Source organism: Hyperolius riggenbachi, chromosome 4, assembly GCF_040937935.1.
Source record: "Hyperolius riggenbachi isolate aHypRig1 chromosome 4, aHypRig1.pri, whole genome shotgun sequence".
NCBI classification, from domain to species: Eukaryota; Metazoa; Chordata; class Amphibia; order Anura; family Hyperoliidae; genus Hyperolius; species Hyperolius riggenbachi.
In genome coordinates, this window is record NC_090649.1 from 433222687 (window position 1) to 433283634 (window position 60948).

Genomic DNA, 60948 nt, shown 5'->3' on the forward strand with positions numbered 1-60948 from the left:
CTGGCAGAAGGAAGGAGGTTGTCGTTCAGGATTTCACGATACATGGCTCCGTCCATTTTCCCGTTAATGCGATTAAGTTGTCCTGTGCCCTTAGCAGAAAAACACCCCCAAAGCAAAATGTTTCCACCCCCATGCTTGACGGTGGGGACGGTGTTTTGGGGGTCATAGGCAGCATTTTTCTTCCTCCAAACACAGCGAGTTGAGTTAATGCCAAAGAGCTCTATTTTGGTCTCATCAGACCATAGCACCTTCTCCCAGTCACTCACAGAATCATTCAGGTGTTCATTGGCAAACTTCAGACGGGCCTGCACATGTGCCTTCTTGAGCAGGGGGACCTTGCGAGCCCTGCAGGATTTTAATCCATTGCGGTGTAATGTGTTTCCAATGGTTTTCTTGGTGACTGTGGTCCCTGCTAATTTGAGGTCATTCACTAACTCCTCCCGTGTAGTTCTAGGATGCTTTTTCACCTTTCTCAGAGCCATTGACACCCCACGAGGTGAGATCTTGCGTGGAGCCCCAGAGCGAGGTCGATTGATGGTCATTTTGTGCTCCTTCCATTTTCGAACAATCGCACCAACAGTTGTCACCTTCTCTCCCAGCTTCTTGCCAGGGCTGTGGAGTCGGAGTCGTGGAGTCGGAGTCGTGGAGTCGGGCAATTTTGGGTGCCTGGAGTCGGAGTCGGGAAAAAATGCACCGACTCCGACTCCGACTCCTAATGAATTTGTAACTGTAATTAAAATAGAAGATATGATAAAATGTTCTATTTCTCAGATAATGGTCATTAAAAGTAATGTATATATACAGTATAAATACAGTAATAGCTGTGCTTAGTCCACAAAAATGAAATAAACCAATCAAAATTAGTTACTTGTGCTGCTTCAATAAAGCAGTCCCCGTATTTTTAAGGTCAGATATACATATCTGATTGTGACTGTATATATGATGTGTACACAGGAATCTCTTATATATACTAAATAACATCTATGCTGTAAGTATAAAGCCTGATGTGTAGCCGTGTCACTAATAGAGATGGTCAATGAGGTGGAAATAATTCTGCATTGATGCTGATTTATGCAAATGTATGCACTCCCTTTGCTGATGAAATCAAATAATTTGATATGTTATTAAAATTTGGTTTGGTGACTACAAATTAAAGGGTAACTGAGACAGATGAAAAGTAAAGTTTTTTACATACCTGGGTCTTCCTCCAGCCCCCTTCAGGCTAATCAGTCCCTCGCTGTCCTCCACCACCCGGATCTTCTGCTATGAGTCCTGGTAATTCAGCCAGTCAGCGCTGTCCAGCCGCATGCCGCTCCCACAGCCAGGAACATTCTGCACCTGCGCAATAGTGCTGCACAGGTGTAGTATGCTCCTGGCGGCGGAGTGTGTGCATGCGCACTACGCCTGACTGGCTCAAGTACCTGGACTCATAGCAGAAGATCCAGGTGGTGGAGGAGGACAACGAGGGACTGATTATCCTGAAGGCGGCTGGAGGAAGCCCCAGGTATGTATAAAACTTTAATCTGTCTCAGGTTTACTTTGTTACACAGTAGTACTATACTCTACATATGCACTCCCCACAGAGCTGCAGGGAATCCACTGAGAATGTTGTGCACATTGAACACAGAGGTGTTGTCTGTTTACAATCTCCTTCTTCCCCTGCAGAGTACCTGCACATCATTCTTACATGTACCCACACTTACATTGCCTAGGGCCTGATAGATGTTCTTTGTTCCGGTTTGTACCTTTTACAAGTACTCTTACCAAGGACTAGTTTTAGTCTAAAAGGAATAAATATAGTAGTCTACATATCCTTCTCACTTCAGTTGTCTTGTAAAATTCCTAAGCGTTGGCAGTTAAGAGACGAATTTCATGTTACATACTTTAAATCAACAAAATTGTAATATGCAAATTAGAGGAGTCGGAGCCGTGGAGTCGGAGTCGGTGGAATCCTAAACGTCGGAGTCGGTGGATTTTTGGACCGACTCCACAGCCCTGCTTCTTGCTAATGGTTTTGTAGCCCATTCCAGCCTTGTGCAGGTCTACAATTTTGTCTCTGACATCCTTGGACAGCTCTTTGGTCTTTCCCATGTTGGAGAGTTTGGAGTCTGCTTGATTGATTGATTCTGTGGACAGGTGTCTTTTATACAGGTGACTAGTTAAGACAGGTGTCCTTAATGAGGGTGACTAATTGAGTAGAAGTGTCTAACCACTCTGTGGGAGCCAGAACTCTTAATGGTTGGTAGGGGTTCAAGAACTTATTTCACTCAATGAAATGCAAATCAGTTGCTATCTTTTATTTAAGGTTATTTTTTCGATTTTCTCTTTTGATGTGCTATCTGCCACTGTTAAAATATACCTACCATTGAAATGCTACTGTTCTGAGACTTTTCATTTCTTTGTCATTGGACAAACTTACAAAATCAGTGAGGGGTCAAATAATTATTTCCTCCACTGTAAATATGGCAGCCTCCATATCCCTCTCACTTCAGTTGTTTCTGTTGGGTATTGGACCTTGCATTGCTACTGTAGGGCTGCCTCTGTGGCTAGTAGAGCACTGTCTATTGGCTGGATAGTGTAATGGTTAAGGCCTCTACCTCTGACACAGGAGACCTGGGCTCAAATCTCGGGTCTTCCTTTCAGTAAGCAAGCAAGGAGACCTTGGGCAAGACTCCCTAACACTGCTACTGCCTATAGTGCGCGCCCTTGTGGCTGTAGCTCAATCACTTTGAGTTCACCAGGAGAAAAGTGCAATATACACGTTATTTGTCCTGTCTAGAGCGGGACATACAATATTTACTGTATTTTGCACAAGATTTATTCTGATTACCACAGTTAAAAAAAAAACACATTTTCTTTCTTTCTTTTTTTAGAGAACAGTTGGAAGATACTTCAATCCTTGCTATGCAACTGCTCGGTTAGAGCCAACGTTTATCAGTAAGGTGAGGATATACATTACCCACCCACCCTGCTGCAGATTTGACACATTCTGTGCGTGGCTTAAAGGAGTCAGCAAGGAACTCCTGCTACCCATAGTACTACTTACCTGGGGCTTCCTCCAGCCCCTGGCAGCCGGTATGTCCCTCGCCGCGGCTTCACTGGCTCCCGTTCCCCGACGGTGTGCAGGATGACCTCCAGGTCGTCCTCTACTGTAGCTCTGCACCTGCGCAGTACACTCCGGACCATGTGGAGGTGATTGACCGGTTCAGGCGCGGTAGAAGACGGTCATCCTGCGCACCGTCGGGGAATGGGGGCCAGCGGAACTGCAGCAAGGGACATAGCGGATGCCAGGCACTGGAGGAAGCCCTGGGTAAGTAGTACTATAGGTAGCAAAAGTAGCTTGACTACTCCTTTAAGGAAGAGTTGATGTAATGGTGTAGAAGTGACAGCAGCCTAGACTCTAGAGCATTTGTCATTTGTTTCTTTAAAACCAAACAAAAAATCTTACGAGACAAATTCATAAACCAGTCAGTTGATTAGTGCGAATTATTGAAACAGAAAAATCCTTTTCTGCAGCTTTTCTTGCAGCAGCTGTGCACCTCTCCATACAGGGCAAACGCCTCAGCATATCTAAAGGTCGCCATACACTAGATTTGCAGCAGCTTCGACCATCAGATAGATTTCTGTCAGATGCCTGTCAGGTAGAATCTGACAGTGAAATTGACCAGTGTATGGGCCCCTTTATTTCCTGTTTCTTATTTCCTGAGGCTTGAGATCTTACAATTGTGAACTGTGAAGTACAATCTCCTCATGTAAACACATGGGACCTATTGTTTTTCCTACTTCCGTGTTGCATGATCACACCTGACTAGCCCGCCCAGTAGCTGAGTCTAGGGCAGTGATCTGCAAACTTGGCTCTCCAGCTGTTAAGGAACTACAAGTCCCACAATGCATTTGCCTTTATAAATGACTGTGGCTGTCAGACTTCTGCAAGGCATTGTGGGACTTGTAATTCCTTAACAGCTGGAGGGCCAAGTTTACAGATCACTAGTCTAGGGAGTCTAGTCAATGAGATGCAAATTTGCATACAAAATTTGCATAATCCTGCATCAACTCGAAATTATTTCCTTCTCATTGACCATCCCTAGCTGAGTCCAGCAATGAAAGCAAACAAGCAGCACCACGGTTCCTGGCACATTGGGCTAATGAAACGTGCCTTCTCTTCAACACTTTGCTTCTACATAACTAGCAAGTTTATGCCTGGGTATGTTGGGCATTGCACAGGCTGTAGGATAGGTTAAAGTGGGAGTGAGTAATATAGACTTGTGTATAGGCAAATTAAAGAATAGTAACAGTGGGAATGAGTATAGATATTGTATCTATCTAGTAGAAATTATTTATGGAAGAGAGGTGGGACAGTTTCACCTTTTTGTCCCCTTTAAAATTTTGGTAAGACTATAAGAAACTGTTCAAATGGCTCACACCTGACTGTTCCTTTTCCTCTGTATGGACTGATAGGCCCTGAATATATTTATTTGCAGAGCTAGTGTTTGATTTCATGCCTCCCTTTCCCCAAAATGGAAATACCACCGGGTCCGAGTAGCAGTCACGCACGCGTGCGCATCCGCCGCGTAAAGGGAACCAGAGACAAAGCACCCTTGTGTATTTTACCATATATATCAGTAAGAACATTAGAGAAAACACTTACGATGCCCTCTGTTTCATCCTCACTGCTAAAAGTGTCTGTTATCAGCTGTGATAAGAATCCCCGACTGAGCATTCAGTCTGGCTTTGCAGGGAATAATTATAGCGGAGTCATTATAGCAGAGCCACAAGGGGGCAGGCTTGGGCTTGAAAAGACACCAGAGAAGACATAATATTTCCGTAGTAAAGCTAGACTGAGTGCTCAGTCGGGGATTCTTATCAGAGGTGATAACAGTCAGATTAAACAGAGAACAATGAAACAAAAAGCAGATTAGGTGTTTACTGTCATGTTCCCACTGATTTATAAGGTAAAATACAAGAGGGTGCTTCATCTCTGGTTCTCTTTAAACACTGGACAAGAATACTTGTCCAGTTAGACTTGAGTGGCACCTATCTGGACGAGAATACTTGTCGAGATGGGCTTAAGTGGTTAAATTAGCATAACCTGTACGTATGATTTCCATCTTAAATAAGAAGTCTGCTTCTGAAACCCGTGTAGTTTAGTGGAGGATTCCACATGGCCCCTAGCAAACAGCTGAATGCTGTCACTGCTGCATTGCTTATTGAACCATAATGCCCTCACAGGACGTCATGTCTACAGAGCTGCAGTACCGCATGTCATCAGCAGGTGGAACTGCTGGCGAATCTGAGAGACCCTGTTGTACTGAAAGCCCAATTAATTCAATCTATTTAATTGAAAATGTCAAATTCTAAACCCAGGAAAGTCCTAATGAGATGCCAATGTGTGTGGATTTGCTGCACACAAATTTGTATAGCAATGCATTTCAGTGGGCCTGTTTCCATTAGATGCGACAGCAGGGTCACAATTTTCTGGGCACCACATGCAACTTTCATGTTTTTTTTTGTGTGTTTTCATGTTACGTCAATAGAAACGGATAAAAAAAAACGGAAAAATCAGTGATTGCGCATGTAAATTCGCCATACAGGTGTTCAGTGCAAGTACAGTCTGCGCATGCACAATAACTTGAAGCAGCTTGTGCATGCCATTCTCTCAGGTGCGCAAGCGGCTTTGTGCTACTGCACATGCATGAACCATACTCGGGCAGGCACAGTATGGCTGCATTCATACATAGTGGGAACATGGCCAAGAACAAGATAAGGGTCCCAGGCAGTAGCGGTGGTGTCGAGGACGACCTGGGGAGCCTCCAGAGACTTCCCAGTACTTAGATAATTATCTTTTATTTATCACAGGTTCTCTTTAAGCCTTTATGGATATGTGCACAACTTCAGGCAAACACAAGAGGTGATACTATTATAATTTTCCTTGTATTCAGACTTTGGGTTTAGCTGGACTTTAGACCTATAGGTTATTTAGTAGGTGTTGTGTAGCCGGGGTATGTACTGTAATATGTTAATCTGCCTGATGCACACAATGCAACTTCCCATCAGATTGACGGTTGGAAGCGGTAATATCCGACATGTCTGATCTGCTCCCGATCGATAACTGGATCCATTTTCAGATCATTACTTCACAAAATATATTCTATTATTGATCGAGGCCAGGTTAGACATGACGGAAATTATTGCTTTGACCCGTCAATCTGACAGTGAAGTGCCTTATGTGCACCAGTCAGAATTTACAGGTTTGGAACTAGTCCATCTCCTCGTGGGGGATTATCTGAGTTTTCTTTGTTTTCAAAAGCATTTCCTGAATGGCAGTTGCTAAGTATAACTGCAGTTAGACTTAGCAACTGATAATCCCCCATGAGGAGAGGACTAGTCCTGAAACCTGTTGGTTCTGTCAGATTTTAACTGCTTACTTTTTTCGATGTAGTGGTCCTTTAAGTTTTTTTGGTGCACTGTTTAGTTACACTGAGCATGATTCTTTCGCAGCAGTATAAATAATGGCATGCGTATCTCAGGAATTAATGAATGCATCTTTGTTTCCTTTCAGCTGAACACTGCGGTTCAGTTAATACTTGTGGCGGCCTCATTAGCGGCTCCTGTGTTTAATTATGTGGATAGTGTCTATCTTCAGGTATTATGGTAAGTAGATGACCTGGCGTACTTTATCCAGGCCACACTCTTATGCCTTTTTGTACTCCCTTTACGTGGCCATACATTATTCCATCTGCCACCAGATCGACCATTAGATAGATGAGTCTCTGGTCAAATATGATCAGAGAGGGATCTGTTAGGGCTCAGATACACTATAAGGGCCCATTCACACTTGCAAAACGCTACCGCTTTTGCTAGCGTTTTGCTCTGGGGATTTTTGGCGATTAACACGGAAAAAAATCGGCATTCACACTTGGCGATTTTTTTTTTCTGGATTGCGTTTAGCGCTTCTATAGCACTAAACGCGATCGGCAAGAAATCGGCTGAAAAGGGTGCAGGATACAAATTTACGTTTGCCGATTTGCGTTAAAGGAATACTTAAGTGAAAAAAAATATGATTTTTACTCACCCGGGGCATCCCTCAGCCCCCTGAAGCTGTATGGTGCCCTCGCAGCCCCGATCGTCCTGTCCCCGCCGGTGGCTACTTCTGGGTTCAGCGACAGCCGCCGACAGGCTGGGAACGCGAGTGATTCTCTGCGTTCCCAGCCGCTATATCACCCCTCTATGCTGCTATAGCGGCGGGGACAAGGCGATCGGGGCTGCGAGGCGCCATACAGCTTCAGGGAGCTGAGGGATGCCCCGGGTGAGTAAAAATCATTTTTTTTTCACTTAAGTATTCCTTTAAAGAGAATCTGTATTGTTAAAATCGCACAAAAGTAAACATACCAGTGCGTTAGGGGACATCTCCTATTACCCTCTGACACAATTTCGCCGCTTCTCGCCGCATTAAAAGTGGTTAAAAACAGTTTTAAAAAGTTTGTTTACAAACAAACAAAATGGCCACCAAAACAGGAAGTAGGTTGATGTACAGTATGTCCACACATAGAAAATACATCCATACACAAGCAGGCTGTATACAGCATTCCTTTTTAATCTCAAGAGATCATTTGTGTGTTTCTTTCCCCTGTTCTCATGCACTGAAGTTTCAGGCTGCTTGTTTCTTCCTGCAAACAGCTTTGCCCTTGTCTGTAATTCTTCAGTATGTGAAAGCCCAGCCAGCTCAGAGGCGATTTATCCAGCTTGTAAAAGATAAGATAAGAGAGAAGCTGCTCTAATCCTAAATAACACACAGGCAGTGTGCATAGAGGGGCCTGGAAGGGGGAGTTCATAGCAGAACCACAACACTGAAGAACTTGGCAGCCTTCCAGACACAGGCCGACAAGTCTGACAGGGGAAAGATACATTGATTTATTACAGAGACAGTGATAGTAGAAAGTGCTGCAGTAAGCCAGAACACATTAGAATAGCTTTTTGAACTTGTAGGATGATAAAAAACAGGATGCAATTTTTGTTACGGAGTCTCTTTAATAGTCGGCAATTAACGCAAATCGCCCAAGTGAGAACGGGCCCATAGGGTATTATGGCACTAGCGCATTAAAAAGCGCTAGCGCTTAAGTGTTTTCCCGAAATCACTGGCAAAACGCTCAGATGTAAACGGGGCCTAAGTGCTTTTCTGAGTGCTTTTAGGCCATCAGAGCTATCTGAGAGATTTGAAAAAAAAAAAAACGCTCCCATTGACTTGCTGTAAAATTGCAAACACGGTTAAATAACGTGATTTTACTGCGATTTTAGGGCACGTGTGATTTTACCGCAATTAGCGTGATCAAATCACTATACTCCCGCGATTTCCGTCGATCACGATATGCGCTTTAAGCTCTGTACCGCGATCACTCCAGAATCGCGTCAATATGCTGCATGAAACATATTTGCGATTGATGCTAATCAGTGAATGGGCCCTCAATGTAAGTACATTCGAGCGTTTTTTTAAAAAGCTCTCAGAAAGCTCTGATGGCCAGAAAAGCGCTTACAGTGTGTCTGAGCCCTTATGTGCATCTATTTTATAGATCCTTTCCAGGCAGTGCTTTTATAAAAAAAAGAAATGAAATGTTGAGAATCCCCCATGAAGAGATGAACTAGTCCAAAACCTGTCAGTTCTGTCAAATTTCTACTAACTACTGTAAGTGACAGCAACATACGGTAGGAGAAACAGAGGAGAAAAGTAGTTTAAAGCTCATTTTACTCTGGAAGAAACATTCTTCTTATTTGTATGTGTTTACATTAACAAATATTTTAAATTGTACAATGTTTTGCGATAATGCTCCTTTAATGACATTTTGAGAACCAGGTTTTCATTCTGGTTCATCTCCCCCCAGGTGTATCACTTCTGTCACAACCGTTGCCTCGGGATACAGCTATTATCATTATGGCCAGAAAACGGTGAAAGTTTTGAAAAATAAAGACTGATTCCAGATTCTCCCATCACTCGCAAGATGTACTTTGTCTCTGGTGCCCCCTGGTGGATGATTAATGTAGAGCACCAGGCGTGAACTGGATGAAACCAAATCAATGTCTGATTAGTTTATTTATACACGTATATTCAATATTTGAATTTTGATATAATAAACATGGTGAATTTTCAGCAGTGTGGTGGAGTCATTGCTGCACATCATCTTGTGCTGGGCAGCAAGAGCTAACCAGTCAAGCTGGTCGTATAGAGCTTTATACAATCATATATACTGTCTTTTTCAGAATAAAATAGGGAGCAAAGGTCACTTTGTCTTTTATTCCAAATAAAGGAAGTCCCTGACTTACAAGCACACGGCAACACGAACCGCCGCCCCGCTGCGATGTCGGGTTTTCTTTGTATTAGCCCACTGCCGTCTTCCACTCCTCTGTAACCTCCTTTGCTACCCTGTGTATAGATAAAAGCAGCAGTATGTCTCTTGCCTCATCTATCAGCTCCCGCGGCGATCAGAGACCTCTCCCTCCCCTAGTGCTGGTCGCGTGTAATGACACATTCAGCAGATGTTGGCACTAGAGGAGCAGTGAGACGGGAAGAGGTCTCTGATCGGATCACCGCTGGAACGGTGGTCACTTTTCCTAATTAACATTTAGGGTCACTTTTCCTAACTGTGTTTTGGGAAGAAACTTGGGCCAGCAAGGAAATAAATATGGAAGCCTCCATATACCTCAGGTTCCATTAACCACTTAAGCTCTCAGTCGTTTTCACTTTATGCATCCGAGCAATGTTCACCTCCCATTCATTAGCCTATAACTTTATCACTACTTATCACAATGAACTGGTCTATATCTTGTTTTTTCCGCCACCAATTAGGCGTTCTTTGGGGGGTACATTTTACTAAGAGCTACCTTACTGTAAATGCTTTTTAACAGTAAGAATAAGGAAAAAAATGATAGTTTTGATGATAGCCATTATAGTTTTAAAATAAAACATGCCTCCATAATTAAAACCCACGTATTGTATTTGCCCATTTGTCACGGTTATTTCACCGTTTAAATTATGTCCCTATCACAATGTATCGCGACAATATTTTAAAATGATACCTTTGAATTGCACTGTTACATTACATTTAGCTCCGCCCACATCCCATGATCACACCCATTTTTCACGTATCGCACACTCGCTTGCTTTCCCTAAAAGGGGATTAATCGTCTGTAAATAATCAGCAGTGGGTGCCAAATACTCTAGGTACGCCATTGGGCCCTGTAGCAAATGCGTGGCCTGGAGAGGTGACCACTATCGCTGCAATGGGTAGAACAGGAACAGCAGGGAGCATGTAGTGCATATCTGGGCGCCATAGCAGTTGCTTTGGCTGTAACAGCAGTATTACACTAATCTCAGAAAACTGGAGGGTATGCTACAATATACATTTTCTGATGAGAAGTAAGAGGATTAGATTTAAAGGGAACCTGAAGCGAGAAATATATGGAGGCTGCCATATTTATTTCCTTTTAAGTGATACCAGTTACCTGGCAGCCCTGCTGGACTATTTGGCTGCAGTAGTGTCTGAACCACACCAGAAACAAGCATGCAGCTAATCTTGTCAGATCTGACAATGTCAGAAACACCTGATCTGCTGCATGCTTGTTCAGGGTCTACAGCCAAAAGTATTAGAGGCAGAGGAACAGCAGGACAGCCAGGAAACTGGTATTGCTTAAAGGAAATAAATATGAAAGCCTCCATATACCTCAGGTTCCATTAACCACTTAAGCTCTCAGTCGTTTTCACTTTATGCATCCGAGCAATGTTCACCTCCCATTCATTAGCCTATAACTTTATCACTACTTATCACAATGAACTGATCTATATCTTGTTTTTTCCGCCACCAATTAGGCTTTCTTTGGGGGGTACATTTTGCTAAGAGCTACCTTACTGTAAATGCATTTTAACAGTAAGAATAAGAAAAAAATGAAAAAAATCATTATTTGTCAGTTTTCGGCCATTATAGTTTTAAAATAATACATGCCTCCATAATTAAAACCCACGTATTGTATTTGCCCATTTGTCACGGTTATTTCACCGTTTAAATTATGTCCCTATCACAATGTATCGCAACAGTATTTTATTTGGAAATAAAAGAGCATTTTTTCCGTTTTGCATCCATCACTATTTACAAGCTTATAAAAAAAAAAAGAGAGAAATATTTCATCTTTACATAGATATTTAAAAAGTTTAGACCCTTAGGTAAATATTTGTGTTTTTTTTTTCTTAATAGTAATGTTTTTTTTTTTTTTTTTATTAAACATTTTATGTGGGCATTTTTGGGAGGGTGGGATATAAATAGTGTTTTATTTGGGGAAATATTTGTGTATTGTAATGTTTTTTACTTTTACTTGTAGTTTTACTTTTTGTCCACAAGATAGCAATCTCGATTTTGTTTACATGACGTCACTCTAAGCGTACAATGTACGCTTAGAGGGACATAGCTTCAGAAAAAGCGTAGCTTCCGAGAGAAGCTGTCCCTTTTTCAGCGAGGGAGAGGAATCCGTGATCGGGCACCATAGCCCGATACATTGATTCCTGGGCTACCGAATCCGCGGCCGGGAGTGCGCGTGCACGCGCGCGATCGGCCGCTGGAGCGCGCCTGTCCTCCTTGACGTTTTTAGATGTCAAGGAGGACAAAGTGGTTAAATACCTGTACCCACCTCAAAATGTTCTGTGTGATTCTTGCAACATCCGTTGATGATTTTTTTTTTTTTTTTGAGCGACAAGCAATCATTCACGTGATCTCCCGGAGTAGGTACAGGCACGGGATTAGACGACTGATGCTTTTGGATGCCCAGCAATAATGACCATCACCGTGGATCTGATCTTTAAGATCACCTGAAGACTCCCATGCAAAGTGCCACGATTTTTTTAACTCTTATTCGCACCTGTCATGTTCCCGCTGTGAAGAAGTTGGATTGGTGAGCCTCGTTTGTTGGGAGGCGGCATTTTGAGGTTCCATCATCTTCCATCATCAGGTGAGCAAAGCAGGTTTTTGCGGCGCTGGGCGCTGTCATAGCAGCAATGCAATGATGTGTGCTCCAGGTAGCTGTAAAATTCGGGCCTCTGGCGGCTGCCAGACCCTGAATTACATCTCCCTCCGAGTTGCAACAACCTGAGGGAATAGTATTTACCGCCACCCCAGAGTTTAGCGGCAGCAGGGAGAGCCGTCATTCAGCTCGCCCTGCGCCGAACTGCCTGACATCGATATGGTATGAACTCCAGGTGAGTATTCAGCATGAGACATGTTTCTGCCATAACCACTCTCCTGTCATGCATCCCTCAACCCTCATTGTATCTTTCAACCATCACTACTTTTCCACAATATTACCATTTGAAAATAAGCAATAAATCTATTTAAATTTATTAAACACATTTTTAATAAAGAAATACACTTATTTATACAGATCTGTACATCAGTCCTGAAAGAAGGACACGAGTAAGAAAGAGGGATTAAGGGATTTGGTTACAAAAAAAAAAGTCCCTCCAAAAAAGGGACAATTTGGAACTGTTATCTGCCAGTCTTTGTTGACTCTTCCTCAGGGTCAGTATGGATAATTTTATTTTGAAGATATGTAAATATTAAACCATATGCATTTAAAATTACACTGCCAAAATGCTAAGTCTTTATTTGTTTAAACAAATGCTTAATTCTCAACAATATAACACAACTGCAACAGTTTGGTGAATTGAACGCTAAGTTCCTCATTGACAACAACTCGCTGGACAGCCTCCTTTCACTCCCTCCACCTTCCATTCCCCACCACCCTACTCTTCCTCCTCCTTTGACATGTATGTACAGCATACATGTCAAACTTTGGCCTGTGGGCCAAATCTGGCACTCAAAGCCTTTACATTTGGCCCCCAAGTGGTTTCCCCTCTTTGCATTATGTTTGGCCCACTCTAGACCACCAGGGAAGCTATAATTGGATGTGAAGCCCTAGAACACCAGGGAAGCCATTTGGGGGAGGTATGGGGAGAGCACTAAACACTAGGGAACTGTATAGAGGGAGGTGGGGGCCACTAGACCACAGGGGTGCTGTATAGGGGAGGGTGGGGGGCCACGAGACACCAAGGAACTGTATACAGGAGGAAGGAGGACCACTAGACACCAGGGAACTGTGTAGGGGTTGGAGGGGGAGCCATTAGACACCAGGAAACTTTATAAGGGAGGAAGGTGTCCAGTAGACATTGAGGTTGGCCCGTGACTTGGTCCCAGTGTTAAATTGCGGCCCACTTTTGTATTCGAGTTTGACACCTCTGCTCTACAGGTAGCAGTTATGTATTAGCCTCATCAAGTGTGGTGAAGCCAGCTATGGTCCTGCAGCAGAAACCCCTCCCCAGTGACTGACATCCCTTCCATTGCTAAAAAGGCACCCTTGATGAATAATAACTATATGCTGAGGTATTATTATTTAGTATTCATATAGCACCAACAGCTTCTGCAGCACTGTACAGAGTATATTGTCTTGTCACTCAACTCTCCTTCAGATGGGCTCACAATGTAATCCCTACCATAGTCCTATGTCTATGTATGTATCGTCTAGAGTATATATCATAGTCTAGGGGCAATTTTAGGTTGAAGCCAATTAACTATAAATGAGAAGTGTATCTTTCCTTCTCAGAAGAATAAACCAAGTAAAATGGGAAAAATATTTATTCATGCATGTTAAGACAACACATTTCACAGGTCCTTGCCTACTACCTCAGGTCAATACAAGTTGCATTCTAGGCACTTGTATTGACCTGAGGAAGCAGACAAGGACCTGTGAAACGTGTTGTTTTAATGTGAATGAATAAATATATATTACTTGGTGTATTCTTCTGAGAAGATAAGACATACACTTCTCACTTATACTTCAACATATAGTTATTATTCATCAAGGTCGCCTCCACCAGTGTTCTTAGTAAGATTATACCCTTCGGGGTTCAAATAGTTACCAAGACCTTTTTAAGCCTCTAAACCAGGGTCAGATTTACCATAAGGCACTCTAGGCTCATGCCTACAGGCGCCTGATGATGGAAATGCGGATCACTCCCCTACTCTAGTGCCTTCCCTCCTTCCCAAGTGAAACATAAATGAGAGGCTACTCACCCAGCTCTCAGCATTCCACTGACGAAATCTTCCTTCAGTTGGGGTCACCTCTAGCTACCTAGTACCTGGGGGATCTCCTGACACCTGACAGGGAAGGGAGTGACAGCGGGGCCATCCAGCACATTTGCGGTGCGGTTCAGCGAAGGTTCATGGAGGGCGAAGTGTAGGGGGCCAGGACATCTGTGCCTATGGGCTCCAGTGATGTAAATCTGGGCCTACTCTAAACTATCCAAGGAGAGTGACCAACCAGCATCTGTGGTAACAGACCTGGGATACAGAGCGGGGATGGTTTAATTTCCTGCAGGCTCTGGCGGTGGTTGCAGCAATTGGTTAGCAATCACTAGGAAGGCGTGACTGAGGTGGGAAATCCAGTCTATTCCCCCATGATGTGGATCATAATGCTGCTGTATCACTCCATCCTGCCACTTGCCACAGAGGGGATGAAAGGGAGTGTTTTTTTATGTCCGGCTGTGAGTAATCTGCTGCAACTGTTAATTAAAGGGGAACTGAAGAGAGAGGTATATGGAGGCTGTCCTGTGTATTTCCTTTTAATCAATACCAGTTGCCTGGCAGCCCTGCTGGTCTATTTCTCTGCAGTAGTACCTGATTAAAACCAGAAACAAGCATGCAGCTAGTCTTGTCAGATCAGACTTATAAGTCTGAATCACTGAAACACCTGATCTGTTGCATGCTTGTTCAGGGGCTATGGCTAATAGTATTAGAGGCAGAGGATCAGCAGGGCTGCCAGGCAACTGGTATTGTCTAAAAGGAAATAAACATGACAGCCTCCATATACCTCTCTCTTCAGTTCCCCTTTAAGCATTTTTGGAAATGTACTTTTGAATGCACAATTTATTAAAATTGCATTTCTATAAAATTATTATTCTTATTGAAATGCCGTTTTAAAATCTGAACATAAGCTAGAGCTTTAAATACATAATCATTTGATAGAACATAGCTTTAAATTAACATCTAAAAATTAGAAAATAATAATAATGCAGTTTTTGCAAAATATGAAAGAAAAATACCTTCTGCAGTAGCTGTAGTGTTGATGCCTGCAGAGTTTGGTGCTGGGTGATGCCGATAGTGAAAATATTGGTAATCTTTTCTTCCGGTACTGATTCTTACACTAAAACCCCTCCCCATGCCTATTGCTTAACCATCCCTCCTAGTGCCTAACACTTAAAGAGACTCTGTAACTTCAAAAAGATCCCCTGGGGGGGTACTCACCTCGGGTGGGGGAAGCCTCCGGATCCTAATGAGGCTTCCCACGCCGTCCTCTGTCCCACGGGGGTCTCGCTGCAGCCCTCTGAACAGCCGGCGACAGGCCCGACTGTAATTTCAATATTTACCTTTGCTGGCTCCAGCGGGGGCGCTGTGGCTGCTTTCGGCTCGGAAATGGACGGAAATACCCGATCTTCGTCGGGTCCGCTCTACTGCGCAGGCGCCGGAGACTTGCGCCTGCGCAGTACAGCGGACCCGACGGCGATCGGGTATTTCCGCCTACTTCGGAGCCGATAACCGTCAGAGCGCCTGCGCGGGAACCAGGAAGGTAAATATTACGTCACGGCTGTACGGAGGGCTGCAGCGAGACCCCTGACGGATGGAGGTCGGCGTGGGAAGGATTAGGATCCTGAGGCTTCCCCCACCCGAGGTGAGTACCCCCAGGGGACGTTTTGTCGTTACAGTTCCTCTTTAAGAGCCCTTTTACACTTAATCAGTTGCTCTCAGTTATAAAGAAAAGAAAACTGATTTTCAAAGTAGTGTCCATGTTTTCTTATGGCTCAGTTCCCACTATACGCGTTTTAACTGAAAGCTTTTTCACAATGCCCTGCTATGGAAAAACGCGTACTAATGCGTATCAACGCATTAAGTGTAAAAGGGCTCTCACCCTCCCTCCTGGAATCTAACACTAATACCCCCACCCTCCAGCATCCTACTAATAGCCAATCAGCTATGAGCGCTTTGTAAAGTACAGCAGCCGATCGGCGCTGCATAGCCGCAATTTACGCTGTGGTGTATTATGCCAGGTACACACCATGCAACTTCTCGTCAGATCTATGGGTCAAATCAATCATTTCCGACAGGTCAGATTTGATTTGCGATCATTTTTCTGATCGATTTTCTGATCGCTTCTGTACAGAATTGATTGGAAACCTGATCGGACCTGTTGGAAATGATCTGACTGGAAATTGCATGGTGTGTACCAAGCATAACATGGCTTCCAAGGCCAGTGCCTACAGGAACAGCTTTGAGATTTCTGCACCTGCTGAAAATGTAGACATGTGCAGTAGTTTACTCTGGAGGTAACCACAGATTAGGTAGGTTATTATCAGTAGAGGCACAGGCCCATATGCAATTCATTTTCTCTTCTGAGTTTTCTCCCAGGTGATATTTTCACAACATGTCATTAAAATTCCTTTTAACCTCCCTGGCGGTGAGATTATTTCCGGATTTTAGGGTCTAAAAGCCGTGCAATTTTGTCAGCACGCTTTCAGACCCTAAAGCCAGGAAAAAAATCATGTTGCTAGAGAGATCTGCAGCAGCCCAGCATTTACTGGGACCCAGTGTTGCAATTCTCCCTCCATCCTACAGGTGGCACTGTAACCCTGTAGTGATCATGGGCGCATGGCGCACCTCTTGTGATCGTGCTCCCATCAACGGGAGCAGTTCAGAGAGAATTGAACTGCGCAAGCACAGAGTGCTCCCAGCGACTGGAGAACAATGGCGAGTCACGAGAGGCGTGCCTGTGCACGCGCAGAAGATACCGACCTGGCCGCAGGTCTCGATCTTCTGGAGGGGAGAGCAGAAGCCTGGCTGAGACTTATAGGGGCTGGAAGAAGACCCACGTGACTTAGGGCTCGTTTCCACTCGAGCGAATCTGCATGCGTTTCCCGCATGCAGATTCGCTCAACCAATACAAGTGGAGGGCGCTGTTTCCACTTGTCAGGAATTCTGTGCGGCTCGCTATGCAGAAAAAATCTGCACAGCAGAGCCGTCAGAATTCACACGCCGCACACCCGCACGCGAATCGTCGGTAATGTAACTAAATAGGAAAACCTCAAGCTCTTTAGTCTTGCGGTTTTCCCGGCGTTTCCGCGTGCGATTTCGTGTAAAAACCCATGTCAATGCTTGCCGGCATTGTCATGGTTAAAATCGCGTCGTTAAAACCGCGGGCGATTCCGCGTGAAAATCTGCATGGAAACGTCAACGAATCTGCAACCGCATGCGGATTTGTTGACGCGGTTTCCGCGAGCAAATCGCGCCGCTCAAGTGGAAACGTACCCTTAAACGTTTCTTTTTTTTCCTGGATGTAACCTTTAAGGGCTCGTTCCCACTATCGCGAATCCGCATGTGTCCAATGCATGCGGATTCGCACATGTAATGCAAGTGGATGGGCCTGTTTCCACTGTAGCGTTGTTGAGGTGCGTTTTTTTCAGCGGTAAAAAAACGCACAAAAGAGCCAACGAATTTGCCTGCGAGTGGAATGCATGCGAATCGCCGCTAATGTATTTAATAGTAAAAACGCATGCGTTTGTTACATGCGTTTTTACCCGCGATTTCGCACCTTTTTCTATTTCATTTTGCCCTGGCAGTGTCATGGTTAATTTCTCGCACGCGAAATCGCGGGTAAAAACGCATGTGGAAACGCATCCGCATGCGTTTTTACAAGCGTCGGAATGCCGGCGAAATCGCGTCGCAACAGTGGAAACAAGCCCTAAAAAGAAGGAGAAAGCTCAGGAGAAAAAGGGAATTGCACATGCGCCACAGAATGAATGCAACAGCTGAGTATCATTTTTTTTAAAAGGAACTCAACATGGCAACTTCCATATCCCATATATTAAAGGATGGCAATACTTAATTCCTATACCCACGATGCAATTTTTTTGGAACAATTTTCTCTGTGAACTTTTTTTCACAATATCGCACATCATTTAACAAAATTTTTTTCAACTTTCATTTTTGAATGATTGCTATGTTGGATTCAATCATAGAGGATCTTTCCGATCCTCATTGTCTTCCGCGGGTTTTGCCGTGATCATGTAAATGATTGTTTACACAATCATTTGTTTATTATTATTATGTATTGGATTTATATAGCCCCAATATATTACGCAGTGCTGTACAATACATAAGATTACAGACAATGATTACAGGTGACTGACAACACAATACAGGTAATAAGCAATAAGATACAACACAATAAAAATAATAATACATTATCAGATCATACACTGGAGTGGTAGTTTCAATAATAAAAGTTCACATTATTCTAGGCAGAGGGCACAAACAAGTATGATACACAAGGGAAGAGGGCCCTGCCAAAGGCTTACAATCTAGAGGGAGGGGGAGGTGACACGAAAGGAGGGAGGCTGGATCGAGAGGTTCTCAGCCAAGAGGGTTAGAGCAGCGGTGAGGTGGGGTAGACCTCCTTGAAGAGGTGAGTTTTGAAGGCTTGTTTGAAGGTGTGGAAGGAGGGGCCAAGCCTGATGAGCAGTGGGAGAGAGTTCCACAGGATGTCACAAATGACCCTTGCTGATACGGCCATATGGATCGGAGATCCCCAATCCATCTGGTCGTGGGAGCTCAGCTTGAGGAGAACTCATGAAGAAGCATGTGATCAGTTTGATCAGCTGATAGATTTGTAAGGCTCTGTGTTAAACCGGGAAGTCATCACAGCAAATCAGAACCTTACAAATCTATCAACTGATAAAATTGATCAGATGCTTCTCCATGAGTTCTCATAAACATTGCTATCCCTACTAAAGGATAATGGTGCTTACAAGCTTAAAGGGACTCTAAGCAGTGCATAAAAACAAAATCTGAAATTACCTGGGGCTTTCTGAAGCCCACCATAGGTCGGGAGGTCCCACGGCGTTCTTCTGGCCCATCTCCCAGTGCCTGCTCCGAAATGGCTCCCGGCGACACCGGGACCGAATGTCGGACTCTCTCTTCCTGTAAGATAACGTTAGTCGTCATTACACCGGCCGCCTCGCGTCATCACGGCGGCCGGCGTGACAGTACTGTGCATGCGCGCAGTACCGACACTCGTAATTGAAATTATGAGTACAACTTCCTGGCTGCGACAGAAGGAGGGGCTAACTTACCCATATGGCCGCCTATAGCCACTTGCGTTCCCCCCTTCTGCAACGGTCAACAGGTTGTACTCGTAATTTCAATTATGAGTGCCAGAGCTACATGTAACTTACCTCTAGTGCCTTGATGAACAGCGACATATATCCTTATGTAGCAATGGTAATAGGAAAAAAGGGCGCTGGCGGAGGGTGGATACATTTATCGTTAATACGGCGCCCAAAGCAGAAAAAAGGACACCTGATAAATATCGTTAACAACATTACAACATTAAAGTTTTTTAAATATGTTATAGAAGCTTGCAACATTATAGTTTTTGTGATATTATTTTGTTTGTATGTTCAGATATTATCATTTCTATGTGTAAAAGGGTGTTTCTGCAGGGGGAGAGGTTAGGGTTAGGCACCAGGGAGGGTGGCTAGGGCTGGGCAACATAGGGGGTGGTTAGAGTTAGGCACCACTGAGGGGTTAGGGTAAGGCACCACCGGGGGAGTGGTTAGGGTTAGGCTCCACCAGGGACAGTGGCTAGGGCTAGACAACATGGGGAGGTGGTTAGAGTTCGGCACCACCGGGGGGCTAGGGTAAGGCACCACCGGGGGGAGGGGGGGTTGGTTTTAGGCACCACCAGGGGAGGGTTCTGTGTGAGAGTAAGGTTGGGTTAAGCTGTATTGTTGAATTATGTAACTATTTTTAATGTTAATATATTTAAGGCCCCATTCACACTTGCGGTTCGAGTCCGCAAGTGTCCGGGGGTCCGGGGGCCACAAAGAGACCGTACGGGTCTCTGCGGTGGCTACAAGTTGCGCCGGATGCATGTATCAGTTCCGGCTACAATAAAGTAGCCGGAACTAGATACATTGCAGTGCCGGAAAGGCACTGCAAGCATGGGGGATACCGGCGTGTAGTCCGGGCCCCCCAAGTGGCATAGGACCGGTGCTAGAAGCATCCGGTCCTATTGCCAGTGTGATGAAAAAACATCCGTTTCTCATTGCACAGCATGGCCGCATGTTCGGGTCAGGATCCGGCCCGGGTTCGCAGCCGCACCGAGACGGACTGAAAAATAGAGCATGTTGGAAAAAAAAAAGGCGGATCGTCCCAGAGCTGCGTTCCCGGATCGGATCCGGATGTCGCACGAGTGTGAATGGATACATTGATTAACAATGTATCCATTCACCATCCGCTGTGTACGGAGCGTTCCGGGTCCGGGGAAGCCGGACCTGGAACGCTAATGTGAACCGGGCCTTAGTTATCAACTCCTGTCTGGTTTAAATGGTAGTTATCATTAACCAATTTTGTTAACGATGTTTATCGTTATTGAGATTTCGTTATCCACTGGCGCCAATGCGTTATCCAGCTGGCCCCTTTTCTACTGGCACCCTTTTTTCATGCATCCATAATTATCCTTTAAAGTGAACCCGAGGTGAAAATAAACTGATGAGATAATCAAGATAAACAATTGTATATATCCTCCTCCTCCTAAAAAGGACATTTTTTGTCTCTTCTCAATGGCAGCCTATTAAGAGTACCATAGTTACAATACATTAACTGTCCCATAGTTAAAATACATGAAATATGGACATTTTTTTTTATCTCCCTCTACTCTCAGAAGTTGTATTCTGCCAGGTGATAGTAGCAAAAAAAAGTTTCTGTACCGTGTTAGCCAAGCAAATTATGTAGTTAGAAAAAACAAAGTTTTTAATGTTAATATATTTAAATGTTTATATTTGTATAATGTTTATATTTGTAAATGTAATACATTTTAATGGCTAACTGATATACTTTAATTATGTAAGCTTTCTGGGATCTAGTCCCCTTCTTCAGGTATATTTCCAGATGTTACCTGAAGTAAAACACTGATGCAGGTAAATAGTAGTAATAGCAAGGTTTACTATTTACCTGCATCAGTGTTTTACTTCAGCAAACATCTGGAAATGTGCCTGAAGAAGGGGACTAGATCCCAGAAAGCGTGTATCATTTAAAGAGACACTGAAGCGAAAAAAAAATATATAGCGAATTGGTTGTGTACTATGAATAATTATTAGAAGATTAGCAGCAAAGAAAATATTCTCATACTTTTATTTTCAGGTATATAGTGTTTTTTCTAACATTGCATCATTCTATAATATGTGCAGATTACACAACACTCAGCATTCAAAATGAGTCTTTCAGAGCAGTCTGTGAAGTAATGACCTCTCCTCTAGCAGAGGAAAAGTAAATAGTCCAGGAACAGTTGAGATAATAAAAGTCAGATAACAGCCCTCTCCAAGACTAACTTAGTCGGAGAGCTTAATGGCTTGTTTGCATAGAGATAACAACTGGAGTTTCTCAACTCTTCCTGTACTGCAAACAATTACACTGATGTATCTGATCTTAAAGAGACTCCGTATCAAAAATTGCATCCTGTTTTTTATCATCCTACAAGTTCCAAAAGCTATTCTAATGTGTTCTGGCTTACTGCAGCACTTTCTGCTATCACAGTCTCTGTAATAAATCAACTTATCTCTCTCTTGTCAGACTTGTCGGCCTGTGTCTGGAAGGCTGCCAAGTTCTTCAGTGTTGTGGTTCTGTGATGCATCTCCCCCCTCCAGGCCCCTCTCTGCACACTGCCTGTGTGTTATTTAGATTAGTGTAGCTTCTCTCTGCTCTATTATCTTTTACAAGCTGGATAAATCCTCCTCTGAGCTGGCTGGGCTTTCACATACTGATGAATTACATAAGGGCAGAGCTGTCTGCACTCTGCAGTAAGAAACAGCCTGACACTTCAGTGGAAGATAGCTGCAGGGGGAAAGAAACACACAAATGATCTCTTGAGATTCCAAAGGAAGGCTGTATACAGCCTGCTTGTGTATGGATGTATTTTTCTATGTGTGGACATACTGTACATCAACCTACTTCCTGTTTTGGTGGCCATTTTGTTTGTTTATAAACAAACTTTTTAAAACTGTTTTTAACCACTTTTAATGCGGCGAGGAGCGGCGAAATTGTGACAGAGGGTAATAGGAGATGTCCCCTAACGCACTGGTATGTTTACTTTTGTGCGATTTTAACAATACAGATTCTCTTTAATGTTTTATATCTTAGCTGTGCTACACATACAAATCATAATATCAGCATTTTTTTTTTCGCTTCAGTGTCTCTTTAACTATATCAATGAGCCATTCAAAAGTATTACTTTTACAAAACTTTGTTTTTTCTACCTACATATTCTGCCAGGAAAACTTTTATGGCTGTAATTTCCTTATCATTATGTATACTTATAGCACTGGCAAGGTACTAACAAGACAGAAGCGGTCACTTGCATGCCTGAAAATTAACTCTTTCAGGCAGAAAAATAAACAAGTACAACAGCCTGGTTATTAATATGTTTTGCATTGTGCATACATATGTTAATCTCATCATTTTACCTCGGGTACACTTTTAAGAATTTGTGAGCTGGCACATACACTGAGCACAGTTTTGAAATGTATCCTTTAGTGATAAGATGGAATTGTCAAATGATATTCAAATGCAGGGTTCTTATAGGACACTAGATGGGTATCATATTGATTAACCATGTTTCCTTTGCATGTCTTATATAGACATACTGCCAGGACACCAATAATCACTAGTAATATACCACCCAAACCACATAATAGGGCAAGTATCATAATGTAGCTTGGATTAGTTTTGAACTCTCCACAAGGATTAATCTTTGAATGACTATTTTCTGCCTCACTTTTCCCTTTCTTGTTGTAGGCTACTACGCATACCTTATAGGTTGTGTGTGGCGACAAGCCGTAGAGAGTATGTTGTCTCATTGTAACATATATATTGTTAACAGTCTTGATCTGTCCATCTTCAGGCTGATACACAATCTGGTATGTCTCCACTACGGAATTTGGTGAACACCAATGAACCTGTGCCGATGTGTCCGTTATCTCAGATATGCCACCTAAATAAGGTGGATCTGGGACCACATCCTCCATTGAAAGACCAGGACACAAGCATGGTTTCAGCAGCTGAAGCTCAGCGCAAGGTATCTGTAGGTGTCTACAACCATCGTAGTCACAAGCTGGCATTTTGCTGGGAACTATCGTTTGTTGATTCCTGTCCTTGTCATCTGAGTAGTCCGGATGAATACTAGATTGTTCCTCATTAGAGGTGTCATCTGTTATGGGTTGACCAGAACCAGCTTGTATTGTACTTGCTGGATCTGTGAACCTTTTAGCGGTTACCATTGTAGATGTTATTGTGTACTTAGCTGAAAGTTCACCAACCCCAGTAGTAGACATTGTACTGTCATTCGTGAAACCGTTTCCTGTAAAAAGTGTGGTTGTTTCTTGAATAACAGAACTTTTGGTGGCTTTAGTAACTGGATCAGAAACTGTTGTCTTAAAAACAGTAACCGTGTCTACGGGATGTGCATGTTGTCCACTTTCCTGTTGTCTTGATGTGGTTGTCATCAGTAGCCTTTGTGATCCATTTACAGCGTCCGCATCTAGGCTGGTGGTTGTTTGCAAGTTGTAATCTTGTGTTTTGTTTTCTGAAGCTTCGTCTTTGTGCAACATTGGGCATGTGTTCTCAATGAAAGACCATAAGGTATATGTTGGTGAGTCTCCATGTGGTGGGATGCAAAACGTTTCACGTATTCTAAATTATAAAACAATAGAAATTCATGTTAGACATGTTTGAAGAAAACGTACCCAAATATTTTTCAGCATCACATGCCATTTCCAGACAGCCTCATGGAACCTGCTTAGAGCTGCAGATATCTATCAACTACTGGAAGCTTGTTTGGGGTGGCTTTCTCTCTCTTCTCGCTGTAGTTTTTGTGTGAGAAGAAGCAAGAAGATATAGGGTCTTATTTACAAGGACACTTTTTGAGGTCTCCCAGAATCTCCAGTAGGGAAATCATCAATGACCCAGCAAACCTGGACTTCCTTAAATTAAAAGTATTTGCTTTTAAAGGGAAGGTTCAAGCAAAATAAAAAAAATAAGTTTCACTTGCCTGGGGCTTCTACCAGCCCCATGCAGCCATCCTGTGCCCTCCTAGTCACTCACTGCTACTCCAGTCCCCCGCTGGCAGCTTGCCGACCTCGGAGGTCGGCAGGCCGCATTGCGTACATTCATACGCATTTTCACCACTGCAGGAACATTAACACATACATTTTTACGCATTACTGGTTCAATGCGTACATTTTTACGCATTGAACCACTAATGCGTAAAATTGTATGTACTAATGTTCCTGCACTATCGGGAATGCGTAAAAATGTACGCAATGCGGCCTGCCGACCTCCAAGGTCGGCAAGCTGCCAGCAGGGGACTGGAGCAGCAGTGAGTGACTACGAGGGCACAGGATGGCTGCATGGGGCTGGTAGAAGCCCCAGGTAAGTGAAACTCATTTTTTTATTTTGCTTGGACATTCCCTTTAAAGTGGACCATTACTGTGTCAGTATGAAAGCTGTTGTGCAATAATATTTCAGGACATTAATATTATGTTCATTTTATTTATGTATATATGGCTGTTGTTCATATTACCCTAACATAAAGCACTGAATTAAATAATGTTTATAATTAAGGTTGCATAGAATAAATGAAATGGTCAATGTCACTGTTTGACCCTCAGATAGATTCAAGCGATTTGAGCTATTTTACTGTTAAACAGTTCAACAATATCATCAGTGGATACCCTCTTTCCCCGAAATTAAGACATCCCCTGAAAGTAAGCCCTAGTAGGAATTTTGAGCATACTCTAAATATAAGCACTACCCCGAAAGTAAGCCCTAGCAGCAGTAAGGGGTAAAAATATGGAAACTTGTGTTATTACTGGAGCCCATAGTCTTGAGGGCTTGTGGGCAAGTAGACACGGGACACAGGAAGACAGGGGATAGAGGAGGACACAGGTACAGAGGGGACACTAAAGGTACAAAGGGGAAAAAGTGGCACACAAGAGGTGGATCCAGCAGAGAAATAGGTGTCACAGAGGTCAGGACGACACAGCACAGGAACATGTGTTCATAGAAATATAAGACATCCCCTGTAAATAAGCCCTAGCACATATTTTGGTGCAAAAATTAATATAAGGCATTGTCTTATTTTCGGGGAAAGACGGTATTAGGAAGTATATTGTATTGAACTCAACAAGATCAGTTTATAAGTAAAAGGTAAATCATATTCATCCCTCACAAAACACGGTTGCTCAGATTGGACTCTTAGTAATTGTTTATGTCCATTCTCTTACTTGTTGTGAGACCTTACAAATAATAGCAATGCCAATGTATAACAGGGAAAGGTTGGTCTCTTTGTAATCGTTTGTTCACATTCTCATAGGTATCTGTTGTATAGACTTTGCGCATAACTACATTGTATAGTAAGAGAAGACTAAACATTCTGTTGTGTATGTCCTGCACCAGCTTCATTGTCTCATATATGTACAGTACATGCTTACATTTTCCTCAATGATATCTGCCAGACAAACAGTCCGTCGAGTCTGAAGACAAACACATCAAAGATCAAAGGAAAAGGACAACTCTACATGACAGTTTACCTTCCTAATCCCGGATTCGGATATACAGCTCATGATTGGACTTCAGTTGTTACATTGTATGATGTCATGTTACTGACCACTTTTTGTTTTGTATAAATTAAAGGTTCCACTGACAGCTCATCAGATATTATATTATAGACTACTTTTGGTCTAATAATATCTCCACATATGTGCAAAATACATTGTATTCTTTTAATTTGGAAACCGCTCAACGTTCTTGTGTTTATATCTGAAAATTGTAATTTCTCTGACACTGTCATCATTGTCCCTGATCTAATCCAGGCATTCTCAGCCAAGGTTTCCTGGAACCGGTGGCGTAGCAATAGAGGGTGCAGAGGTAGCGATCGCATCGGGGCCCCTGGACCAGAGGGGCCCACTAGGGGCCCTTCATACATCTTATTAGCGTTTTCATTGGTGCTATGCTGGTAATGAACACCTCTATAGGTGCATTGCACAGTGGTAAGCCTTAACACACAGTTTTCTTACCCTAAATACACCTCTCTGACACTACAGTTGTCCTTGGTAGGTTTTGGGGCTCCATATTAATATTGCGTGTGGGGTCCCATGTAATACTCACACTGGGGCCCCAAACTCCTTACTTACGCCACTGCCTGGAACCCCAAGGTTCCTTGAGGACATTGCAGGAGGTCCCTGACATTTTTACCCTCCAGTAAGAATGGTCTCAGATAATGGGTTGAGGAAGTTTCAAAAGTACCTCTTTGGCTTTTCTGTGTTTTCTTCACTCATTGTTTGGCTGCCCCAAATTCCAGCTTCCCTACTTGTTCACTATTGGCACAATGGTCATGTGAAACATTTCCACTATGTTGTGATGATGAAAGAATATTTGAGAGGCCAGAACTGAAACAGGTGTACAGAGACTGAAGAGGAAAACAAGTAAGTAACTATAAGGGAGTGTTTAAATAGTCACTAGCGTACTGGCAGTGCTAGCCCCTGATGAGTCAGGTTGATGACAAAACATGTAGGGTGGAGCCAATATGCCTGACGTCATCACGTCACATTGCTAATCAGGAAGGCAACAGCGGTGAGTACAGGGAGACCCTCGGGGAACATGGGACAGCTGAGATGGCGGGACGCCGCTATACACAGAGAAGCTGCAGCAATCCAGGGCCCTGAGAGCATCGCTTATGGTACACTAAATGCTCTGGGAGCTTGTAAGTAGGACATTGGCACAGAAGCATGGATGTGACTTAATTTTAAAGCAGATTATGCCATGCCATTTTAGATGTTTTATTGAAGATTACAGTACTACTTTTTTTTACTGGATTGTGGAGTTGTTGTGGATCACTGAGGCACCCATAAATAGCCAATAATCATCCTGATTTAAAACTTCTTGCTTTTACTGATGGCTAACACGGTACAATACCCTACTGCTGAGGCGCCAAGGTGATTCACAAGATCAAACGTGAGACCCACCTGAACAGCGAGGTGGCATCTATCTGGTGAGCCTCTGTTAGTGTGCAAGGAGGAGTGAACCAGGTGTCAGCCGGCCTCAGGTGTCTGTCTAGATAGCGGGGAGTCCTACTGGGATGAGAGGTCCATCACTCCTCTCTCAACAGTCCACACAAAGCAACAGAACTTTTGTAAGTCTTTAGCTGACACTCTAGGATTCTTCTTCACCTCATTGAGCATTCTGCGCTGTACTCTTGCAGTCATCTGTACAAGACGACCACTCCTAGGGAGATTAGTAGCAGTGCTGCACTTTCTCCATTTATAGACAATTTGTCTTGCTGTAGACTGATGAACAGCAAGGCTGTTGAATATACTTTTATAACCCTTTCCAGCTTCATGCAAGAAAACAATTCTTAATCATAGGTCTTCTGAGAGCTCTTTTGTGCAAGGCGTCATTCACATCAGGCAATGCTTCTTGGGAAAAGCAAACCCAAAACTGGTGTGTGTTTTTTATAGGGCAGGGCAGCTCTAACCAACACCTCTAATCTCATATCATTGATTTGACTCCAGTTGGCTAACACTTCAATCCAATTAGCTCTTGGAGATGTCATTAGTCTAGGGGTTCACATTCGTTTTCCACCTGCCCTGTGAATGTTTACATGGTGTGTTCAATAAAAACATGGAAACATTTAATTATTTTTGGGGTATTAGTTTAAGCAGACTGTGATTGTCTATTGTTGTGACTTAGCTAAAGATCAGATCACATTTTATGACCAATTTGTGCAGAAATCCATAGAATTCCAAAGGGTTCACATACTTTTTATTTCTATTGTACATAAAGTGTTTTATTGTGTGGACAACACCACAGCGAGCCCTGGACTGCAATACAATGATAGTGACCTTTTACAAAATGTTATATGATTTAGGCTACATTCACAGTGGTCAGTTGCATAAGGTACGTGTTAAAATGTGTGTGAACTGCAACTGAGACTGGCCATAGACTTTAATGCAAAGCCGCCTGTATGCAGCAAGTTAGAATAACACGTTCCATTACTGTGAACAGCCCCATAGATGTGCATGGGCAGTAAGTTGACATGCAGAATTTTTCTGCAACGCAACTGAGCACTGTGAACCCAGCCTTAAAGATTGATTTACGTATTTATTTATACCAATTTAGGCGGTAGGGTAAACAAATGAAAGCACAACATATTTAAGCAGTGGCACGGCAGAGATTACCATTGAAGTAAGTAAATTTAACCAATGTGCCATTCTCTACAGGGGCATTAATTCACTAAGACACGATCGGTAAGAAATAAAGAGTGAGGCTAGGTTCTCAGTGGTCAGTTGCATAACGCATGCATCATAATGCGTTTTAATGACTGTGAGCTGCAATGGAGATTGGACATAGTTGCGTTGCAGAATAATTTTGCAGTTCAACTCACTGGCCATACAATTCTATGGGCCTGTTCACAGTACTGCGTTTTAATGGATCGAGCTATTCTAACTCGCTGCATGCAGAATTTGTATTGCAGTTCACACACATTTTAGTGTTCAAAAGAATCTCTTTTTTGTGAGCATAGAAAATTCACCAAACAATATGCCAAGAAAATAGCTAACTATGCTCATCTAACAGTGGATAGTAAAGAAAGCCAAATAACAGTGTAAGGTACTTACAAAGAGATGAAATCAAACACTGTAGAAAACAATAAAACATATATAGTGGAGGGTACTATGGACCCACCAACTAGTTCACACACATTTTAATGCGTGCATTATGCAACTGACCACTGTGCTCACACTACGCGCTGTAGTGCTGTGTGCGTCTAGTGAAAAATGGCGCCGGCAAAATAATGGCGCCCCCTTCTGCCCGATATATGTTTAAAACGATATTTATCGTTTTAAAGGTTAAAATAGTGCAGACCTTTTGAATGAAATTTATCGTTTTAAAACTTTTTTTTTGTTCTGCCTGAACGATATTTATCGTTTTAACCCCTGCTTTGCTGCAGTTTGGAAAATATCTGCCCGCCGGCTTTAATGTTTAATAGCAAAGCCCCCTTAAAAGCTAAAAACACCAAATTTGCAGGGAATGTTAAGAAGAAAATTGTGAACAAGAGGAAAAAAAATTTTTTTTCAAAAAGACCTTATAGTTTTTGAGAAAATCGATTTTAAATCTTCAAAGAGGAAAATGTATCTATTTAAATTACGTACTGACATTTCCGCAGCGGAAACAATTCCCGCCGACTTTAGCAGTTAATAGCAAAGTCCCCTTAAATCCTAGCAACACCAAATTTGCAGGATATGTTAAAAAGATACTGGGAAACAATATTTTAAAATAAATTGAAACATTTTATTTATTTATTTTTTTAAATTTAAATTTTTGGGTTATGTTCAGAGTGTGGGAATTTTTTGAAAAAGATGACGTGGGGTCCCCCCTCCCGAGCCTCTGTAACCCCTTGTCTCCCATGCCGGCTGGGATAGCCAGAATGCAGAGCCCCGGCCGACTGGGGCTTCGCACCCTGAGCTATACCAGCCCGCATGGTCCATGGTATGGAGGGGCTTCGGGGGGGGAGGGGCGGCCAAGCCTCCCCCTCCCCCCCGGAGCCCCTTGTCCAATCCATGGACAAGTGGCTCTTCCCCGCCTCCCTTGCCCCAGGTGGAGGCGGAGGGCGACGACTCCCTGGGGGGGGGTTCATGGTGGCATCTGGGAGTCCCCTTTAAGAAGGGGACCCCCAGATGCCCACCCCCCCTCTCAGGAGAAATGAGTATAGGGGTATAAAGTATCCCTTACCCATTTCCACAAAGGGTTAAATGAAATAAAAACACAACCACGAGAAAAGTCCTTTAATGTTCTAAATTAACCACAAATACGTACCTGTACCTTTAAGAAAAAAATCCCACGCCAATCAGGTCCCACGACAGTATCCTCTATCTTGCGATCTTCTGATACATCTTGATTGAAGATCTCCGCCGCCCCGACGCCACACACGCCGCCTCCGCCGCACTGCTCTCAGCTATACTAAGTATAGCTGAGAGTGCGTCTATACAGACGCATTAGCGCTAGCTCCCGCTGCCCTCCCTGCCTCTCTCACACCTGTCACCCTCACCCATGCTGGCACCCAATGCACCCATGGGTGCCAGCATGGGTGAGGGTGACAGGTGTGAGAGAGGCAGGGAGGGCAGCGGCAGCCAGCGGTAATGTGTCTATATAGATGCACTCTCAGCTATACTTAGTATAGCTGAGAACAAAAAACATCTTTAAATTTTGGCTCCAAGGCTCCCCATTGGTTCCTTATCGACCAATGGGGATCCTCCTGATCCCCATTGGTCTGTTAAGGAACCAATGGGGACCATTGGAGCTAAAATTTAAAGATGCTTTTTGTTCTCAGCTATACTAAGTATAGCTGAGAGTGCATCTATATAGACACATTACCGCTGGCTGCCGCTGCCCTCCCTGCCTCTCTCACACCTGTCACCCTCACCCAATTCCCCCGCCGAGAATTGATTAATTATCCTACGGCCGGCGGCGCAGAACTGCGTCGCTGGTCCTGCTGCTGCCACTTTGCCGACGCGCTGTATGAGTGCGCGGTCGGCAAGTGGTTAAAGAGGAACTGTTGCGAAAATCTTAAAATGTAAAACACATACAAATAAGAACTACATTTCTTCCAGAGTAAAATGAGCCATAAATTACTTTTCTTCTATGTTGCTGTCACTTACAGTAGGTAGTAGAAATCTGACATGGGCAGTGTGTCCCCTTGCTCTCTACATGCAGTCTGCAGTGAGTGAATGTGTACAGCAGCAGGGTGAGCAGAGAGAATTATTGCTGTGCTGCAGCTGGGACATTAGCAGGGAGAGGTGGCAGGATGTGTTTAGTGCTTCATAAGTTTCAGAAGAGATTACTAGCCATGTGCACCGGCTGCTGTAATACCAGAGTGCCCTGGACTATTAGACAGGGGTGCTTGGATACCCCTTTTTAAAATCCGAATTGATTCGGATACTCAGATATCCGGATCTGAATCAGATATCCGAATCCAAACTTTTTGGTATCCGAGTAAACTCGGATATCCGAACCCAGTATCCGTCCGGATTCGGATATCCGGATAGAAAACCGGAAGTGACCTGAAAATTGCTTAAAATCCGCCTGGCGGATCGCTCAGAAACAGCCGTATCAGTCCGCCGACAGACTGTACACACGCCGGACTGTCGCTGGAACGCCCACCCAGCGGGAGGTGACAACGGACCCGTCGTTGCCTCCAGTCCGGCGTGTGTACGGACCTGTAGTTCGGATATCCAAAATCTTGCTGAGCACCACTGCTATTGAATATTTATTCTGATCAGAGTAATTAATCAATAATGCAGGGCAGTCTGCTGTTGCAGAAGCCAGTGATAGAGGTGCTGACAGTCGACGTCTGTAGTAAGCAGAGAAGCAAGCTCCAGGAAATTTAGATTAGCTTGATTGCAGGTAATCTTATCTCTTTTCCCAGCTCCCCCTCCCACCTTGTTGTCTTCCCCAAAAACTCTTTCTTATTTTCAAATTTTAGTGGCTCCTTTTAACAGCATGTCTCTGACAAACAGCACTGGTAATGTCTGCAGTATTGGTGAGAGGTCTTCCTGCCATTTCTCCTCTCCCACCAGGCTCTCTGTCTTGTGCCTCTACCTCTCTACCTCTTTAACCCCCCCCCCCCCCCCCCCGCCGCCTCCTATGCATCCCCCTCTTTGGTATGTCACTGACTGTCCTCAGAGGGGCTCACAATCTCATCGTATATAGTTATAGTCTAATGTCCTACCATATTATTATTGTGTATTTATATAGCACTGACATCTCTTGCAGGTAGCTCCGTCAACATCCTAAAGGACTCCTTTTCCCCAAAATCCCCCCAAATTTGCAGCCACAACCAGGGCGGGATTTACCATGAGGCACTGTAGGCACGTGCCTACAGGCACCTGATGATGGAATGGCGGCTCACTCCCCTCCCCAAGTGCCTCCCTCCCTCCTTCCCTATGCAGAGTCCTGAGCAGAGAGTAAATGAGAGGTCACTCACCCAGCTCTTGGCATTCCAGTGACGAGATGTCCCTTCACTTAGGGGCAACTTAATACTAAGGGTACCTCTGGCTACTACTAAGAAGGACCTGTAGCTACCTATGACGGGCAAGGGAAGTAAGGGAGAAGTGACAGCTGGGACAACAGCACACTTGGTTTGGTGGGGGTTTGTAGGTTCATGGAGGGTGAAGTCTAGGGTGCCAGGACATTTGTGCCTAGAGGCTCCAGTGATGTAAATCCGGGTTTGGCCACAACAGAGCAGGATCATCCTCCAGGCATCCTAGCCAGGTGCCTTGGGCCTAGTGGTTGTCAGGGGGCCCACCTGCCACCTTCTCTGACCTCTCTCCACTTCAGCTTACCAAAAGGTCCACAAAGGGGGGGCCCAGATCTACTACCTTGCCTAGGGCCCCATTACATCTTAATCCAGCTCTGAGCCACATGCTCAGTGCCCCAACCTGCCAACCCTAACATAAAAATTGGTTGTTTGGGGGGTTGTCTGTAAATCATCAGATGTCAGATTCCCTAGATACGCCACTGGTCACAGCACAGCTAATATAAAAGCATTCAAATCATTTTATTTATAAATGGGGTTGGGAATACTTTAACTGCTGAAAGGATTCTGCAAGTTCCAAGATGCTATAAGTATGCATGAAAAGTATTTGCGGAGTATCTTTCCCTTTTATCCGTACCTGTCCAGCTTTATGAATGCAGGGTTACTAAACAGCCAGCTGAGTTCACAGGTGCAGAATAATGGGTTTCCACTGAGATCAATGGTTACAGAACTAGATGCCATTTTCTGATGAGGGAAGGAAGTCAACCTGCAACTACATAAAGGGAAAATAAATGAACAGAGTCACAAAGTGTTACTTAAATATTATTAATAAGAGACAAATTGAAAAGTGCTTTTTTTGGTTTTAAAAAGGGATGAACAATGATATGCAAATACTTCTGAGTTTATGCAAAAGTATGTAATTTTTATGCAAATATATGCATATAGCAATCAAGTCACACCCAGGTTTAAATTAATTGATTGGTCCATTTTCAAGCTGCTCATGTTTGCATAAAAATTTACATACATTTGCATAAACTCAGAAGTATTTGCATCCCACAGATGTATTGCACTGTCCACATTATAATTCCTGTGAATTTTATAAAGGAAAAGCAAAGAATCCTATTCTAGGCTGTTTCCATCTTGGTTAACTTTGACCACCTGACATAATTTCCTTCATTGCTTGCTAATTGTGTATTCGTTACCCGCCCTCTTCCCAGAGTCTTCAGACACTCCCACTGAGGTCTATACTAGGAAGTGCGCTGTCTTGTGTCATTAGAAGTAGGGGGAAATAAAGGGAAGAGGAGGAACATCTTATAGATAAAAAGACCTGCCAGCATGAAACTGTTTGGCAATGGCAATTAAAGGGCCAGTGCTCCTAAGGTATGTGCTAACTCCAAACCATAACAGCAGAAAAAGTTTTGAATGCAGCATTAGTATCTTTATCACTTAATAGTCTCAGACCAGTGGCTGTTGAAATTTGATTTTTATAGCGACAATCCCACATGATGAGATAAACACAGGCACATATAGCACTAGTCCTACTAAGATATTGGCCTCAATTCACTAAGATCATGCTGGTGATAATAAGGCAAGTGAAAACATACCACTACACATCGATCAGTATTTTCAGTGTTAATCCACTAAAGAAGCTTGCCTTCTTTAGTAAATTCTTGAATTCTTTGGTGAATTCTTGAATTCAAGAAGGCAAGAAACTTGCCTTCTTGTAGCGATAAGTTTTTTACAGTGAGAGTGTTGTCTTATCACTCCATTCCTTAAAGGAGTCATCAGGCTAAGTACAGTAAAAGACAATTCTAAAAAGAAAAAGATGGAGCGCACAATGGTGCATTACCCAAGGTGGGCTTTTATTCGCAAAAGAATATTGGTACTTACAAGATAGGAATAAAAACAACGCTTTCTCAGCGGTACAGCCACCGCTTCAACCTATGGACGATTCAGCAGCGGCGCGCTGTGGCCAATAGCGCGATCTCCGGTGGAGTTGGGAGCGCCGGGAGAGACGGCGCTCCCAACTCCACCGGAGATCGCGCTATTGGCCACAGCGCGCCGCTGCTGAATCGTCCATAGGTTGAAGCGGTGGCTGTACCGCTGAGAAAGCGTTGTTTTTATTCCTATCTTGTAAGTACCAATATTCTTTTGCGAATAAAAGCCCACCTTGGGTAATGCACCATTGTGCGCTCCATCTTTTTCTTTTTAGAATTGTCTTTTGCCCAGTTTATGGAGCTGCACATGGCATTGCACTGAGGAGCTAAGAAGATTTGTATATGTGAAAGAGTGTGTCTGCAGTTTCTGAAAGAGGAGCGCAAGGATCCTTTGTTTTTTTCCTGTTAAGTACAGTAAAAGGAGTGGTACTTACTGGGGGCTTCCTCCAGCTCCAAGCTCCCAGGATGTCCCTCGCCGCAGTTCTCCCCACAGTCGTTCGCCGGAGCTCCGACCCGGTCCCCGGCGATGACGTCAAAGCGACCTGGGGGTCGCTCTGTACTGCGCCTGCGCGATCGGCGCTGTCAATCACCGACACGTGGGCCGGAGCGGACTGCACAGACGCAGAACTACTGCGCCTGCACAGTCCGCTCCGGCCCACGTGGCGGTGATTGACAGCGCCGATCGCGCAGGCGCAGTACAGAGCGACCTCTAGGTCGCTCTGACGTCATCGCCGGTGTTCCGTGTCGGAGCTCCGGCAAACGGCTGTGGGGAGAACTGCGGTGAGGGACATCCTGGGAGCTTGGAGCTGGAGGAAGCCCCCGGTAAGTACCACTCCTTTTACTGTACTTAGCCTGATGACTCCTTTAAGTTATCACCTCTGTAGTTATTTTCACAAGCAATAGATAGAGAGGGGAGGAGCAAATACACAAAGGATGTAGCTCCACCCCTCCTGCTGTCTCCTGTGCCAGGATGATTACAGCTAGCCTGTGTAGACAGCCAGGGTAGAAAAGAGAGCAGCTAGGTGTGTGTGTGTTGTGTGTGCCGTTGTGTGTGTGAATTTCTGTGTGTGTTTGTATTGCTGTGTATATATACAGTGGGTTGCAAAAGTATTCGGCCCCCTTGAAGTTTTCCACATTTTGTCATATTACTGCCACAAACATAAATCAGTTTTATTGGAATTCCACATTATTGACCAACACAAAGTGGTGTACACATGAGAAGTGGAACGACAATCATACATGATTCCAAACATGTTTTTTACAAATAAATAACTGCAAAGTGGTGTGTGCATAATTATTCAACCCCCTTTGATCTGAGTGCAGTCAGTTGCCTGTAGACATTGCCTGATGAGTGCTAATGACTAAATAGAGTGCACCTGTGTGTAATCTAATGTCAGTACAAATACAGCTGCTCTGTGAGGGCCTCAGAGATTGTCTAAGAGAATATTGGGAGCAACAACACCGTGAAGTCCAAAGAACACACCAGACAGGTCAGGGATCAAGTTATTGAGAAATTTAAAGCAGGCTTAGGCTACAAAAAGATTTCCAAAGCCTTGAACATCCCACGGAGCACTGTTCAAGCGATCATTCAGAAATGAAAGGAGTATGGCATAACTGTAAACCTACCAAGACAAGGCCATCCACCTAAACACACAGGCCGAACAAGGAGAGCGCTGATCAGAAATGCAGTCAAGAGGCGCGTGGTGACTCTGGACGAGCTGCAGGGATCTACAGCTCAGGTGGGAGACTCTGTCCATAGGACAACTATTAGTCATGCACTGTACAAAGTTGGCCTTTATGGAAGAGAGTGTCAAGAAGAAAGGCATTGTTTAAAGAAAGCATAAGAAGTCCCGTTTGCAGTTTGCCACAAGCCATGTGAGGGACACAGCAACCATGTGGAAGAAGGTTCTGTGGTCAGATGAGACCAAAATGGAAGTTTTTGGCCAAAATGCAAAACGCTATGTGTGGCGGAAAACTAACACTGCACATCACTCTGAACACACCATCCCCACTGTCAAATATGGTGCTGGCAGCATCATGCTCGGGGGTGCATCTCTTCAGCAGGGACAGGGAAGCTGGTCAGAGTTGATGGGAAGATGGATGGAGCCAAATACAGGGCAAACTTGGAAGAAAACCTTTTGGAGTCTGCAAAAGACTTGAGACTGGGGCGGAGGTTCACCTTCCATCAGGACAACAACCCTAAACATAAAGCCAGGGCAACAATGGAATGGTTTAAAAGAGACATACCCTAAAAGACTGGCAGCTGTAATTGCAGCAAAAGGTGGTTCTACAAAGTATTGACTCAGGGGCTGAATAATTACGCACACCCCACTTTGCAGTTATTTATTTGTAAAAAATGTTTGGAATCATGTATGATTTTTGTTCCACTTCTCACGTGTACACCACTTTGTGTTGGTCTTTCACGTGGAATTCCAATAAAATTGATGCATGTTTGTGGCAGTAATGTGACAAAATGTGGAAAACTTCAAGGGGGCCGAATACTTTTGCAACCCACTGTATGCCTGATGTCTCTCTCTCCCCTCTCTCTGTATGCCTGCTGTGTATATTTCTCTCTATACAGTCTCCTTCTGCATAAATTAGTAAAAAATTATGCAGACAGCTCAGATTGCTTCACTTTACATTGCAGTCTGTAATAACATTCCACTTAACGACAGCTCAGGCCAGGTGATAACTTTTCACACACGTTACACTTGCATCCCTCTCTGTGAACTAATAACAGCTTGTCTCTAAACAGAGCCCAAGGTGGGCTAATAGATTTTTAAAAAAGTAGGCTACCTAAACCGGGGTGCTGAGCAGATCAGGTAGGCGCAAAAAACGCAGCGCTCTGCTGCTCCTGTGGGCCGCAATGGCCCACTTTCATTTTCGTGACCTCTGGGTCACGGCGCTGGAATGAGAGATTAATTCTCCTATTCACAGCGTACAGGGAGGCCAGCCGTTTTAAACAGGGAATCCCTCTATCCTATGTTCACTTCCGAGATAACGACAAATATTGTCGCTAATCTCAGGGCTATAGCGCGGCAATAGGGGGGGGGGGGGGGGCAGAGAGCTGCTGTGTGGGGACACAGAGCCATGTCATGAGGCAGAGAACATGCCTCTGCGTCCCATCTGCCCCCCAAGGAACCGCCTCGAGTTCTCTTTAACTTTAGAATTCTGTAGTTACATCGGGGTTTGAAATGTTAACTTTAGAAACCTCTCCTTAACTTAAAGACAGAATGTTAACTTTAGGTTTGCCTGAGGTAAATTGTTTAGTGAATACTACATGATGCCTTATCACCACGGTGATAACACTAGAAACAGCTCAGAAAGATTATTGAAGACAGGAGATGAGCTTAGTAAATTGAGGCCATTGTCTGCAGTCCTTTCCTGTTTTACTGGAGGCAAGTGTTAGAGCCTATACCCAATGGAGTGCCGCATCCATTTCCGAATCAAACGCAGCTCCTGTGCATGGCATAGCTAAATTGCTATAGCCATGCCATGCATAGGGATTTGGTTGCATGATGCAGTAAACTGCAGCCTGTCGTCTGAATCGCACCGGCATGTGATTCAGGTGGCAAGCCTATTGACTGACTGCGTTTCCCCGTCCGTCTCGCATGCGTGGACACTCTGCATATTCCGCACTAGTGGAAAAGGGCCCTTTAGAAAGCAGAATTGTTATCCATACAAATAAGCCAGTGGAACAGCTTGGGAAATCCAGTCTGTTTCCTAAGAAGTAATTAGAAGGCAAAACTGCTTTATCTGGCTGAGAAAATCCTGCTGATAAGATTTTAAGCAGACTGTACACACATTGATTTTCCCATTCAATTCCCAGCAGATTCCACCCCTAATTGAATCTGCCAAGAATCTATTGCATATTTTACAACAGACTTTCATGGCTGCTGTTAAGAATGTGCTCTTAAAGGACACGTCCAGGAAGACTAAAAATAAAAAAATCACCTACCTGGGGCTTCCTCCAGCCCCTTACAGCCGTCCTGCGCCCTTGCCGCAGCTATGCTCCCCGCTGGTGACTCGAGGTCCTCTCCGGTACAGAAGGCCTACCTGCGCTCCAACGTGTCGCACTGACATCAGCCGGACTGTACTGAGCAGGCGCAGTAGTTCTGCGCTGGTGCAGTAGAGTCCGGATGACGTCAGTGTGACTCCGTGAGCCACCACGCTGGAGCGCAAGTGTGATGTCCACCTGGCGAAGTTGGCATCTGCACCAGAGGGGACCGGAAGCCACCGGAGCTGCGGCGAGGGCACAGGACGGCTGCCAGGGGCTGGAGGAAGCCCCAGGTAAGTGAATTTTTTATTTTTAGTCTTCCTGGACCTTCCCTTTAAAAATAAAGCAATTAAACTGAAAATAAAATATATATTAATGTTCTATTTATCATTAGTAAAACACATGCAATCAATTATTATTATAAGTTTATTTTCACTTCACGTTAGCTTTAATCTTGAGCTCATTCATTATCTCACCTTATTTATTCACTAACCATTTATTACTCCTTATCTGTCTTAACTCATGATTCAGTTGGCAAGTACTGAAAAGGTATATTCAGAGAAGATTAAAAATTATCTCCTTGGTCTAGGAGAAAACGTAGGCAAACATGTTAAATATGGACCCTTATCTACCGTGTGTCATGAATTAACACTCTTTGGCGCTCGTTCATGAAATGCTGGTAAAATTACCAGGAAGGCAAATTTAAACCATACACCGGCATATACACTACTGTCATACAGATACCTAGGTAACACATGTTTTACTAGTGGGAGTGCAGCCAGAAGATGAAGAGAGACCCTGCACTGAAATTGTGGGTTATATGAGGATTTAAAAAGCCTCTGGACCATCCACGGTCTTCCAACTACTAAGGTAAGTATCTAGGGCTGGATTTTTGGGAAGGCCACAGAGGCCTGGGCCTTGGGCAGCTGCTGCCTAAAGGGGCAACTGGACATGGAAGAGAGTTCAAGAGACGTTGCTGCATATTGAAGAGGAGGCTGTAAACAGGGAACAACACATGGAAGAGGAGTGTTGCTTTAAAGACTTACTTCTGAAAATTAAGATATTTGAGCTTTCTAGCATTTTTAAATATCTCCACTTTGACATAAGTGAGCTCCAGCGAGTCAGCACAATTCAGAACTTCCATATGTGGAAACCATTTGATCGGGTCACCTTCCAGATGTTCCATATTCCTCATCTTGTTGATGTGAAGTTGCTGCAGGTTTGGTAAATCTTTGTTCCATGCTGCATCCACTGTAATGGAAAAAGAATGACATTTTTTTTAAAGGAGAGCTCAACTTATCACATTATGATGGCATGGATGCAGGTATAATGCTTACAGTGATCTAATCAAAGGCCTTCTTGGTGCTGGGCTTGAAAATGCTGGCATGTGATGATGTCATATTTGTGTGCCTTACTCTGCCCTGCCCTTCCAGCCACCACACAACCTCCTCAAGACAAAATATGTCTACATATAGATCCTATAGATGCACCTAATGTCTTAAAGGACAACTGAAGCGAGAGGGATGTGGCGTCGGCCATATTTATTTACTTTTAAGTAGAGTGACCAGATTTAGGCTCAACCTGGGACGGGGGGAATTGGGGGGGGAGGGGGGCGCCGAAAAATAGGGGGTGCGCGCCGAAAAATTTGGTGTCTGCAGCGCGCACGAAAAATGGGAGTGGTCATGACATTCTATGGGCGGAGATAACAGAATGATGCAACAGCGAGGCATAAGAAAGCAGTGTTTACGCCGTGATGTGGTCAAACGTGGATTCACATCATAGGTGTGCAGAAACTGTGTGATGCTATTTAATAGTATGCCATAACCCCAAAGCAGCAAACACAGCCAACTATGACCATTAAATAATAAATGCAGCAACAGTTACCCCAGACACCACAAAATAAACGCAATGGGCAACATTTCAGCACAAAATAAACACATTGCGGGCAACATTTCAGCACAAAATAATCGCATTGCGGGCAAACATGTCAGTACAAGATAAACGCACTGCGGGCAAACATGTCAGTACAAGATAAACGCACTGCGGGCAAACATGTCAGTACAAGATAAATGCACTGCGGGCAAACATGTCAGTACAAGATAAACGCACTGCGGGCAAACATGTCAGTACAAGATAAACGCACTGCGGGCAAACATGTCAGTACAAGATAAACGCACTGCGGGCAAACATGTCAGTACAAGATAAACGCACTGCGGGCAAACATGTCAGTACAAGATAAACGCACTGCGGGCAAACATGTCAGTACAAGATAAACGCACTGCGGGCAAACAAGTCAGTACAAGATAAACGCACTGCGGGCAAACATGTCAGTACAAGATAAACGCACTGCGGGCAAACATGTCAGTACAAGATAAACGCACTGCGGGCAAACATGTCAGTACAAGATAAACGCACTGCGGGCAAACATGTCAGTACAAGATAAACGCACTGCGGGCAAACATGTCAGTACAAGATAAACGCACTGCGGGCAAACATGTCAGTACAAGATAAACGCACTGCGGGCAAACATGTCAGTACAAGATAAACGCACTGCGGGCAAACATGTCAGTACAAGATAAACGCACTGCGGGCAAACATGTCAGTACAAGATAAACGCACTGCGGACAAACATGTCAGTACAAGATAAACGCACTGCGGGCAAACATGTCAGTACAAGATAAACGCACTGCGGGCAAACATGTCAGTACAAGATAAACGCACTGCGGCCAAACATGTCAGTACAAGATAAACACAATGTGGGCAAACACTTCACCTGCAAGAAAAAGCATTTACTCACCTGGCAGAAGACGTCCCCTCACGCAGCCGGCCTCTGGTGTGTGCAGCTCCCCCTGGCCTGGACGATCTTCAATCTCCCGCTCAGCCTCTCACAGGCAGAGCAGGGCTACGGCAAGATGGCGTCCGGAGGCGGAGCCCTGTACTGGAGACAAATAGTCTCCAATACAGGGCTCCGCCTCCGGACGCCATCTTCCCCTAGCTCTGCTCTGCCTGTGCCTGCCGGAGGAGAACATTGCAGGCTGGGGCTAGTAGACGCTGCGGCTAGTTCATTGTACGGGGGCCAGAGTCCCGAGGCCGGGACGTCCCGCTGCTAAGAGCGGGACGTTTCCCGGGACCTCATGCAGCCTGGGACAGCGCCCCCCGAAGGCGGGACGCGTCCCGGGTAAAGCGGGACGTATGGTCACCGTATTTTAAGCAATACTATTTGGCTGACTACCATGCTGATCCTCTGCCTCTAATACTTTTAGCCATAGACCCTGATCAAGCATATGCATATACGGACATATACAGGCATATATGGGCAGCACGGTGGCGTAGTGGTTAGCGCTCTCTCTTTGCAGCACTGGGTCCGAATCCCAGCCAGGTCAACATCTGCGCAGAGTTTGTATGTTCTGCCTGTGTCTGTGTGGGTTTCCTCTGGGCACTCTGGTTTCCTCCAGAACCCCAAAAACATACAGATAAGTTAATTGACTTCCCCCTAAAAAATTGGCCCTAGACCATGATACATGCACTACACGATACATGCATAGACATATGACTTTGGTAGGGACTAGATTGTGAGCCACTCTGAGGGACAGTTAGTGACAATGCTGCGTAACATGTTGGCGCTATATACATACTAAATAAATATGCAGATCAGATCTGACAAGATCGGCTGCATGCTTGCTTCTGGTTTTATTCAGACACTACTGCAGCCAAATAGATGAGCAGGGCTGCCAGGCAACTGGTATTGTTTAAAAGGAAATAGATATGGCAGCCTCCGTATCCCTCTCACTTCAGTTGTCTTTTAAAGAAGTGTGGTAGATGGAAGTAACTGGGTAGAGCAATGAACATGCACATACTAAGGGAGGTCAGTATCAGGCCTGAGCCCCTCTCTACCTATACTGCCAACTGCCTCTCCCTACAAACAAATATGAAAGTCAGGTTAATTTGGACACCACACCACCATCAATGGTTGAAAATGATAGTCTGTGACACGTACCCATCTAGGCCCAACGTGCACACCACAAATTCTCCACAGCAAAGTATCAGCAAGCTGACAGGGGTGTGAAAAAAAAGACAGAACAATAGAACATACTGCTCTACCCTCTTTCCTAGGCAGTGTAGAATAACAGGTATGATTATCCGAGGCAACAAAGTCAAAAAGAGGATAATCCATATGATGCCTAAAAGCACTACTTTATTACAATCCAAAAGTGCATATTTTGCTGACATGGTCCTTATTAAAGGACACCCGAGGCGAAAATGAAATAAACTATTGTATCCATCTTACTTCTCCTAAAAATGACTTTTTAAGATATTCCACAGTTTTATTTTATGTTAAAATTTACTTTTTAAGCTTTAACCACTTGATGACCCACCCTTTAACCCCCCTTAAGGACCAGCGCTGTTTTGAGTGATCTGTGCTGGGTGGGCTGTGCAGCCCCCAGCACAGATCAGGTTGCAGGCAGAGAGATCAGATTGCCCCCCTTTTTTCCCCCCTATGGGGATGATGTGCAGGGGGGGGTCTGATCTCTCCTGCCTGCCTGGGTGTTGCGGGGGGGGGGCACCTCAAAGCCCCCCTCCGCGGCGAAATCCTCCCCCTCCCTCTCCTAACTGGCCCCCCCGGCGATCGAGGCTGCACAGGACGCTATCTGTCCTTTGCAGCCAGTGACGGGACGTCCCCTGTCACATGGCGGCGATCCCCGGCCGCTGATTGGCCGGGGATCGCCGATCTGCCTTACGGCGCTGCTGCGCAGCAGCGCCGTACAATGTAAACAAAGTGGATTATTTCCGCTTGTGTTTACATTTAGCCTGCGAGCCGCCATCGGCGGCCCGCAGGCTATTCACGGAGCCCCCCGCCGTGATTTGACAGGAAGCAGCCGCTCGCGCGAGCGGCTGCTTCCTAATTAATCAGCCTGCAGCTGGCGACGCAGTACTGCGTCGCTGGTCCTGCAGCTGCCACTTTGCCGACGCACGGTATAAGCGTGCGGTCGGCAAGTGGTTAACTGTTTTATTGTTTTTGCTCAGTGACACCTTCATTGAAGTATGCTAGAGCTAAAATCTAGGAACTATTGTTCCTTTTTATCTCTTTCCTGCTTTCAGAAGCCATTTTCTGCTAGGAACGTGTTTTATAGTTGGAATTTCTTATCAGTGAGGGTCACACTGTAGTCACTTCCTGTCTGAGTCAGGACTGAGTCAGCCACTTACATACATGATATGTAACTCTTTCAGGCAGAGAAAGAATAAAAGAAACACAACATTGTTATTTGTGTGCCTGGCACTGTACATACCCATGTCTATCCAATCATGTCACATGTCACCTTGGGTATCCTTTAATCATAGCCTATGACTATGTCCAAAATGTGACAGCTAACTCTCTAGGTCAATGTTTCTCAAACCTGTCCTCATGACTTTGCAATGGTGCATGTTTTGCAGGCAACCTCACTTATGCACAGGTGGGGTAATTAGTGTATCACAGGCTTTCTCAACCAGGGTTTCTTGAGGACTCTGCAGGGGTTCCTTGGCATTTTACCCCATCGTGGGGGAAGTATAATAGAGCACACTATAATAGGTGGTACTGTAACACGAAGCAGTAAATTGGGGGGTCAGGAGACAGTATAATGAGTGGCAGTGTAATAGGAGATAGTGAAATTAACAGCCTAACCTACTTAAAGACCATGCCTCCTAAAAAAATAAATGTAGGGGTTCCCCAAGACCAAAACATTGTTTGCAGGGGTTCCTTAAGATCCAAAAGTTATTTACAGGGTTCCTCCAAGGTAAAAAGGTTGAGAAAGGCTGGTGTATCAGCTACATGGAATCCACCTAGCTGAAACACTAATTACCCCACCTGTGTATAGGTGAGGTTGCCTGCAAAACATGTACTGTTAGGGAGTCACGTGGACAGGTTTGAGAAACACTGCTTTAGATAAATGATTTTGTGGACTTTATCTAGTTACTGTTTTTCAGACAGTATATCTACGCCCAGCAGGACTTCACTTACTGTCTCAGGGGCCGAGATACTCCAACCATGGAAGAGTAGTGATCCATTCACCGATCAGAGTCCAGGTAGTGAATCATCATCCGGCATCAATGAGATGCCCCTGGTCATTCACAAGCCAAAAGTAAACACACAGGTTTACACTACTGCCTGTGTACTGTTCAGTCTACAGGAAAGTGTGGGGGCATCTAGTGGCCAAAAAATAAAATAACATACACACACACATATGGTAAATTATAGTTACCTTAGGGGCTTTTTTATATGCAAAACATGAGGGTATATTACTGTTATTTTGAGGGTATATTACTGTTATTTTAGTAAATAAGGGCTTGTAATTGTTGACTACATACAAAAAAACCCAAAACAAAAAAAATACACTTTTATTTCCAAATAATATATTATCGCCATACATTGTACTAGGAACATAATTTAAATGTTGCGAGACTAACTTAAAGCTGAGACTAACAAACAAATAAAAAGGGGTTCGTTCTATTTATAGTAGCATTGCTTATTTTAAAACTATAGGGGAATGAATTGGAGAAATAACGTATGTTTTTATTTTTGTTTTGTTTTTCCCTAAAAAATGCAGAGAAAATACAATTATTAATGAAATCAAAATATCGCCCACAAAGAGCCTAAAGGTATAGATCATTTTGTTGTGATAAGTAATAATAAAGTTATTGGCGAATGAATGGAGCGCTCTATGGTGAAAATTGCTCTGGCCCATAAGGGTAAAGACCCCTTGGTGGTGAACTCATTAATAAAGTTGCACATTGCACCTGCAAGGGGTGTCATAGACTCTGCTACCAAAATCCAACACTACTGTTTATAAAAGCTGCATGGAGTATTTTTTGGTAGCTATTAGCTTGGAATTATTCTCTTTCATGAAATATATAAAATGCTAATAAGACTCATGGCTAGACTCACCACTTCTAAGATAGGTATCACTTAGATCCAAAACCTCAAGGGATGTTAATGAATCCTCCTGGGTCAGGGTGGAATTTAGCGCAAATGCAGAGTCTTCAATGTCTCCTGATGAATTGCTCCCAATCAATGTGGAAGACACATTGAGATAAACCAGGTTTGGGAAACATGTGAATGCAAACGGAGGAATGTGCGAGATTGGATTTCCTGCAAGTGACAACCACTTGACTCTCTTTAACATAATGCACTTTGGGGCAACTGATAACTGATTATTGCTGAGGTCCAGAATCTCCAGCTGTCCAAAGACATTACTCTCCCAGAGGATTTCCGTCAGTTGGTTGTGTGCTAGTAATAAGGTTTTCAGGTTGGAAAAGTCAACCACGTCCTGATCCTGAATGACTGTTAAGCTGTTGAAGTTCAGATCCAAACGCTCTACAGTGCTGGGTAAGCATACAGGAAACTCCTTGAGATTTTGGTTGCTTAGATTACATGTGTAGTTGTTGCATCCTCCTCTGCAGATGGCGTCAGTAATGTCCTCTGACTCTGATGAACCTTTAGAGACAGTCACAGTTTTCTCTGTAGGGGAGAGCTGAGCAGCCAATAGCCCAATCAAACTCACAAACAGTGACAAGAGGAACATTATGGTGTCAGGTCCAACTGATTGTTTCTTCCTCTTACCCTGAAAAATATGAGAAAATTATAGTTACATAGTTAGTTTGGTTGAAAAAAGACATCCATCCAGCAAGTTCAACCAGAATAAAAACAACACTCTCTTGAACCCGCACATATCCCGGTTGAACCAGGGAAAGGCAAAAAACCTTACAAGGTCTGGGCCAATTGGCATTAAAAGGGAAAAATTCCTTCCCGACTCCAGATGGAAGTCAGATAAATCCCTGGATCAACTCTCGTGGGAATTACCTAGTAATTATAGCTGTGGATGCCCTTCACTACAAGGAAAGCATCCAAGCGCTCATTAAATGCACATATAAAGTTTGCCATAACTACTTCCTGAGGTAAGATATTCCAGATTTTAACCAGTCTCTCTGTGAAGGACCCCTTTCTAAATACGGTAGATGGCAAAAACATTTTTCCTCCATATGCAGATCATGTCCCCTTGTGCGTTGTACAAAACCTATGGACAAATGGATGGTCTGCCAAGCTTTTGTATTGCCCTCTGATGTATTTATACATGTTAATCAGGTCACCGCTCAGTCGCCTTTTTTCCAAGCCATGTTGTTCCACCTTTCTTGGTAAGTGAGATCTTCCATTCCCTTGATCAATTTAGTTGCCTGTCTTTGTAACCATTCTAGAAGGTCAATGTCCTTTTTTTAAAGTGTGGTGCCCAAAACTGTATCACATATTCCAGATGTGCCCTAACAAGTGATTTATACAGAGGGAGTAGTATACTAGCAAATTCTTAGATAGTTTAAAATTAAAGTAGACCTGAACTCTTGCACAGGACAAAAGGAAAACATAGAGAAATGCAACCTGTGCGTATTTAAAAAGTTTAGAACACAGAAGAAGGTAGAGAGATTTTTTTTTTCTTTTGCAAAATTAAGTGTCATCCAGATACATTAATTACAAGGGATCTTGCAAGGATTGTGAGGTATTTATGGCAAGAAGTTTTGAATCAGGATGATACCACACTTCTTGCTTTTACTGATGACTAACATGGTACAACACTCTACTGCTTTTACTATGCTGTGAGGTATTTATGGCAAATACTTAACATTTAAGACTACAGAATGGCATGGAGAGTTTTTTACAGCCCCTATCCTGTACAGTGTATGCTGCCGGAGCCGCCTGAAAACAGTTAAAGCAAGACTGAAGTTAAAAAAAACAAAACCAGATACCTTATTTTTCTGACTATAAATCGCTCCTGACCATAAGACGCACCTAGGTTTAGAGGACAAAATCCAGGGGAAAAATATATACTAAACCTTGTGCATTCATGGTGAAGGTCCAAAGCAAAAAAAGACTGAGTCTCTACCTGGATTTTAGGCCAATTGAAAAAGACCGCTCTGGTCGAAACGTTGTGCTTTTGTACTGTATTACTCGCAAAATACATTTTGGCTAATTGGCTTAAAATCCAGGTAGAGACCAAGTCTTTTTTTGCTCTGGACTTTTGCTACACCCTTGGTGGATACGGGTGTCGGCTGGTTGACTCTCTGGTGTCACGATTGATTGGGTTGCAGCATTGAGGTACTTTGTATCGCTTTGGACCATTCATGGTGAAGGGGCATCTTGCGGATTATGCCTCCTTTGTACCTTGTGTCTCCCTGTGGCGGGTTGGAGGTTCGTACTCCCTGCATTTGGACTATAAGATGCAGTGACTTTTTTCTCCACTTCTGGGGGAGAAAAGGTGACTCTTATAGTCCAAAAAATACAGTACTTACCTAGGTAGAGGGAAGGCTCTGGGTCCTCACAGTGTCCTCAATCCCTCGTAGGCTCCTGCATTTGAATCTCCGGGCTCGGGAGACTTCGGAAGTCTTCAGAAGCCATTGGGCTCCCAAAGACCGCATATGCAGTACGGATCGGCCCATCTTCCAAAGCCCAAGTGCTTCTGAAGACTCCTGAAGCCAGCCCAACGCAGAGGAGAGCGGTCTACGACCCATTGGAAGGCTCTGTAGGACCCAAAGCCTTCCCTCTCCTGTTTTTTTTTATTTTGTCTTCAGACTCCCTTTAACTGTATGTAACTCAGCAGGAGGAGCACAGTGATTCCAATTGGGTGGGTTAGGGTGATGGGCGGTGCTCCAGCATGCCCCAGTGTAGCGCCACCACTGTGTGAAAGTATCCTTATCTGCTCTTGTTGGTGCAATATGAATGCATTTGAGTTGTTAATGGCAGCATCTGAGATTTCTCGTAACAGATAACAAAGCCTGCTACATCTGTCCACATTAATGCATTTTTTCAGTTCTAAAAAACCTAAATAATACTTTCTGATGCGGGCTAACAAATGACAAGAATCCCTGGCAAGAACAGGATCAGAACAGGAAAGAAGAGGAAATCTTTCTTATTCTGTGTCATAAATTCATGAGCCAATCCATGATAAGAGGATAAATGTGCAACCAGCAATCTGTAGAAGCTCAGGTGGGTAAAACGGATCCATCTGCTGTGAAAACCAGACACTGTATAGAGAACAGACACAGACTGTGCAGGATGGTGTCATGTGGGATTCCTGGCTGTATATACACATTGCAAGGAAAAAAAAAACAAATATGTGGAGTGTTCTTAACCTCCTGAGCGTTACGCCGCTCAGGAGGTTTTGCAGCCGAGTCCCCCAGTATAGTTTTAACTTATCCCATGGCTGTAATAGCTTCAGCTAGCACTAGGCTAGCTAGTAGAGGTGGCCGGCATCCCCCCCCGATTACTGATGATCCCCCCGATTGCCTGCTAAATACATTACCCAGCCTGGATCCAGCGATCGGCACAGCCTCCCCGGACAGCTCCGCTCTTCTCTATGGAGAGGATTGCACATGACGTCGCCGACGTAATGACGTCATGCGCAGAGCCGCAGACCCGATCCTCCCCATAGAGAGGACCGGAGATGTGCAGGGGGGCTGCATCCAGGGGGGCTAATGTATTTAGCGGGCGATCGGGTGGATCATCAGTAATCGGGGGGATGCCGCCCACCTCTACTAGCTAGCCTAGTGCTAGCTGAAGCTATTACAGCCATGGGATAAGGTGGTAATGCACATTAAAGGATACCCGAAGTGAAATGTGACATGATAAGATAGACATGTGTATGTACAGTGCCTAGCACACAAATAACTATGCTGTGTTCCTTTTTTTCTTTCTCTGCCTCTTTCTCTGCCTAGTGAGCTGCATACGCTCCTGTTGATAAGGGTATATGAGGCAGGTAATTTGGGTGCCGCCATAGACCACAATGTTAATTGCAGCTACATCAGCGCCCGGCGAATAATTTAGGCACCGGATTTATAGCCGGAAGAGGAAAATGTGAGAAAAGGATGAGTGGTGTTAGGCGTAGGGTAGGGGGAGGGTTAGAGTTAGACATTGGGCTCTATTCACAAAACTTCTCACACATGAGTTATTTATCACCTAACTGATAAAAATTACCTTTCAGCACATTTACAAACTAATCACTCAAAGTAAGTTGTTCCTGATTAACTTCATTTCAATCTTATTACTTTTCTTACCTTAATTAGATTATATTTTTGCTTTTTGGAAGCTTAAAAATATAACATAGAAAGGGTGAAAATGGAGGAAAACCGGTGAAAAAGCTTTGTGAATCGTGCCCATAGAGTAGAAGGTGGGTTAGTGTTAGGAATAGGGAGAGGGGGACGGTTAGTGTGAGAGGAATCTGTAAGGGAAAATTGTGCCCCTATGGCTTCAAGGATACCCAAAGTGACATGTGGCATGATGAGATAGACATGTGTATGTACAGTGCCTAGCACACAAATAACTATGCTTTGTTCCCTTTTTTTCTTTCTCTGTCTGAAAGAGTTAAATATCAGGCATGTAAGTGGCTGACTCAGTCCTGACTCAGACAGGAAGTGACTACAGTGTGACCCTCACTGATAAGAAATTCCCCTTTCTATCTCTTTCTTGCTCTCAGAAGCCATTTTCTGCTAGGAAAGTGTTTTATAGTTGGAATTTCTCATCAGTGAGAAATTTGATCTGCAGATGACTGGCCAATTTTACCACTTCCATGTAGTATGAGGGCCAACAGTTTTTGAATACTATGAACAGACTGTGTAGGTAAGCTCTCATGGAAGTGGTAAAATTTGCCAGCCATCTGCAGATAAAAATTGGATGTGTGAACGGGCCTTTACTCTAATCAATCAGGAGTACTGAGGAATAGAGGTGATCAATGGGAAGCTAATAATTCAGGCTTGCAGGAAAATTTACAGCATACTTGAAGTGAAAGAGAAAAAGCTTCCATATTTTTGGGCGTATAAGATGCTCCGCAATATAAGACACACCTAAGTTTAGAGGGCAAAAACCAGGGGTGTCTTGTAGATGTTTTCCCCAATTATTGTGTCCTCTTGTGTCCCCCATGTGTCCCCTTCTGTCCCCTGTGTGTCCCCTTCTGTCCCCCATGTGTCCCTAGTCTGTCCCCGTGTGTCCTTCTCTGTCCTCTGCCTAACCCGTGTCCTTCTCCGTGTCCTTGGACCCTTTGAAAATATTTGACCATACCGTAGAATATGATGCTCGCAGTCGCACTCTTGGCCTTGTACGGGCACAACCAACAATAGTGCCATACAGGACTAGACCCAAAAGCGGATTATATCCATAGCCTCTTTATTCCATAGTGTGAAGATACAACATGAAAGTAGCACAACGTTTTGGGCACTTGAGAAAAGGCCTTTGCCCGAAACATTGTGCTACTTTCATGTTGTATCTCCGCACTATGGAATAAAGACACTTTGGATATAATCCGCATTTGGGTTGAGTCCTGTACGGCACTATTGTAGGTTGTGGACTGTTTTTGTCTGAGTGATGGGCCTCTCACTTAACTAGGACTCCGCACATCATATTATTGCACATCCCTGAGGCTGGTGCGGGCACACTGGCAGAGACAGCAGGTAAAGTATAAATGCACGGGGGCACCGGGGGGGGGGGGGGGGGGGGTACATGTACATTAGAGGGGACGGTGAGGCGGTGTCATGAGGACCATTGCCGTAAGATTTCATATTGAGATCGATTGGGAATCGGCCTGCAATTTGTGGTGGCAAACAGATCTCTCTCCGATCAGATTTGAGCAGATCTGTCTATTGGTTGATCGGCCGCCAAAATCGCTAGATGTATAGGTACCTGTTCAGGAATAGCAGAGAATCTTTGGAGAGTTGTTTGTTCTGCATTGATTACTACACTATACGTAAGAGAAGTAAACTCATACATATCAGAGAGCTTCTGTTCTGTACTTACTAAGTGGTGGATTCAGTAAACTTTTTGCATGACTGATTACACCTTATCTGTTTTTCACTCCATAAAACCTTTTAAGTACCCTACAAGCAATAAGGTATGTCTAATGCTGGGAAAACACGGGTCGATCCGGCGGCCGATTAGCCGCCGGATCGACTCCCGCCACGTCCCACGCCTGCACGGATCAATTACCGCCCGTCCCCGCCGGCGGACAATGGCAGGGAATCTAACAGCTGATAAGGAGCGCCGGCGGGGAGGAGCGGTAATTGATCCGCGCACGCGACGTCGAGCGGGGATGTGGCGGGGAATCAAGCGGGCGGGGGTCGAGCAGCGTGATCGGACCAGCTGAATATTATCAGCTGGCCGGATCAGCTGCTCGATACACGGTACAGAAAAATACCGTGTATCCCCAGCATAAGTTAAAAAGTGAACAAATGATGTTGAGTCATTATTCTTCTTCTTTTTGTTTTGCTTGGGAAATATTTGCGAGTTTTGGGAATTAACCCCAATATAAGAACAACGTGTGCAAAATAAAAATTAAAGCAAATATGATGCATAACTGAATAAAGAACTGAACTGTGCCTAAGGACAGTAACCCATAGCAACAACATGTAACAAACAAGAATCATCTGTCCTAGGAACGATAAATGCGATTGGTCCTCATGTTTTTCTGCTTCTAAAAAAACGACATTGTTTCTCAACTAGAGATGATCAGTGGGATGCAAATATTCCAAGTTTGCATGCAAACTCCATGCAAGCATGAAATTCAGCCAAATTATTTCTGGAGCTGCAGTACTTCTGTGGCTGAATTCCAAACTACAAACGTGTCTGCAAACCTGGAGTACATTCATCTCATTGACCGTCCATCACTACTCTCCACGTATAACTGAACTTGTCACAGTCAATTTCTAATTTGTAAGTTTTGAGATGGGAAAATAATAAACCATATGTAAACAAAATTGAATAAGCATGTTTAGTTAATAAAAAGTGTAAGGCCCCATCCACACCTGAGCGCTTTGCAGACGATTTCAGCAAGACGCTCAAGCGCTTGGGCTTTTTAAAGCGCTAGTGCCATAATACCCTATGGGCCTGTTCTCACTTGGGCGATTTGCGTTCATCGCCGGCGATTAACACAAATCGCCAAAGGCAAATTTGTATCCTGCACCATTTTCAGGCGATTTCCCAGCGATCGCATTTAGTGCTATAGAAGCGCTAATCATGATTGCGAAAAAATCACCAAGTGTGAATGGCGATTTTTTTGCGTTAATTGCCAAAAATCACCAGAGCAAAATGCTGGCAAAATCGCTAGCGTTTTGCAAGTGTGAATAGGGCCTAAGGGTTAGTTCACAGTGCAGTTGCGCTACACAATAATTCTGTGTGTCAACTCACTGCCCATACAGCCCTATGGGTCTGTTCACAGCACTGATCCCATTATTCTAACTTGCTGCATGCAGGCTTTGTGTTTAAGACTATGTCCAGTCTCCTTTGCAGTTCACACTCATTATAACGCGTGCGTTCCGCATCTGACCCTTGTGAATCCAGCCTAAAGCTAGGTACACAGTAGAAAAACGTGTTGCGTTGCTACACAACATGAATAAAACACAATGCAAAGCAGCACGTAACGTGGCTGCGGCGGCAGCGAAGTAACAGAGACATAAGGATCAAAGTTGCATCATAGATGTGCGCCGTTTGTGTCGTTCATTTGAGAGTATAAAGCTCCGCCTTTTTAAAAAACAGATGTGCGCATGTGCAACGCCAATAACGTAGTGGGATGCAACGCTACCACTCTAACATGCAAACGTTACCATAGATTAACATTGAGCACGTCAACGCATACCGTATATTTGCATAAACGCAGAGCAGGATTTGGGTATATTTACGTACCCTGTTGACGCACATTGCACCGCATGCACTGTGAATGTCTCATTTACTTTTCATTGCTGTGCCATATTTTCCGTAAAAAAAAAATCCATTATGACACAACTGAGAACTACAAATGTAGCCTAATAGTGGCCACATGTTACAATTTTTGTTCGATTCGATTTTTCGATCGACAATCTGGATCCTTTTTTTTCACTCAAGTTAAAAATTAGACTCTTGTAACCAATGTACCACACACATATGCTCAATTTTGACACAATCAGGACAAAAAAACATTAAATAAAATATATAAATTAGATGTAATAATATATACATTTTCATTCATAAATGTATACGGAGTGCTCTGTGCTTTCACTGCTGTGTATAAAGGCACACAAAACAAACACCCTTACAAGATTTACCTTACATTAACAAATGTATTCCTCATTTATTTTAATCAACAACACTACATCTATTACATTGAAGAAATACTTTCTATCTAAGGTGTCACTTGACACATAACAAGTTTCTTTGTTCTTGAATGTAAACTAAAGTTAGGTTGAATGACTTTCATACAACCCATCACACACCATTCAATTTCTGACAAAATTGATCTGATTTTTCCAACCTTTCTGATCGTTTTTAATCAAGAAAAACGACTTTTGATCAAAATTTATTGAACGGAAAAAAAAATTTCTCTTGATTTTTTCACACAATTGATCGTTTTAATCGAATTGGGGGTAAAATCAAACAGAAAATGCGTAGTGTGTGGTCACCATAAGTCCCATTCACACTAGAGCATTTTCCCGCTATTTCGGCCAAACGCTAGCGCTTTTTAAAAGCCCTAATGTAATAAACCCTATGGGTCCATTCTTACTTGGGCGATTTGCGCAAATCGCTGAAAATCCCCCAAAATCGTGAAATGCACCATTTTCAGGCGATTTCCCGGCGATCGCGTTTCAGTGCTATAGAAGCGCTATACGCGATCGCGGAAAAATCGCTGCAGTGTTCAGTGACTTTTCCGCTGAAAAATCACTCGCGCAAAAAGCCAGCAAAAATCGCCTGCGTTTTGCGTTTCTAAGTGTGAATGGGCCCTCAGAGAACATTAGAACTTTTAAAAAGTCATCAATTATGACCCACTCGATATAGATAGATAGATAGATAGATAGATAGATAGATAGATAGATATAGACATAGATATATGTATACACACACAACACACAGCCTATGTTTTCATCCATGGCCCACCTGTTAGAATGTAGTAGTGTGGGGGAGCTGTTTCTTCTGCCTGTCCTCTCGGCTTAGGGCAGTTGCGGTGGACACAAGTCTGTGGTCTGGTACAGAGAGACAAGTTAAAAGTGATTTCTTCTTTCTCTCCTTTCGCCCTCTCCCACCTAAGCTCAGAAACTTGTGTCTGTGGTATGTGGTGGGAGGTCTTTGTTCCCTTTAATCATCATGTACACTGGTCAGTGCAACTGTGTGCAGATTAATTATATATTATTTACACACACACAAAAAAATCCCAGGAACATCACATGGTTTAATCTACGACTGTCTCTGAAAGCCCGCTCTATTCCTGCCTGCGTTCAATAACCGAGATAAGCTATTATTAAAATCATTACTGTAATGTAACTGTATAATGCTGATATCATCTGCAGTGCTGTACAGGTACAGAATCACTTTACTATGAATCAGTTTATCAAATTTTATAAATTAGAAATTGTAAGGCATCGCTGCGGGAAAAAAAAATATTTGTAAATAGTGTATATTAACCACTTAATGACAAGCTGACTTATAAAAAAGTCATGCTAGAGCCTCTTAATGGCACCAGGACGTTTTTATAAGTCAGACAGTGCTGCTGCCGCTGTGCGCGTGCATGTGTGCGCTCCCGTGCATGCACATGCATTCCTGTGCACGTGCACGTTAAAATTGTGAAAAAAAAATTGCACCAAAGAAAAAATACACCTTTATTTCCAAATACTATATTGTCACCATACTTTGTACTGGGGACATAATTAAAATCTTGTGATAACCAGGACAAATAGGCAGATACAATGTGTGGGTTTTATGCACAGTAGCAGTGTTTATATTAAAACTATAGGGGATGAAATTGGAAAAATAGTGTATTTTTTCATTTTTTTCCTTGTTTTTCCCTTTAAAATGCATACAAAATAATTACTGAAAACAAATATCAACCCCAAACCCTCATTTAATTGTGATTAGTAGTGATTGAGCTATTAGGAAATGAAAGGGATGAGCAATGAAAGGTGAAAATCACTCCTGTCCGTTATGGCCCATACTCACGGGCTACAATTGTCGCCACAATAGCAGCATAGGGGGCGATATACAGTCTGGGAACGCGAACAATCACTCGCGTTCCCATGCCTGTCGGCCGGTGATGGCGAAACCGGAAGTGTTCGCCGGCGGGTCCTGGGACATCGGAGCGGAGCTGCGAGGGCACCGGTCGTCTGCAGGGGGCTGAGGGAAGCCCCAGGTGAGTTCATCTCGTTTTTTTTTTTTGACTTTAGGTTCTCTTTAACTGCCTACTTTTTTTGCAATAGTGATCCTTTAAAACAGAAGGGATTTGCGATAATCCCTGCCATGCACTTAGGAGGACCAAAAGTCACAAACAGGTAGAAGGTAAAGCGCACTTCATGGGGGGATTCTCAGGGATTTACTTATTTTCAAAAGCACTTCGTTAATCTGTTTAACTGCCAAAAAACTGTGTAGCGAGCAGGGAAGCTGGCCAGCATCATTGTTTAAATCCTTTTTAGGGAATATCTGTATAAAGAATTGAAGAGATGGACTATTCCAAAACCTGTCGCTTCTGTCAGATTTCTATTACCTACTGTAAGGCCCCGTTCACACTTGCGTTTCTCTGCCAAACGGACCGGATGACCTGACCGGATCCGGATCGGATCCGGATCCGGTCAGGCTGCATCAGGTGTACATCAGGCTGCGATCCGGATCCGTTTGGCAAAAGAGAGTAGATAAAAATGTTGGGGTCTGGGAGGTCAGCAGAAGGTGCACCTGTGGAATCAGGTCCTCCGCTGTGTAGGGCCTCACCTCCACGTCCGACATACTGCCAAACAGCTCCAGTACGTTAAATTCACTGCTGCTCCACTCCAAAATGCTTGCCCATGTGTCCCCATCCAAAATCGCCGCTAGAATACGCATAGGAAGTGGGGTAGAACGTCAGGTCAAGTCCTCCTGGCGGACTCAGAGCTGCAGCCACTAGGGCGCACTCACTAGGCAGTAGCAGTGTTAGGGAGTCTTGCCCAAGGTCTCCAAACTGAATAAGTGCTGGCTTACTGAACTGGAAAAGCCGAGTTTCAAATCCTGGTCTCCTGGGTCCTTAACCAGTACTGCAGGATGGCCATACATCCCATCATTCACTGATGTGTTCCAGATTTCAATCTTCCTTCCCTGGTACTTGGGATAGTCATTCTACAAACAGCCTAACCTCCAAGCAACCAATCAGCAACTTCAGAACATCAGACAGAATGCTGTATTATGAACTTATGTCCTTATGTTGCAATGCCACTTATGGCCACAAGTGTTTAAATTGATAGGTCAAACTGGGAGCATTACAGCATCCTTTATAAAGGGTTCAGGTCATGTGACATGAGTTACAGTACATATTACCATAGAGTGTACCCTTTTCTTCATCACAGAAAGTCAGTTGTGAGTTTACGACCTTATTTTATTTATTCATGTATTCTGTTTATAACATATTATGCAGCGCTTGGTATTGTTTGTTGTATATGTTACGGCCAGAACCCGAAGTTTGGCCACTTCTAGTTCTGGCCGGCCACTTCGGGTTCTGGCCGGCCAATGTGCGAAGTGGCCGCTGCGGCGCGGCCAATGTTAGAAACGGATTGATTCCTGCGACATGAATGTATCTTCTGGCCGCAGCGCAGCGGCCAAACGTATAACCACTTAGTTAATTTGTTGCAATTAAGCCGGCGGCAATGTAACAATTCAAGCCGCCGGCTTTTTATCTGCCTCTCTCTCCTTCTCCCCCCCCCCCCCCCCGCCTCTCTCTCCTCAGCTGACCAGGACCTCCAGCCTAAGCAGGCTTTTAGGCCGGCAGGCATGAATGGACTCGAAGCACGGTGTCCCTTCAGGCGCGGGGCCTTAATAATTATCGAGTTGGTCTATTGGCCACAAAATCGACAGATGTATGGCCACCTTTACATATATTTTATGATACAGAATATAATGAAAGAATTGTAAAAATAAGAATTGGTTCCCCAGCAAAATTAAAAGTATTCCTGTTGACTGTCTGTGGAAACCTCAGGGTCAGGAAAAAGAGCAGGTGGACTTGTGGGTGTTTGTTCAATAAAGTTTTTGTTTCGAGTTGGCCAAGAGCCTTTAAAAAGGACACACATGGCATTGTTGATGTGTGTTTTGTCTCTCCTAACTTCTGCTTGCTGAGCACAGAGAGAACTGTGTGGGTTTCCCATCAATAATGATTTATGTCTGTTTACTATGGGCTACTTATTAGTTTTGTTTATTAGATAAGCTTTTGGTGTGAGAGTTCATGGTGATGATATTTTGGGATATGTGGTGATTTCTTCTGGCCTTTGTTGCTCTGGGCAGTACAAAATGAAGTCTGGAGTTTGGAGACATGACCGCCCTTTAAAAGCAGGTGCTAAAGTGCTATGAACTCTCCTTATCTTTATTGGCTCAAGGATAAGAACTTGGTGGAATGACAAAGAACACTTGAATTAATGGATATTTGCTTTTTTAAGAACCTGCAAATATCCTCTACAGGAGAAGGAAAAGAGGAACAAAGGATACTTTCATCACTCTGAGATGACAAAAAAAATGTTTAATTAATCAATGAAAATAATAATTATTATTATTATGTATTTATACAGAACTGACAGCTTCCACAGGACTTTACTTAAAGTGAACCTCCGGACTAAAAATCTACTCAGCAGCACTGAAAAGGCTTGGTTTTTCTTTAACAGTTTCACAGCATTAGAACTTTGTTTTTCTTACCAAAGCATCATTTTTAGCTGCATTTTTACCTAAGCTCCACCCATCAAAGAAAAAAAAGCCCAGGCTTTTTTTCCCTGATGCTGTGCAGAGCATGATGGGATTTCCTATGTTGTTATTCACTGGGGGAGGTGCTCAGGACACAGGACAGTTGGAACTGTGTCTCATGCTCCCTGTCACCTCCTTTCAACCAAAAAGATGGCTGCCATCATGAAATCAAACATTTGCCTGTTCTTTTAAAACAGTGTGGGTAAGAGATTATATTACCTATCTATTTTAATTAGCATAACTAATGTAACCTAATGACAGGTATGTTTGTTTAGGCTGGAGTTCCTCTTTAAAGAGAACCCGAGGTGTGTTTAAAGAATGTTATCTGCACACAGAGGCTGGATCTGCCTATACAGCCCAGCCTCGGTTGCTATCCCAAACCCCACTAAGGTCCCCCTGCACTCTGCAATCCCTCATAAATCACAGCCGTGCTGTGAGGCTGTGTTTACATCTGTAGTGTCAGTCTCAGCTGCTCCCCCGCCTCCTGCATAGCTCCGGTCCCTGCCCCGTCCCTTCCCTCCAATCAGCAGGGAGGGAAGGGATGCAGGCGGGGACTGGAGTTCTGCAGGAGGCGGGGAGAGCAGCAGACTGACACTATAGAGATAAACACAGCCAGCTCTGACAAGCTGTTTGTCAGCAGCGTGGCTGTGATTTATGAGGGATTGCAGAGTGCAGGGGGACCTTAGGGGGTTTTGGGATAGCAACGGAGGCTGGGCTGTATAGGCAGATCCAGCCCCTGTATGCAGATAATATTCTTCAAACCCACCTCGGTTCTCTTTAAGGTGCGTACACACGCCCTACGGCCGCCAACAACGGGTCCGTCAGACCCTCCCGCTGGGCGGACTTTCAGGCGACAGTAGCGTGTGTGTACGCGCTGTCGGTGGACTGATAAGGCTGTTTCTGAGCGATCCGCATGTCGTTCACTATCCCTGTATCAGTGGAGAAGCAGGTAAGTTCGGCGCATGGCGTTCAGTGCCCCGTGCCGGAGCTGGGCACCCTCATAGTAATTTGGGGATCCAGGGATCACCAGACCCCGAATTACATCTCCCTCCGAGTTGCTACAACTTTTTTGTATTGGACGGTCTAATTCTAATTTTAGCGAGCCCGTCAGGTTTACGTTATGGAACTGTGTGGAATAACTATGTTTTACGTTCTTGAATTTAGGCATGCTGAAGTAAGATTTGAAATGTATAGAACAAATGTGAAGGGATTGTCTTTTTTTCCAGAAATAATAAAGTTTCACCATTACAGATGACCAAAGATGACAGAGAGATAACTGTAGGGGAAGCAAATCCTGCAGCCGCAAGGAGGCCTGGGGCCCCTTCTTCCGATACAAGGGCCACTTCTTCAGAGCAGGTGTCTTTGTAGCCACACTTGTGGACGGGGTGGAGTCTGGAGATCAGTTTCCTGGTCTTGGAGGTCACTACAGGAAAAGGTGTGTCAACATAGTTGGGCTCACCCAAGTTTTGTTGGAGACCCGATGTTTTGTAGCTATGCCCCTGGATGAGATGCTAATAATTCTGGCTTTTGTGCATATTTATTGCAAATTAAGGCTCGAAATCAAATACATTTCCAGCATTATTAGTAGCTATATTTCTGCTCACCATTTTCCTCTCCAGCATTCCTCTGCCTTTCTGTTTCTCTCTGCACATTACTAGGATAGGACCTGGAGTTGAACTTTAAGAAGTTCATTATCTGATTACCCTGAATAAACTCTTAATGGTAACAGACAGTACGCAAGGCACATAATGGTATACTGCTCCTGAGGAATGTTCTGTAATATAACATTTTTCTTGCTGCACAGAGGTCCCCGGCTGTTGTTAGTGCACATCATTTGTCTTCTACTAATCTTCTAGAGTGAAGTGTTTTCATAATGGTGCATCAGGAGCACTGAGTATGGTATTTACACTATATAGATCAGTCTTTGCTTCGTTTTGCTGAAACCAGACTTGTGGAAAATGGATTCTATTTGGTTGCTACTGTAAAAGTGTACTGCAGCTTACGCCCTGCCGTGTTTCACCAAATGATCTAACTACAGTAAAGTTCTGATATTTTGAATTAAGAGTTACAGATTGCCCAGCAAGCTCATGGTGAAACAGAACTCCTAGGGGTGGTAAGGGGCTTAATTTAGACAAAGCTTTAGAGAACTCCAGACAAATGTACACATTTCAAGAGATGATCAGTATCTCCAAATAATTTCTCGTGTAGGCAAATCACTTGGCAGAAAAGATGTATGATCACTTGATCAAGAAGACCAGCCAACCAGAGACTTGCAAGTATAACTATGAAGAAAGTAAGGCCAAAAGCTGAAGTGGCGGTGATAGGGTTTAATTCGCTTGTTCAAGCAAAATTAATTGGGTTATGCACACACAACCAGTAGTACTTAGTGTGCAGCATTCTTGGTAGTATCATTGCCTGCAATTTTTTATTGCGGCTATGGTGCGCTGGGGTACTTAGGTTTGGCAGTTGGCAATACATTCTTTGTGACTCTGAAAGTTCAGTGTTAGGAACAGGAAGCGCTGGCACGATGGTATGATGATACAAATGTACAGAAGTCATCCGTAAGTAGGGTTAGTGTTAAATGTAGGAGCAGGAATTGTAGCCTTAGTTGTAGTGGCAGTGAGGTTAATGTTAGAAGTAGTGCTAGTGAGGTTAGTGTAGAAGTAGCAAAAAAGTGTAGAAGTAGCTAAGCAGCTGTAGTGAGGTTAGTGTTAGAAGTTGCGGCAGTTAGGTACAGAGGTAGTAGGAGAGATAGTGTTAGGTGTAGTGGTAATAGGAGGGCTAGTTTTAGGATTAACGGTGTAGCAGGAGTAGCAGGGATATTGTTAGGTTTAGCAGCAGTAGGAGGGCTAGTGTTAGGTGTAGAAGTAGTAGGGATAGTGTTAGGTTTAGCGGGAGTAGGAGGGTTAGTGTTAGATTTAGCAGAGGTAGGAGTGTTAGTGTTAGATATAGCAGTAGTAAAAGCATTAGTGCTAGGTGTAGTGGGAGAAGAAGGGCTAGTGCTAGGTGTAGCTGGTGTAGGAGGGCTAGTGTTAGGTGGAGCAGAAGAAGGGGGACTAGTGTTAGGTGTA

At 43.9% G+C, this 60948-nt stretch overlaps 2 protein-coding genes across 2 annotated transcripts in view; one reads left to right on the forward strand and one right to left on the reverse strand.

Moving 5' to 3' along the window:
• CRLS1 (cardiolipin synthase 1) overlaps positions 1-9142 on the forward strand; it is a 22764-nt gene extending 13622 nt beyond the window's left edge. Inside the window, exons 5-7 of the mRNA XM_068279623.1 lie at positions 2874-2942; positions 6560-6651; positions 8877-9142. Coding sequence (XP_068135724.1) covers positions 2874-2942; positions 6560-6651; positions 8877-8967 — 252 coding nt within the window. The 3' untranslated portion in view covers positions 8968-9142. The remainder of the gene's footprint in view (positions 1-2873; positions 2943-6559; positions 6652-8876) is intronic.
• Positions 9143-22669: 13527 nt separating this feature from the next.
• LRRN4 (leucine rich repeat neuronal 4) lies at positions 22670-45722 on the reverse strand. Its single transcript, XM_068233435.1, has 4 exons — positions 45083-45722; positions 39207-39411; positions 32864-32998; positions 22670-23828 (listed from the first exon to the last, which is right to left on the reverse strand). The coding sequence occupies exons 1-4, from the start codon at positions 45717-45719 to the stop codon at positions 22670-22672; spliced, it is 2136 nt and encodes a 711-aa protein (XP_068089536.1). The 5' UTR covers positions 45720-45722.
• Positions 45723-60948: the final 15226 nt, after the last annotated feature.

What these genes read in the sequence shown, in the direction of transcription:
- LRRN4 (XM_068233435.1), bottom strand. Translation starts at nt 45,719, where the DNA reads ATGTTCCTCTTGTCACTGTTTGTGAGTTTGATTGGGCTATTGGCTGCT. An exon ending in TGATACCTATCTTAGAAGTG is followed by an intron (nt 39,412 to 45,082) that starts GTGAGTCTAGCC and finishes TTTCCATTACAG; the next exon opens with TGGATGCAGCATGGAACAAA. An exon ending in GCATTCATAAAGCTGGACAG is followed by an intron (nt 23,829 to 32,863) that starts GTACGGATAAAA and finishes TTTATAATTTAG; the next exon opens with AATACGTGAAACGTTTTGCA.